Genomic DNA, 71,879 nt, shown 5'->3' on the forward strand with positions numbered 1-71,879 from the left:
GACCTATTATGTTATAATTTAGGTTCTAACTTATATATATTGAATATTTAAGACATGTACTTAATTTCATATGATAGGTCCTTTAATATCACATAATATATTTGTCTTAAGGGGAGTTAAGTATATTAATGTGAAATGTTTTTGCATACATGGTCATATTAATTTTAATAATAAGGCCTATTATGTGATAAATTAGGACTATTACATTGATTATAGGTCTTAAATGTGACATAAATTTATAACCTATTACATGTTGATTAATTTAGGTTCTATTTATATGACTTCATGTATGCAAAAACATTTCAGATTAGGAGGTCTATTATGTAATAATAGGTCTTAAATATACACATGTGATAAATTATAGTCCACCTGTTATGACATAATAAATTAATATGAGGTCACCTTTATCGTATGCATGCATCAAAATATTTGTACTTTTAATTTTCAAAATTGGAATTTTTAATTTATCAAAATTTCATTTTGTGTTATTAGTGAGAGATTGAGGTTTTCAAAATAACTCATCAATATTTATTTCCACTTTATATGTTTATGTTTATTTGTTATATTAGCGCAAAACAAAATTTAACCTTAACACTATATGTAAGGAATAACATAAGTTAAACGATAATAATAAACTAATTATAATTCTTCATGTGTAAATCTAGAATTAAACATCAGAAAAAAATTAAATTAAAATAATTATCATCTTCTTGAAATATTAATTACTGAACAAACTCTAACTCTAAACTCTAAACCTACTTGCACACTAAATAAATTTGAGCCCTAATCCTAACCTGAGAACAAATTGAACTTTAAACCTAAACCAAATTTAATTAGAGTTATAACACTAAGGTCTTGAAAGTAATTAAATTTAATAAACCAAATTGAACCCTAATTTTAACACAAATCTTTAAGACAATTTCACCCCTATTCTTAAACCTAATTGAATAATCTATTAATTTGAACCTTACAGCAACTCTTAAATTATGTGCAGAACGGGCTCGAGAAGAAGGGAGTTCTGAAGAAGGAGTCGAGGCAAACAAAACTGTTGAAGAACACAATATAGTTGATGAACATAGGGAGTATATTGTCCAAGTTGAACCAATGGAGACCTTTGAAGGAGAGGGGTCAGGCTCTTCACCTCCTACCACTGATATGGATAAGCATATTGTGGATCGAGCTAAATAGGTGAAGAGAAATATTTCTTATAAAAATTTAGATCATTTACTTGAAATGGATGTGGATGAGTTGAAACATCTCAATGAAGAAGCTAGACATACTAAAAGGAGGTCAATGAATAAAAGTGCAAAAGAAATAATGTCTCATTTCAAAAATCTTGATACTACGCTAGAAAAAGCTCAATTGTTATCAATTGTACTTACTCATAAAGACTTAATAGATCCACTAAAATTATTGGGTGTAGATACAACAAATCAAAAGAGGAAAACTTCTCAGCTACAAAAATCTATTGTTGGTTATGTTAAGAAAGATTTGGTGAACATTGGTAAAAAATCTCGAACAATAGATAAGACCATTTCAAGAAGAGTGATGTTGACATCTTTAGTAAATGAAAGATTGCCTCAAAAAAGACAAATCTCTTCACTGTCATCTGAGTTTGGTTTTAGCAGAAGGACAATATCTAAATATGTTAAAAAGGAGAAAGATTTTGGATGATACTACCTCAAAAGGGAATTGGGCAATTATGTGTAGAGCTCCTCGTTCTGATAGAATTGAAGATGTTGTTAGGAACTTTGTGACAAGTTTTTGGAATGATAATACTCATCCTTCATCAAACAGTAGAGATGTTATCAGGCAAAGGATTGGTCCTGAATGTTATGATCTTCATGTAAAACATTGGATAGACACGACAAAACATGAATTGTATGTGTTGTTTACTAAAACAAACCCTCATATAAAGATTTGACAAACCATGTTTGAATGGTTAAGGCCATATTATGTGAAGTTAAACAAAGTTTTCAAAACTTGTTGTTGTTATCACATCGAATTTGACTTGTACTATCAGGTGTTTCGAAAGATTAGAGAAGATAGTGATGGTTATGAAAAGTATCCTCCTAAATGAACAAGTCAATTCATAGCATCCATCTTATGTGATAAATCATATGATAATGCAACCGGTCAAATAAATTGCATAAGAGGAATTTGTGGAACATGCGGGGACTTGGCTAAATTGCCTTTGAGAGATGAAGATACTGACATGAGGAAGATGGTAAATTGAAAGAGTTACAAGTACAAAAAAATTGAAACAATATTTGGAAAGGAATCTACAAGGCTAGATTATGTAGAAGAGGAAATACCTATTGGAACATTTATGGAAAATTTTTCGTAAGTTGATAAAACCATACATATGCCATGGTTTTTTTGCCAAGTGGCAAGCAGAACAATTAAAAATATTAAGAGAAACTTTCCCACTTCGAACTATTCTATTTGTAGTTGACTTCGCAAAGAATTACTCTTTTGCACATCAAAAAGAGATTCAATCAGAGTATTACTTTTCAAAGCAAATCACTATTTTGGTGCATGTGTGTTATCAACATGCACAGATGAATTTGGATGGTGTTGATAGTACATTTGAAAATCATGTCATTAAGAAAGAGTATCACTTCTATATCATTGATGATAAGGAGCATGACACACTTTTTGTACAACATTGCTTTAAGAAGTTTTTTGAATATTTGAAAGATAGAAGCATAACAATAGTTAAACATTTTGTTTGGTCTGATGGATGTGCAGCACAATTCAAATCTTCGAGGTCATTTTATGCACTATGTAGATATCATAGAAATGACAAAATACCACATGTTTGGAGTTTTTTTTAGAGTGGTCATGGAAAGGGTGAACATGATGGTGCAGGAGCTTGTATCAAACATGCTCTAAGAAAGCATCAAATAAAGTACATAGGAGATTGTATAGAAGATGCACATGATGTTGTTGAATGGTGTAAGAAACACTTTGAGCAACCTAATTATCTTGGGGAATCATCATCAAGAACATACAGACCCATTCCATATAGAGTGTTTTGGGAGATAACCGGTACGTGTTCTCTTTTAGTGTTTTATTTTATTTTATTTTTTTAATTTTAAATATATTCCTAGTTCAAATGTTTCAATTTAACAACTTGATCTACATGTACATGTTCTTGTACACATGTACATTTTGCAGATGTGCATAGAAGATCAATGCATGGATGTAAGAGCGTGGAGAGGACAACATCTTTGCATTGTGTCATGAGTACAGATAATCGCCCATGGACATTATACACTAGGGATTATTCATGTTTTTGTTCTGAATGCATTTTCGAAAACTATGTTGATTGCGAGAACCAAGAGCTTGGATATGTTAGTGAATGGAAATTGGTGCCACTAGATATTTCTGACACATACGAGGATTCAAATGAGGACGCAAACTTTGAAGACTTTCCTTTGATTTCTGGTGATTATGATCATATTTCAAGATTGATTAAAAAATGTACATATGACGTACACATGTAAATATTTTCTTAAAAATGACATGTAACTTAGAATTTATTTAACTTGTGTCAAATTGCAAGAGATATTTTTGCAGTCATAGCAAAAGATGGAAATATAGAAGGTGTTAGTTATTATTTATTGTGTTGCACAGAAGAGAGAAAGAAGTTATCGAAATCTGAAATGAGTGATGGAATGTCATTTCCCACAGGTTTGAATTTATTTGAATATGTATGTACAAATCGCTTATGTGCAAATTTTTAATTTCTCACGTTTCTTATATACATGTACATGTAGGCCTCACTTGTAGTGCAAGGGACATATTTCAAACAAGTTAAAATTGTTCAACATGGGATTCATTTCACTAAATACCAATTGACAACAAGGTATATCCGTATAGTCACTTGGTCATTGTTGTTGGCCTAATTCTTCAAACAGTTCCACGTCGAGGGTGGTCTCAAAAGTGGAGACTAGATAATGAAGATCATGACAAAATATTAAGTGTTATTGAAGAGCATTCTGAACCACTTGATGTGGTATGAACTATATATATTTAGTAATCCAAAGTACACATGTGGTTCAACCCACATGAATTGAATTAATACTTGATAAATTCTAGATCTCTTAACTTGTTTTGAAACTTGGATAAATATTTTTTAAGTTTAAATACATGAAATTTTTAATTATATCAAATTAGGATGTATGAAGTTAATTCAAGTATGTGCATGTTTAAATGCATGTTTAATTTGTATGTATATAGTACTGTATCTAATTCTAAATGCATGTAATTTGTAAGGACCACTAGTTAAAATAATTTAATTAAAAATGCATATTTAAATTAGAATGTAATATGTACATGTGTAAAATTGATATATGGAATTAGGACATGTACATGTTGTGAACTATTTAACTACAGTATACATACCTAGAAGCACATACCATGTGAACTATTTAGTACATGACCTATTAAGTTTAGTTTGTTCGTTTGATATTAATTAGTTCAAGTGTGATTTTTATATTGTTCATTGGAGTGGATATACTCTTTTGTTTGAACATGTTCTTTTAAATTTTAATGCATATCTACTGTATGTACATACATGTTACATGTAGTTTAAAATTTAAAGTTTTAGCTCTAACATGTGCATTCTTGATCATATATATTTAAAGTGTACACATAAGTATTTCTAGCATGTGCACGTGATATATATATATATAATCCAGTCCAGTCCATCGAACATAAAATACATATATAAACTAACATGTATGTACATGTGCATGAAATATATAATCTCTAGTCTAAACTTCATACATGCATGAAATATTCAATCTGATCAAACATGTAAATGAGGTATAAAGAATATAATCTAGTGTAAACTTCATACATGATGCATGAAATATATATAATCTTATCAAACACAAACCAGGTATAAAGTATAATCTAGTCTAAACTACATACATGCATGAAATATATATATAATCTGATCAAACACAACCAGGTATAAAGTATTTATCTAGTCTAAACTTCATACATGCATGAAATATACAATCTGATCAAACATGTAAATGAGGTATAAAGAATATAATCTAGTCTAAACTTCATACATGATGCATGAAATATATATAATCCATATAAAACACAAACCAGGTATAAAGTATAATCTAGTCTAAACTGCATACATGCATGAAATATATATATAATCTGATCAAACACAAACAAGGTATAAAGTATAATCTATTCTAAACTCCATGTACATGCATGAAATATATATAATTTGATCAAACACAAACCAGGTATAAAGTATAATCTAGTCTAAACTTCATGCACGTGCATGTATATATATATATGAAAGTCTATAAAAAGATAACTATAAATGAGCTATAAAGTCTGGAGCAAATCAACAGGGATCATGTCGGCTACGAACTGAGCGACCATCTGAGGGAGACTCCAGGTGAGAGTCTAGATGTCTAATAGACCCCTGCAAAAGTACAATTTATTTAAATATTAAATATAATATATATATATATATATATATATATATATATATATATATATATATATATATATATATATATATATATATATATATATATATATATATCTAGACGTGCATGCACATCAAATCCAAGTAGAGAAATAATTTAAATATAAATTTTGTAACGTGCATGTATACATACATGTACATATATGTACCAAAAACCATAACTAACCTATCCACTAACAGCATCTAAAGAATCTCTCCTACGCACACACTCAGAGCTCAATGAAGGAGTGACATGAGCTAACTATTATACATACACGTGTATATATATATAATTTAAATGATCTACAAATTAAAACTTAGAACTAGATTATTTATTATTTAAACATGATCTATATATATATATTTATCCTACAAATTTACAACATGTATACATATCTTCTAAAAATTTAAACGCACATGTACATACCTATGTATCAGGAGTAGGTTGTATAGTCTGATCCCGTCTTGTGATCATATCAACAACATCACTCGTGCCTGCATATCTCTCTCTAGTTGTATGTATCACTGAGGAGTGCAAGGGGCTAACTAGATGAGTGGGCATCATGGATGAAGTGTCTAATTGTAGTAGCATGTCCATAAACCCAGTATGGTTCAAATCTCATAGCTGCTCCTCAAATGAGTCCAAACCCTCATCTGTGATATGGACCTGATCAGTTCATATCTCCTCCTCAAATGAATCCAAGCGGCCCTCATCTGTGATATGGACCTGATCAACTCGTAGCTCCTCCTCTGCAGCAATAGAGTGATCTATAGGTGGGTCAGTGCCTAGAGCATGCATAGAGTGATGAGAATGTTGTGATTGCCTCGGGGTATGCATCGATGTCATTGTAGCATGACCATCTATGAGAATCTCCTCTCTAACATCAGCCAATAGTATCCCAAGTCAAGATGAAATAAAACTTTAAGCATGTAGTAGGTCCTGGGCTAAATACTGTGACATCTGTACATGTCTACTACCTTTGACTATAGCTGCTACCTCATCTTGAGGGGATGCCAGTAGTAATATACCGATCATCTGAATTTGAAGCCCCCCCATGACTAAAAGATGCATGATCTGTGGATGATCGCGAACGTGGTCGACTCATCATATATCTGCCCAGCCTGTCAGATGATATGGTGGCTGTTGTTGATGCAATTTGTCCATTCCTATCAATTATTTCTCTCTGAGAAGCAATCATAATGTGATCTGCTATGGGGGCCATGGTTGGGACTACTGCAGGAAATCTCTGGCCAACAAGGTCCCTGTGTCTAGGCAGAGCTCTATCACGCCTACGATATGCATCTCTATCAGCAATCCTACCCCTCCCTTGTCCATAATATCCTAGAATATCAAGGTAGTTTGGTTTCATCTGACAATGAACCTCAACAAATACCTGCTATGCAAAGTATAATGGTATCTGGTCATTATTAGGATAACAACCATGGGCAACTAAGAAGCGTGAGTAAATCAATGATGCAACCTGTGGGTCGATACATCTCATGACCTGATATCCCCTCACCTTACTCTTCTCCTGATACTGTGGAAAGTATCTCTCCTTGATGGTCTCCTTCGAGACCACCCCCACCACATCAGCAAAAGAATGAGGACCCCTCACCTCACTCCTCAACTGTTTATGTATCCTCTATAACCTGAGGTGAGAATGAAGTGTGAGAAACTAAGCAATCTCTCAATGTCCGCAAACTATCAAAAATGGATGTGCATGTACTCTTGTACACGCCATTAGTACGAGGGTCATCTAATATGACCCTCAACCTATGCAACTCACATCACTATACTAGAAAATAGTAGCAATGTCGGGAAAGGGGGGATCCTGCTGTGGAGGATCAACATCATCAATGTGTGGCTCCTGATCAGGAGCCTGCACAGGTGGATCCTTACCAGGAGCCTGTGAAGGTATATCTTGGGATGCCATCTATCTAGGTACATGTCTTAAAGTTAAAATAAATACGTAAGCACACACACACACATGAAGTGCATTCAATTTAAAACATTAAAAATTAAAATCAGTTAAATTGCAGAGAGAGAGATCATTTTCATGAGAGAGAGAGAGAGAGATTATACATATAAATCTTCATGAGAGAGAGAGAGATCATTTTCATTTTCAAAAATTTAAATCTTCAAGAATACATAAAAAATTCAAATATTTTAGAGAGAGAGAGAGAGATAACATATATTTTAGAGAGATAGAGAGATCTAACATGTGTATATTTAAATCTTTGAGATGCATAAAAAATTCAAGAACATGATATATAACATGGAATGCAACAAGTCTCTAAATTTTTTGACAATTTTTTGTTATTGAACTCCATATCTAAAAAAAATAGAGGTCATTGTATTTTTGTAATTTGGGACCATATGATTATAAAATTATTAAATTTGTAATATGTGATCTTAAGGGGAATGTCATATGTACACTAGGATGTTATAAGGGGTCATATGTGACCTCCTAAGGGGTCACACATGTGTTAATGCATGTGTGACCCCTTAGGACACTATGTGATGGACTAAGGGGTATGTCATTCACACTAGGATTTTATAAGGGGTCATATGCGGTTCTAAGGGGTCATGCATGTGTTATAACACATGTGTGACCCCTTAGGACCAGATATGACCCCTTAGGACACTATGTGATCCTAAGGGGAATGTCATATGTACACTAGAATGTTATAAGGGGTCATATGTGAACTACTAAGGGGTCATGCATGTGTTAATGCATGCATGACCCCTTAGGACCACATACAACCCCTTGGGACACTATGTGATGGACTAAGGGGTATGTCGTTCACACCAGGATTTTATAAGGGGTCATATGTGGTTCTAAGGGGTTACACATGTGTTATAACACACATGTGACCCCTTAGGACCACATATGAACCCTTAGGACACTATGTGATCCTAAGGGGAATGTCATATGTACACTAGGATGTTATAAGGGGTCATATGTGACCTACTAAGGGGTCACACATGTGTTAATGCATGTGTGACCCCTTAGGACACTATGTGATGGACTAAGGGGTATGTCATTCACACTAGGACTTTATAAGGGGTCATATGTGGTTCTAAGGGGTCACGCATGTGTTTTAACGTATGTGTGACCCCTCAGGACCACATATGACCCCTTAGGACACTATGTGATCCTAAGGGGAATGTCATATGTACACTAGGATGTTATATGGGGTCATATGTGACCTACTAAGGGGTCATGCATGTGTTAATGCATGCGTGACCCCTTAGGACCACATACAACCCCTTAAGACACTATGTGATGGACTAAGGGGTATGTCATTCACACTAGGGTTTTATAAGGGGTCATATGCAGTTCTAAGGGGTCACACATGTGTTATAACACATGTGTGACCCCTTAGGACCACATATGACCCCTTAGGACACTATGTGATCCTAAGGGGAATGTCATATGTACACTAGGATGTTATAAGGGGTCATATGTGGCCTACTAAGGGGTCACACATGTGTTAATGCATGTGTGACCCCTTAGGACCACATAGGACCCCTTAAGACACTATGTGATGGACTAAGGGGTATTTCGTTCACACTAGGATTTTATAAGGGGTCATATGTGGTTCTAAGGGGTCACACATGTGTTATAACACATGTGTGACCCCTTAGAACTGCATATGACCCCTTAGGACACTATGTGATCGTAAAGGGAATGTCATATTATGTACACTAGGATGTTATAAGGGGTCATATGTGACCTACTAAGGGGTCATGCATGTGTGACCCCTTAGGACCACATATGACCCCTTAAGACACTATGTGATGGACTAAGGGGTATGTCATTCACACTAGGATTTAATAAGGGGTCATATGCAGTTCTAAGGGGTCACGCATGTGTTATAACACAAGTGTGACCCCTTAGGACCACATATGACCCCTTAGGACACTATGTGATCCTAAGGGGAATGCCATATGTACACTAGAATGTTATATGTGATCCTTTATTGTCCTAAGGGAACGCATAGTGTCATCAGGGGCATATGTGGTCTTAAGGGGTTATGTTGTGCATGTAATAGGATGTGAAAATGGGTCACATTGTAGAGGATTTATTTTGTCTAATTTGTTTAAATTTGTTATCTAAATTTTCTAATGTTTTTTTAAATTCAAATTTATTAATTTTTCTAACATTTAATTTATTATATTTAGGTTTGTGACATTTTTCTAATTTTCTTTTTTTGCTAATGTTTTTCTAAGTTCTAATTTACTACCTTAGTTTTCTATGTTTTTCATAACAATTTTTAAAAATGTTGAAAAAAAAATACATATATACAGTTATGTAATTTTAAAAACAAATTGACACATTTCAATCAAAACATTAAATTATCAAACATTTTTCTAAAATAATGAAAAACAATAAATTATCAAACATTTTTCTAAAATGCTGAAAAACAATAACTATACAATTATTTAATTAAAAAAATAAATTAACAAATAAATTATTTATTAATTTAATAAAAAAAGACATTATTAAACCAAACAAAGGGTTATTTTGTGCACCTGATATAATGAAGGTCGAAAACTAAAATATGAGAGACGCTAGCTGCTGCAGACAAAGCACGGTGACATGATGCTGACGACTGGTTCGATCTAACCCCCACTAGACAGAAAAAGACAACTTTGACAATGACTCTTTAACTGTCACGTTCGCTATTTATAAAAGTTTTCAAAACACCTAACTAAAATTGGGTTCGAGTGAAGGGTGGGGGTTCAAGCAAAACCCCCAAAATATTAATATTTTAGGGGGTTCACTCAAACCAAAAATCCACCCGTGGTTCGAGCAAACCCACAACTGCAAGAGGGTTCGCTCGAACCCGAAGGGGTAGTTCGAGCAAACAGTCCTATTTTGTTTGAACCCCGCAAAAAATAAACTCCCCGCTTTCACCAAATTCCTTCGTTGGCGAAAGTGGGAACCATTAATGTGGGACTACCCATGCGTTATTTTTGGGTAAAATCATGAACTTGCATCTCTTCTAGTGTAAAATAACTAAATATTCCCACATTAATAGCCTTAAAAAAACAATCTAAAAATGTTGGAAGAAACAAGATGAAATTGGAAATAAAATAGTAATTGTACAATATATAAAGAAAAGATAAGCCACCTAAAATGGCAACAACCAAGTAGACAATAGGCTTTGAGCGTTATGCAAGATTGGAAAAATTCATGCAAGATTGCTCAACTAAGTAATCATAATCCTATCTCTTAATAACTAGCAAACTTATCTAAAGGAATATTCTAGCGAGAATATTCTACACTAACATGGAAACATCTAAGGTACATTGGTATAAATAATAATGTATCTTTACTCACATCCGGGAATGTTTTCATACTTTCCATGTTTGATTTCTTATCTACAAACTTTCCATTATTGTATATCACTTAATATCATCTCTTTGGGTTATCAGATCAACCGCTCACAAGTTTTGGGGGCACTTCTATATATTTCGAATTTATGTGCCACACCTTTTATCATCCTCTTTTGGGTACACTAGAGGGACACCCGATCATGTCTTTGTCATTCATTATTACTGGATATCCAAATTAACGAACATTATTGTGACACGAGCCAAAAAAAAATCAGATTGCTTTATTCAACATTACTAATAGCCTTCGTGAAAAAGGAAATATAAATACGAATCAAGAAAATAATGATTTGTGAAAGTGAATAAGTGTTTGAAATGCTATTTAATCATTATTTCATAGTGCCTAAAATGCCATGTATAGGCACCCTTATGAAGGAAGCATAGTAATTAAATGAACTCAATTTAAAACCTAAGTTGGGGATAGGTGGAGCCCAGCCAAACTTCCATAAGGAAGGAATCAAATTTATTAAAACTTAGCTTATTCCTTTAAGGGTTAGGTAAACATTTTTTTTCCTCACGTAAGTCTAGCTTGAAAATAAAGAAAAATAAATAAGAATAAATAATTATTATTTGTTGGTAGGAATTTAGTATTTCAAGTATCATACAGTTAAATATTAAATTATAAAGAGGTTTAATTAATATTAGTATAGTTCTTTAATATTGAATATTTATAAACATATATTTAACATATTAAATTGTGGAAAGTGATATAGAATGATATGAATATGTTTGTTTTTATTTATTTATTTACACAATTAATATATAGTGGATCACTAAGATGATTTAAACATAATGTGTAAATAGTTAGCTCTTGTTAAGAATATTAGCAAGATTGTCTTAGGTGTATTCTAAGAAAATCTCAAATAAAATTTTCAAAGAGATTAGGAGTATTATGTATATTTTTGTTATTTTATCTTCTATGAGTCTTTTATTAGAAATGTTTATACTTAGAACTCATATTATATTATTTGAATGGAGAGGAAATAGTGTTGATCTTTTATGTAAATAAGTTAGATTTCAGAAAAATTAACCATCCTAGAATGTACCACCTGTATTTTAGATGATTATTCTATATATACTTTTAGAATATTTAAAAATAATAATCAAGAAATGTATAAAAAATAGACTATCTTATGTAGAACCTCCCAACTTGGGAAATACTTACCTCCTGATATGGCCCTGCCATTTTTAAGGTTTGCCCATGAATCTTATCTACCGCTCCTGCCCAAATCTATAACTAAAGCTAGTAAGAGTACTATCAAATACTGTTAGAAGAAAAGTAGAATTAGTAGCTTACCAAAATAGTATTTGAGAACCTTGGAACATGTAGGTAGGTCCACTAGGCGAGCTATTGCCACTTGTTTTCCATTATTTAAGGTTTCTAGAACTGCAAGTTCTGCCATATTTTGCTCTACCAAATCTGCATACTTACTCATTATTCTGCCTCATTCCTACACCCAAAAGAGAAATAAGAAAATTCCTTCACATTCATACCATTTTCAAGAAAACTAAATAGATCAGCGCAAACATTTCACTTAACAGACGAAATGATAAATTTGATATATTTATGAATTTAATTGTGTAGGAATTTTTTATCATCAATATTTCAAAGCAAGATCTATTATTTGCTCTTTATTATTTCATTCTAATGATAGATCACGAAGGACAATCCGATCATACTTTATGATCCATCATCTCCTCTCTAACTATTTCATCATGGTGATGGGTCATAAAGTACTATCGGAAACACTAATCATACTTCATGATCTATCATCTCCTCTATGACTATTTCATTTTGATGATGGATCATGAAGTACTATCTGAACATACTTCATGATCCATCATCTCCTTTCTAACTATTTCATCCTGATGATGGGTCATAAAATACCATCCATCATCTTTGCTCTAAGTATTTCATCCTTGAATCATGAAGTACTATCTGAAACAATCATCATACATCATGATTTATCATCTCCTTTCTTACTAATTCATATCGATGATGATGTGTGTTCAAATATGGTCTGAAACATTGATGATGAAATTTTTTTACACAATTAAATCCAGAAATATATCACATGAGTAAAATGTCTTTCTTGCAATTTTCAAATGTCTTTCCTGCAATTTTGTACTTATATAAGACCCAATTCCAATACATTTCATTCATACAATTTTTAAAGTAGTATTGAACTCAGATACCTGAAATTGCATCCACAAATTCAGTTAATTTGTGACTTGTTCTCTACCATAATATAAATAATATTACCTCTCCAGGTCTCTTTTTTTTAGCATGTTAGAAGTCATTACTTCAATTTTTTCCAAATTTACTGCTCACTTCTAAATTAACCAACTTGAATTGTCACAATATTTTACATATTTGAATGTTACAATTATGATCATAGAGTCAAGTTTACTCACTACAAAAATTATGACCAACTAAAAAATACTAAAAATAAAACACTATAGCCATTAGAATTAGTAAGAATGGAAAGGGAAAAAAATCCACATGCTAGCTGAAGAGTATTAACAAATGTGTATTCTTAAATGCATTATTTTTGGGTAAAATCATGAACTTGCAGCTCTTCTAGTGTTAAAATAACTGAATATTCACACATTAATAGCCCTAAAAAAACAATCTAAGAATATTGGAAAAAACAAGATGAACTTGGAAATAAAATAGTAATTGTACAATATATAAAGCAAAGATAAGCCATCTAAAATGGCAACAACTAACTAGAAAATAGGCTTTCAACATTATGCAAGATTGGAAAAATTCATGCAAGATTGCACAACTAAGTAATCATAATCCTATCTCTTAACAACTAGCAAACTTATCTAAAAGAATATTCTAGGGAGAATATTCTACATTGACATGGAAACATCTAAGGTACAATGGTATAAATAATAATGCATCTTTACTCACATCCGCGAATGTTTTCATACTTTCCATGTTGGATTTCTTATCTACAAACGATCCATTATTGTATATCACATAATATCATCTCTTTGAGCTATCAAATCAATCCCCCAATCATGTCTCTGTCATTCCTTCAATCTGATATACACATGAATTTTTTTCTTCATTATTACTGGATATGCGAAGTAATGCACATTATAACGTGAGCCCAAAAAAAATCAGATTGCTTCATTCAACATTACTAATAGCCTCCATGAAAAAGGAAATATAAATACGAATCAGGAAAATAATGATTTGTGAAAGTGAATAAGTGTTTGAAATACTATTTAATCATTATTCCATGGTGCATAAAATGTCATGTATAGGCACTCTTATGAAGGAAGAATAGTAATTAAATAAACACAATTTTAAAACCTAAGTTGGGGATAGGTGGAGCCCACCCAAACTTCCATAAGGAAGGAATCAAATTTATTAAAACTTAGCTTATTCCTTTAAGGGTTAGGTAAACATTTTTTTTCCTCGTGTAAGTCTAGCTTGAAAATAAAGAAAATTAAATAAGAATGAATAATTATTATTTATTGGCACGAATTTAGTATTTCTACTAGAATAGAGTTAAATTTTAAATTATAAAGAGGTTTAATTAATATTAGTATAGTTCTTTAATATTGAATATTTATAAACATATATTTAACATATTAAATTGTGGAAAGTGATGTAGAATGATATGAATATGTTTGTTTTTATTTATTTATTTACACAATTAATATATATAGTGGATGATTAAGATGATTTAAACATAGTGTGTAAATAGTTAGCTCTTGTGAATAATATTAGCACGATTGTCTTATGTGTATTCTAAGAAAATCTCAAATAAAATTTTAAAAGAGACTCATTAGGAGTATTATGTATATTGTTGCTATTTTATCTTGTATGAGCCTTTTATTAGAAATGTTTATACTTAGAACTTATATTATATTATTTGAATGGAGAGGAAATAGCGTATTCTATATATACTTTTGGAATATTTAAAAATAATAATCAAGAGATGTATAAAAAGTAGACTATCTTATGTAGAACCTCCCAACTTGGGAAATACTTGTGTATGTATTTATGTTCTCTCATGCTTTTCTATGCTCATCTATGTTTGTCTAGGGTAAACCTCGACACCTAGCAAAAATTTTGGCCAAAGTATTTTAAATCATTAAAAATAATGATTTCCTCTTACCTCTTGTCATATCATGAATATAGGAACTGCATCTAGTCATAGGTGATATGTAGTTAGATGTATTCATGTTGCAAAGCTCAACTTTGTATTGCATTTTCATTGTAAAACGAGCTTATGGTCTCTTGTAGCTTAAGTCATTTTCTTATGTTATACAAATCTTTTGGCATATGTAATTTAAATATTGTCTCAAGTTGTAGCATTATGTAACATCATGTAACTACTTTTTTGTATATTGAGCATAATGGATTAATTGATGAAGTGTTTTTTCTTAATTATGTGTAATTGTGTGAAAAAATTGTTGTAATTATGTGGTTTAATATTTTAATAATATGGAGGCCTTCACAAGATTGCATTGGCTAATGCGATGCTTTTTCTCATTGACATAAAAATATCTTATTTATTTATTGGACACTCCCTTAAGAGGCGTTTATTATGACACCCATGATAGTAAATCAACAAAGGTTCTATAGTTTTATTTTTAGCTCAAATTTCATTCAATGTGGTATTCAATTAGACCAAAATGTTTGTTTTAAATTTACGATTTCTTCCATTAGCGGCCCTATTTCTATGTTGTCCTTCACATGCTTAGATTTCTTAAACTCCTCCTTTGTCTTGAAATAATTTCTACACAACTCTAATGTGTCAAGGAGAAAAAGCTTTATTACATCGTGCCCTTTCCCATATGATTGTCAAGATTCTTCTTCTAGACTTATTAGAAATATTATTTTACATTAAATTCAAGACTCAAAGCAACTCAATATGATCTAGATTGGGGTTGTGATCCTAGGGGGACTTGTTAGTTTATAGTAGATATTTGTTATTAGAAGAGGAAGCTTGCATGCAGAGCCGACCATCAAATTAAGACTAATAATAAATACAATTAATCATTACATGTAAACTCCTTAACATAGGGCAGGCAATTTTCAAGATGTTCTGCACCCCTATTTGCAACACTCTGTCGTATTGAATGATAAAATGCATTCTAATTTAAACAGTCTGAACAAGTGTTACCAAAATTTGTTTGGGAATAAAAATTATAATCACGTTGTGGGTTTCTGAATTTGAATTTAGCAGGCCTGTGTCTACCCTTTAACAACTGCCACACCTCACAAATTTAGTAGGCTAATAAGCGTTTCTGAGAATCACGGGGGAAGAGAAACAACATCTATATATTTTTACTATTAGTTTGTTAGTTTGTTAGCTTGGACAGTTGTTTGTCCATTTGCTAAATAATTAGTAAATAATTGTTTGCTAACAAATGTAGTTAGAGTTCAAACAATTCTTATTAATTATTTGACTCTTTTTAGAAACTTTTAGCAACCAATTTGGTTAGGGTTGTTTAGTTGTTTTTAATCTCAGCCATTGATTGAGAATTAATCTCGACTGTTGATTTTCCAATGAGAGTAGTATATAAGGGGGTCAGGGGGCATTTGGAAAACAATGAATGAATGAATGAATTGTGTGAAGAACTTGCAGTGTTAGCAAGTAGTCTTGCAATGTTAGCAAGGGCGTAGTGATAGCATTGGGATAGTAGTGGGGTGGAATCTCAGCAGGAGAAATTGGGAGGTCATCGAAGCTCTGCCAGTAATAGGCAAGCAGTATTTGTATCTCTTAATTTGCTGTAGTTAATATATATTCCTCATCTGCAGTACTGGTTTTCCCTTCGGGGTTTTTCTAGGGACAATTGTCTGAAAATATTGTGTTCATTATGTTGTGTTTTTTATGAGTTTGTGAAATTGCAGTTGTGTTATTTTCCAATATTTGTTGCTCAAATAATCTACCAAGATAGGAGGATAATAATCAGTAACTGTAATAGATTTTTTACATAGTATCAAAGCTAAGTTAAGGGTAGAAGATATTTACCCTAGGTGGAGGAAACTGAGGGTTTATAAAACCTAGTTTAACCTCTTTAGAATTTTTATTTGCTTTAACCTTTGAGATGGCCTTAGTTGGTTTAAGAGATCAGGACAAATTGGATGGAGCCTCTAATTTTGGTGTCTGAAAAGCCAGAATTTCTTTATTGCTCGAAGAGAATGGTATCAAGGAATATGTTACCACTATTGTGACTGTACCTACAGATGCAACACAGCTTGCAGCATACAAGAAGGATGATTCCAAGGTGAGGAGGCTAATCCTTGATGGTGTCAAGGACCATATAGTTCCACATATTGCAGAGTTAGATACTGCAAAGAAGATGTGGGATGCCATTCTGAATCTGTACCAGAATGCTACCACTAATCGAAAGCTGATTCTCAAAGAAAAGCTGAGGAATACCTGAATGAATAAGGGAGAAGATGTGACGAGTTACCTCACCAGACTCAAACTTGTCAAGGATGAGTTAGCAGTTGTTGGAGATAAACCAAGTGATGATGAGCTGGTACAGATAGCCCTAAATGGTTTTTCTAAGTAGTGGGATGTCTTTGTTCAAGTTGTTAATGGACGAGACACCTTACCAAGTTGGGATCGACTTTGGAGTGACTTCACTCAGGAGGAGCTTAGACTAAGCCTTGTCAATGGAGCCAACAATAAGAGTCAGAAAAGTGAGGCAGAACAAGAGAACGTTGCCCTAGTGGGTAAAGGAAAAGCAAAGAAGGGGTCCAACAAAGGATCAAATCCACAAGGTGAGAAGAAGAAGAAAGACTTGTTGAAGATCAAGTGCTATGGCTATCACGAGTTTGGCCACTATGTCAACAATTGCCCAGAAAGGAAGAAGAATGACAAGAAAGGAAAGAAGCAAGTTGTAGCTTTAGCAAGTGCAGATGAGCTCTTGAATAGAATGGAAGATGAGTTTGCACTCATAGTGTGTATGGTTAGCTCAACCTCACAGAGTGTTTGGTACATAGATAGTGGGGCATCATTTCATACAGGAGTTAGAGAATACTTCTCCAGTTATAAGGAGGAGAGCACCAGAATCTAGATCTCTATGGGAAACATGTCCAAACTCAACTCAGTTGGGAAAGGGACTGTTCAGTTTCAGAGGGAGAATGGTAAGATGATTCCTCTTCATGATGTATTGCATGTTCCAGGCTTAGGGATGAATTTTATTTCTATATCTGTCCTTCAAGACAAAGGGTACAATGTACTCTTTAGAGGGGCACATGTATTGGTTAAGCATAAGGATTGGAAATCATCCATAGCTATTGGAGTTAGGAGTGGTCGACTTTATAGGTTGCAGTTTGATACTCCTAAGGCACTCATGAGCAACAGTAATCCTAGAGATCTTGGAGAGCTATGGCATAGGAGGATGGGCCATATACATCATGGAGCACTTAAATTGCTTCATGAGACTATGACAGGTGTTCCAGAGGTGAGCACAGAGCATGATGATGTATGTAAGGGATGTGTGTTGGGGAAGTTTGTGAAAGCCACTTTTCCAAGGAGTGACACTAGATCCAAAGGTGTTCTTGATCTAGTACATTCAGATGTATGTGGACCAATGTTGACGAAATCTCTCAAAGGGTATGAGTACTTTAGTACTTTTATTGATGATTTCTCTAGGAAGACCTGGATATACTTCTTGAAGACCAAGGATGAGGTTTTCAATCACTTCCAAGAGTTCAAGGCTCTTATGGAGAACTCAATAGGAAGGAAGATAAAGCTTCTTCGGTCAGACAATGGAGGCGAGTGCAAAGGGAATGAATTCCAAGAGTTTTGTACTAGGGAAGGAATCAAGAGAGAGTGGACTATTCCTTACAACCCGCAACAAAATGGGGTTACTGAGAGGAAGAATCGGTCCATATAGGAGGCAGCAAGGGCTATGTTACATGATCAGGACTTGCCCCGTTACTTATGGATAGAAGCATGTAGTACGGTAGTATACATACAGAACAGAGTTCCACATAAGGTGCTAGGGAAGATGACACCAGAGGAAGCATTCACTGGGAAGAAGCCAGATGTTAGTCACTTTAGGATCTTTGGGAGTTTGGCATATTGTCACATTCCAAAGGATACACGTGCCGAGTTAGATTAGACTGCAGAAAGAGGGTACTTTGTGGGGTACAGTGAAACCTCAAAGGCATATCAGATATTCATTCTAGGGACCAGGTGGATTATTGTTTGACGTGATGTCAAGTTCATGGAGGACAAGGCATTTATAAGGTCTAGAGATTTTCCAGCAGATGATCAGAGTGAGCAGCCAACACAAGCTCCAAGGATCACTCAATCGAATCAAGGTCAACAAAGCTCTAGTACAGTTACTAGTACAAGCATAGGCTCAAGAGGTGAGAGTTCTCAGAGTATGGAGCAATAGGTGCAAGAAGAGATGCATCAAGAAGATATGGAGGTTGATATTTCATCTTCTATAGTTGGCAGCAACAACCGTAAGGTTCAACAAACACAAAGAAATACGCAAGAGTTAGTGGGTACTCCTAGGAGAAGTAGTAGACAACGGAAACAACCATCCAAGTTTGATGACTATGTTGCATTAGTTAGTCAGTTGGTAAATAGTGAACCTTCTAGCTATCAAGAGGCTGCACAACATCAAGTGTAGCAAGATGCTATGGTTGAGGAGTATACTTCAATTATGTAGAATGATGTTTGGGAGGTAGTGCCTAGACCAATAGATAGAGCTGTGGTTGGATCACGTTGGATTTGTAAGATCAAGCATGATGTAGATGGTAGCATCGAGAAATACAAGGCAAGGTTTGTGGCAAAAGGGTTCTCTTAGAAGGAGGGAATAGACTATGAGGAGACATTTGCTCTAGTTGCCAGGTATACTTCTATATGAGTTGTAACATCAATTTCAGCACAAATGGGATGGCAGATCCATCAAATGGATGTCAAGATAGCGTTCCTCAATGGAGAGTTGAAAGAGGAGGTATACATAGAACAACCAGAAGGCTTTGTAGCACATAGCAAAGAGACCCACGTGTGTAGATTAAAGAGAGCTTTGTACGGACTCAAGAAGGCTCCCAGAGAGCGGTATGAATGCATTGATAGTTACTTGTAGGAAATGGGCTTTGTGAAGAGTGAGGTGGATGCTAATCTCTACTACTTGGTGGTTGGGGGTGAGATTCTCATTCTTGTTCTATATGTGGATGACTTGTTTCTAACAGGTTCACTAGGGCTCATGGAAGAGTGCAAGAGGGACCTTGCAGCAAAGTTTGAGATGAAGGATTTGGGACTTATGCACTACTTTCTAGGCATGGAGGTATGGCAAACAGATGGAGGGATTTTCCTTGGACAAGGGAAATATTGCATTGAAATCTTGAAAAGGTTCAGGATGGAAGATTGCAAAGCCATGTCTACACCTATGATCATGAACTGGAGGAAGGTAGATACATCCAAGGAGAAGGATGTAGATCCCACATTATTCAGGCAGTTGAATGGTTCTCTCATGTATTTGGTCAACACCAGGCCAGATATAGCTTTTGCAGTTAACTCTCTTAGTCAATTCATGTTTGAACCAAAGGGAGTGCATTGGATAGTGGCAAAGCATGTGCTGCATTATTTGCGAGGTACAATCGAGTATGGGATTAGATATGCTCGACGTGAAGGAATCAGGTTGATGGGCTATACTGACGCAAATTGGGCAGGCAGTACAACAGACAAGAGGAGCACTTCGGGGTGTTGTTTTAGTCTGGGATCAGGAGTTGTCTCTTGGTTCAATAGGAAGCAGAAGTCTGTGGCTCTGAGTTCTACAGAGTCAGAATACATAGCAGCTAGCATGGCAACATGTGAAGCTATCTGGCTTTGGAAGTTGCTAGTAGCCTTGTTTGGTCAGAAGGTGATGACTATAGTGATACACTGCGACAATCAGAGTTGCATTAAGTTGACTGAGAATCCAGTGTTTCATGATAGATCGAAACATATAGACATTAGGTATCACTTCATCAAAGATTGTGTACAGCGTGGAGTTGTTCAGCTATAGTTTATACCTACGGATTAGTAGGTAGCAGACATTCTGACAAAGGCATTGGGGAAGGCAAAATTCATCTTCTTTAGAGAGAAGTTGGTTGTTTGTCCATTTGCTAAATAATTAGTAAATAATTGTTTGCTAACAAATGTAGTTAGAGTTCAAATAGTTCTTATTAATTATTTGACTCTTTTTAGAAACTTCTAGCAACCAATTTGGTTAGGGTTGTTTAGTTGTTTTTAATCTCAGTCGTTGATTGAGAATTAATCTTGGCCGTTGGTTTTCCAATGAGAGTAGTATATAAGGGGGTTAGGGGGCATTTGGAAAACAATGAATGAATGAATGAATTGTGTGAAGAACTTGCAGTGTTAGCAAGGGCAGTGATAGCATTGGGATAGTAGTGGGGTGGAATCTCAGCAGGAGAAATTGGGAGGTAACAGGCAAGTAGTATTTGTATCTCTTGATTTGTTGTAGTTAATATATATTCCTCATCTGCAATACTGGTTTTCCCTATATTGTGTTCATTGTGTTGCGTTTTTTATGAGTTTGTGAAATTGCAGTTGTGTTATTTTCCAATATTTGTTACTCAAATAATCTACCAAGTTAGGAGGATAATAATCAGTAACTGTAATAGATTTTTCACATTTACATGTCACTAACTTCTTCCCTAAATGTCTTATAAACATTTTCTATATACAGAAGAAGTCAAGTCTGTAATCCAATGGTGGTTTTCCAAAATACAAAGATAGAAAATGCTCTGATTTCAATTACATTATTACATTTTTTTTACAATGAAGAAGCTGGAGTTCTTTGACTTGCCAGTGAGGGTTTTCTTTGTTGATTCAATACGAGAAGAGAGACATAATAAAAATAACTAAACTAAAACATAAATGAATAAAAAATAAATAAACAAAAACACAAGACACAAATATTTATAGTGGTTCACCATAAATATGGCTACATCCACACTCTCAAGCAGGAACTCTCTTTATTCATCAATATCCAATACAATTGGACACATCTATTTATACAATCCAATATCCAATTAACCAGTTCATAGACTATCACAAGTCTATTTATACAATCCACAACTTGAGTCTCCCAAGGTGCTGTCGAGAAGACGCACCCTACTCCTGAATCTACGTCGCCTGATAAAATCATGCTTCCAAGCTGGAGTTTAAAAAAGGCGACAACCATGGCATGGTTGTAGAGATAAAAGTGCAGCTACAAAGGTTGGGGTACAATGCAATTGCAGGGGCAGAAGAGAAGAGATGGTTTGTTTGATGAGCGACTGGAAGCGTGGTGAGGCTCTACCAGAGTAGCTTCAACTTGCCAGTCATGGGCTTTCTTGATGCCCCAACAATCCAGAACCTGAGTCAAATGATTAAGAGAGAAATATACTAAGCAGAATGGGAACAATCCAGAGCCTGAGTCTCCCAAGATGCGGTCAAGAAGACGCACACGCACCCCTGAATCTGCTTCACCTGATAAAATCAAAATCATGAAATCTGAATTAGAACAAGTGGAGCAGCAGGAGAAGCAACATCACCTACACCATCTCCTCCATAATTTGCTCACCCATTTTGTCCAACCACGACATCCGATCGGCGATTGCTGTGACATTCGACAGTTGGGCGATGGTGGGACATTCGACAGTTGGGCGATGGTGGTTCCTCTAACTTTCAGGGAGGTGGAGAGCTTGGAGGAGGCCATGATCAAGATTCAGTTTGACGGTGACGGTGACAGTGATGAGTGGGTATTCGAGTTCGTTGAAGAGGAGTAGGGTGATGAAGACACCAAGATGAAGACTGACTTCCTCCGCCGCTTCCTCACTGAAGATGATTATGTTGCTGCCCTGTATGGGAATCCTCCACCTGGGCCTGGGCCTCCCCCTCCCCTGTTGCTCAAATCTTGTTCCCATTTTGCTTAGTATATTTCTCCCTTAATCATTTGGGCAAACGTTTGTGATTCCCTCCTATATGGACAAGGTTAGCAAATGATAAATAACACAAAAAGACACAAAAACCATTAGTGTTAGTCAATCAAAAACTAATCTAAAAAGGCATACCAAGAGAGACACTAAAAACATGCTAATATATCTAACTAAAGAGACAAAGATAATGAGACATCTCCAAATGCCTCTTAGCATGGTCTTAGCTCCTTCTCCCTTGTTCCTCTCCTCTCCAAGTTCCAAAATAGTGTAGCTCTCAGCAGCTTTTTGCACTATGGATGCTTATGGAGGATTGAGATTGTAGTATTGTGCTTCAAATATGAAATGAAAAGCTAATACTATGCTACTGATACTAAAAATGATTCATTTTAACCAAAATGACAATATATATTAGATTGCTATGCTAAAATGCTCTCTTAAAATGCCTATAGCTTAAATGCATACAAGTTTTCAGGATGTGGATTATGAAGAAATGGGCTCTATTTATAGGAAAAATGGAGCAATGGATGGTTGAGATTGAATAATCTCAACAAGGGTCAGGATTGAATGATTTCAAATCCATGTGAGGGGTTTCAACCCAATCCCAGGATGACAAGTGTCAATGTGAGATAGGTTGAAAGGAGAGGGAATAAGCATTTAATGTTTGACATGACCTTGGGAGTTAAAGTCAAGGTTGGTTGAATGAATAAACTCTTGTGCAAATGTGAAATGGATGAATATGGTCAAAACAATAAATGTTTGGGGAGACAAGTTTGAAATAACCATAAATGGTTATGTAAGAGCCATAAATGGTCATGTAAGAGCCATTAGTGGTCTTGGAAGACTTTGGGGGTTATTTTGTTGAACACACAAAGCATTAAATGATTTTCAAAGACTTTGGAGTCTTTGAGAAGTGACTCCATTTTGCTTAGGAATGTGACAATAATTAGGGGATGGATTAGGCTAATTAGGAAGGGGTTAGAAGAATCTAGAAGGGGATTAGATTTTGCAAGTGGATTTGGTGGGTGAGGAAAAATAGGATTTTATTAAAATAAAAATTCATTTATTTCAATAAATATGTGCAAGTTGCATTTGTAGGAAAATGCAAGTGGGGAGGGGATAATGATTTAAATAAATGTTTTATTTAATTTATTTAAAAGAGGAATAGGGGGATTTAATTAAATAAATAGATTTTATTTATTTAATTGATTGAAATTGGATTTAATGAATTAATTAAAATAAATTGAATAATTTATTTAATTAATAGAAGAATGTTTGGAGATGAATTAATTAAATATTAATTTAATTAACTGATGGCTAGTGGATTTTTAATCAAATAAATAGCGAATATTTATTTAATTAAACTGGATAGATTTGTGTGACTACAGTTTGAATTGGGCCTTTTTGATACTGTGCTGCAAGATTCATTTTCTTGCTTCTTTCTTTCATCACAATGTAAGATTCAGTTTGAGTTGGGCCTTTTTGCTACACCCATTTTCTTGCTTCTTTCTTTCACCTCTATGGGAATCCTCCCCTATTCAGCTCTCAGCCCAGATCTTGTTCCGACTGCTTTGCATTTCATCTGGTTCTGATATTGCTTCATTTTCTTGTTTGCTACATCCATTTTCTTGCTTCTTTCTTTCATCATAATGTAATATTCAGTTTGAATTGGACCTTTTTGCTATATCCATTTTCTTGCTTCTTTCTTTCACCTCTATGGGAATCCTCCTCCCTTGTTCAGCTCTCAGCCCAAATCTTGTTCCCACTGCTCTGCATTTCATCTGGTTCTGATATTGCTTCATTTTCTTGTTTGGGCCTCCTCGTCCTCCCCTTTTGAACTCTCACCCCCAATCTATGCATGAATCATGCATCATGCATCCGGTAGCTCTTAACACCCAAACTGCAGTTATCTATCTTTCAACCATTTACTAGCGCTGTTCAAACTGCCGTTTAGCTCCAGTTGGATGCGGCTAAGGCCTAGCGAATTAGTAAACAATAGTTTAATTAGTTATATAAAGAATCCCCAAAATCCTAAATTTATGGTTTATAGTTTCTTGTCAAGCAATGAGGGATAAGTTGTAGACGTAACCAAGATAACTGTCTAAATGACAACTCTTAGCGGTGCCAAGTTTTGAATATTGTACATTTTAACAATTGAATGAAGCATATGGGCAAAACTTAATGAAATATGAGCAAAATATATAAAAACTATATATATTTTACAATTGAATGAATGTGGATATAACATGCTCTATACATATAATTATAGATATTAAAATTTAATTTTACAAAACAAAGACTTTATTTGTTAATACAAAACAAAGATTTTATTTGTTAATGTAAAGTTTTTGTTTAAGTTTTAAAATTTAATTTTTTACTATTGTTTATCAAACCCATGTAATTACACTAATTAATTCAAATAAAATTAAATTAGAAATTATCTAGGTTTATTAACTAGCAAAACATTTAAAATGAAATTAAATGTTTGTAATCATTAAAACTCAAAATTTGAAACAAAAAAATCAACTTCATTTCAATATAAACCCTTAACCTTATATATAGAATAAAAATCTTAATTTAGCCTTAATATAAACTTTAAATTATAAATGTGGAATGTTCTATAAAATTATAAACCCTAAAATAGACTAGACATGAACCCTAAAATCTAAACTAAATACATAAACATAGTAGAAATGATTGTTTACTCTCAAACGGGATAGTTTCAATTTAGATAGAGTAAACAAAATATATAAACATAGCAGAAATGATAGCTATCAATATTCAACACAACATATGGAAAGAATGATATTCCTTTATTACCGAGTGTAAGTGTGTATATATTATTCCTCCATCGCTTCCCATACAATATGCCAACATATATAGTGCCTAGCAATTGGTTAAGACTGCCAACCATTAACAATTGACACAACCTTTCAGGAACAATTAGTTACACTACCAAGTACTAACAACCATATAACCAAAAAATTATTTATTTACGAATGGTAGATTTGTCATCTACATTAGCCCCCCCCCAAAAAAATAAAAATAAAAATTTGTCTTCCAGATAACAAAAACAAAATGGGAGCTAACTCTAGTATATGCAAACTATTGAGAGGGATGAGAGGACATACCTAGAAGTAGAGAAGGCTAAGGGTTGTCAGACTATGAATGTTGTTGTAGGTGTTGAAGGCACTTGTTTGATACTAACTCTCGCTCTTAAGCGTATTTGACCATGTATACAACCTCCATGAGTTGTTTTCGCATCTTCTCTAACTCCTTATCCTTCTTCTTTAGATCCTCAAGTTTCCCCTTCAACTAATCATCTCTACTAGCTAGTTCGGCCTCCAATTGAGTAACCTTATCTGCCAAAGTTGTCCTCGTCTGCTCCTCCGTCAACTTCTAGATATGTTCTGCCATAGTTTTCTCCAACATAGTGACCCATGAATTCTCCCGAGCTAATTGCTCTTAGGCCTTTTGTATGTGGTTGGCTAGATCTTGTCTTACTGCCTCTGATTCTCAAGGGCATGTTCCTAATGAATAGTTACCTTCTCTACTTGCACCATCGCCAACTTCTTGTGCTACAAGAAGAAGTTACCCAAGGTGACCTCCATTCCCAAAGTGATCTCAAAAGACCAGGTTGGCCATCTACTATTGGCTGAGTCAGAATGCAAGAATCTATCATCTATTGTGTCTCCACCTTCATCCACCCCTTAGCAATGAAGCACCTAAAAAAATTTGTGTTACACTCACCCTTCATGAATGCTAAGAGATGGTTTGGTGCTTGAATCTCTAGGGGATCGTCACCAATGTTAACACTTCTTGCAATGTCTCCAACTCTACTTGAAAAAATTGCCACCCCCTCCAACTATCTGACACATTGTTTCATAGTTCCAATGGGTTCCCTAGGATTTAGCTTGCTCAGTGATAGTATGATCTCCTTGCCTTCACTAGATGACGATCCCTCCCCTCCTTACAACATCGAGTTGGGTTTTATTTCTGTCACCCTCTGTGATTCCCTCTCCATCCATGGTCTCCTCTACTATTTTGCTCAAGAGCACTCATCTCTTTAAGTATCACCCATGGTAAAAAAAATTGGCCAAAGTATTTTAAATCATTAATAATAATGATTTCCTCTTACCTCTTGCCATATCATGAATATAGGAATTGCATCTAGTCATAGGTGATATGTAGTTAGATGTATTCATGCTACACCAGATTCCATCCCTTATATTATTTTTTGGTAAAATCATGAACTTGCAACTCTCCTAGTGTAAAACAACTATGTGATGTGGGAAATTGGTGGATAATGGATCAAGAGGAAAACTACCCTTTCCCTCAAAGAGAGATGAGAGTTTCACTATTGATTACCCTTCAAACACTTTTCACCAAATTACATTTGGAAGAGGAGAGGAGAATTCACTAGATTCAACCTTCAAAGATGAAGATTGAATTCTGAATGAAATGAGAATGATAAGTTGATCCCCTCTTCCTTATTTGAAATGTAAAGGAATTGATTGAATTATGTAGTGTAAAAGTGACAAAGAATTGATTATAACTTGAGATCGGAATATGGGATGAATTTGTGCACCTGGATCTGGTAGTAATGTGTTGAGACAAATTCACCCTGTGAATTTGAGGAAAAATTGTTTGGACCATGATGGGAACATACACGATCCTCCGAAAAATCTGCAAAACAAAAAGGGTTTTTCTGCCTCTGTAAATGGATCTCGAATCTGAAAGTATAGTTGTGCACCTGCAACCTCAAGGGAGGTTGTGGTAGCAATGTTGATAGAAATTCTTGTGTAGAATTGAATGTTGGAATAAATCTCCTCTTCAATTGTTGAATCCTTGACTTGAATGCAACACCTAACCTTGAAAGGAGACTTGAGAATGCTCAATGCTGGAAAAGAATGCTTGATTACTTGTGCAACTTGAATCTATCCAACTCCGACCTATCCAACTTTCACTTGTGGAAATGAGAGGATGAATGCCCCTTAAATACATGTTAGTGGATTTGATTTTCGTCATAGGCTGACATCGGGGGAGTTTCCCACCCAATTCACAACCAACAATGCAACCCTATGAAGGGTCATGTCCCAAAATAGGGTAGGGATGGGGGTGCCATGCCCCTATCCTAGGAGGAAAAGGGCACTAGACCCCTATCCAAGGGGGGACAGTGGCGCCATGCCCCTGTCCTACCCCTTTCTCTAGGGCAGAGTGTAGACGGGGTGATGTAGAGGCCAAGGAAGAAGTTGTTTATGAGGGTTGAGCAATCTCTGGTCTCCAATCAGGCTAGAGGATTCAATCTCACGTGCGTGAGGACCCTAATGCAGTCAAAATTTGCTAGGGTCACAATTTTATGACACTAGATTTAGCCCCCACTTTAGCAAGAGTATAAGTGTACGCCAATACTACTGGTAAAGTACAAGGAAACAAGATTGAAAGAATTTTACCACATCAAGGAGGCAAGATGCGCCAAGCCCCTAGTGCACTTAGGGTCTTATGCCTTTGATTGACAAAGTAAAAGGGAAGATCAAGAAGGGGAGAACCATGACTACAAGTAGCAAAGTTCCCTTCACTATGAGTCATGAAAGCAAGTATAACCAAAGATTACAAAGCAAAACAATGCTCACTAAGTAGGATACACTCAAGAGAGAGAGAGAAGAGAGGGGGCACATTATCATAAGGATTTAGCCCCCAATTGAGGAATAAACCCAAGGATAATAAACACAAAATATGAGGTAGTGTCACTTTCCTTGGGGTTAGTATGTTGTATGATAACTCATGTATATCATGTATGTATATGCATATAATAATCTTCATTCCCCAAAGAAGGACACTACCTTAGAAGAAAGGGAAGAGAGGATGTCTTTTGATTCAACATGAAAGAGACCAAGAAAAGATCTCAATGCTTTCCATCCTTCCCAAGTAGACATTAAGGGAACAATAGAAGAACAGGGATACATATAGAAGAATGGTCACAAAAGAGAAAGAAAGGAAAGGGAGAAAGATCTGAAGTGCTAATATTGCTAATCTAGCATGGCATCCACCTCTCGACCTTGTTGATCATTATTTTGGGAAGGCAAGCAATATGCCAGAGGAGTGATATCGAGCACATCAGATGGAGTTATCACAAGATCCAAACAAGGACTATGCTCATGTTGTAAGTCACTTTGTTCGATTCTAGGAGCTAGGATTAGGGTTTGTGAAACTCATCTGATAAATAATTGTCCACACCAACATACTCATACTCACTATCAGAAGCATTAGGAGTTGTCCATTATGAATAACATTTTCACCCATTTCTTCATCAAAGTTTATAGAAAGAGCAGCAAGAACATGAATAGGAGTAAAACCATCACATGTTTTATGAAACTTTTGGTTTGGAGATGTAGGTTGAACATCTTGCTCGGGAGAAAAGGGAATCATGTCAACTGTCAGAGTCTGAGGAGATTGAGTATTTTGAGGGATAGCTTCACGAGCTCGAACATGGTGTCTTTCTCAGCGATCTCTCGCACAATGATTATGTCGATTGTTAGTGGAAGGCTGAGAAGGAGGAGGAACACTTGGAAAAGTAGGAATTTTTCTATCCTTGATAGTTGAAGGTTTAGGTTGAGGTCTTTTTGGTTGAGAAAGAGGAGAAGAAGGCCACCTCTTTCGATAAGAGGAAGGAGGTGGAACTATGCCATAGAAAGGAGGAATATTAGGTGTAGGAAGGAGACCAGGTCCATCATGGGGAGGAGGTATAGGTCTAACCTTAGGAAGAATATTGTTGTTCTCCTTAAGAGAAGGTAAAGTCACATCCATAGGAATAGGTTGATGATTGTCCTTAGGAGGGAGATTAGTTCTATCTGTGAGGGGAAGAACTTCATCTTGAAGAATAATAGGAATGTCAAGTTTCTAGGATCTAGGTTGACTTAAGGATAAAATCATATCTTTCTTCCATTTTTGATAAGATTGAAAAAGAGCATCGCTCCTTGATGGAAGAGATTGAAATTGTTTAGGCCAAAAGAGATCAATAGGAACACCAGAGCTTCTTTTAGATGGACGAAATAAGCTATGGTTCACAATTATGATTTCTCCATTGTGAGGAAATTCTAGACACTTGTGGATTGGAGAAGCAATATCCTTCATGGAAGATAGCCAGGGATAGGCCAACTTCACACGAAATTGCTCAGAAGAGGGTATGATAACAAAGTCAACATCCATGGATTTAGTATGAACTTTAACATGAAGGGTGATAGAACCAATGGTAGGCAAGAAAAGAAAGAAAATAACTTCACAACCACATTAGAAGCATCATATATTAGTTGATGCAATCATAAAGTGAAAATATACTTTTTAGTTATGACATTAACCATGCAAGAGGGATCAATAAGGGCACCATGGCAAGGGATATCCTTAACCTTCGCAACTATTTATAAAGGGCCATTGGGTGCTCTAATGGTCTCACTAGGGTCAAATGTAATACAAGGATCCTTAGGCATATCATGTGTTTCTACCATATTAACCAAGTTTGGAGCCATAGAGGTGAATTCTTCATAAGAGAGAGAATTAGGCACAATCTGAATAATGTTAGAGGTATGAAAAGGTAAGGGATCAGTGAAAATATTAATATTTTGATTAGCAGGAGCTATTGATTTATTCCCTTTATCATTCACACTTGCCACATATATAGTATTATTATAAATCAAGTCTTGAATCTTATTTTTCAATGCAAAACATTTCTCAGTATCATGACCAGGCTAACGATGAAATTGACAAAATGAATTGTTATCAAAATAAGGGGATGCAAGTTTAGAAGGATCAATTTATTTTATAGGAGGAAGTTTGATAACATTTATGTGCAATAAATGAGACATAATATCTATGTAAAGATTCATTAAAAGAAGTAAACTGTCCTTCTCTTAAGAAAAATTTAGAAATAGAAGGCACACCTATTGTAGCATTCACATTCTGGCTGTTGGTTGTATCATTGAACTTGATGAAGCTTATTGTTGGTTTGAACTTCACAAACGGTTGTTGAACACTCTCCCCCTTATCACTCGGAGCCATAGGAGTGGATTTCTCCATTTGACTCATAGCCAGTTGATATTTGTGGAGTGTTGTGCACAACTGTGGAAAGGAAGTAAACTCAGAAAAAAGAAGCTTCTCCCTGATATCTTTTTGTAAATTAGAAATAAATTTTTTTTGAATATCATTATTAGGCACACGAAAAAAAATTTAAGCACACAAATGCTTATATCTACCTATGAAATCAATCACTTCTTCTTTAACACCTTATTTACAATGCATTAAATCAGTCAAAGTGATTTTAGGACAAATCTTGTTTTGAAATTGTTGGATGAAAGAATTTGCTAGTTGTTGGAAAGAAGTGATGGAATAAGAAGGAAAAGAGCAATACCATTGTAAAGCCTTATCTCTTAGTATTCTTGTAAACAGTTTTGCAAGCAATCTTTGACCATAAGAAAAATCGATACACGAGGTTTGGAATGTTTTGACATGCGTAAGAGGATCACCTTTTCCATTATAGAGTTCTAATTAAGGGATCTCCACATGTTTAGGTGGCACGATTTTAACAATATCAAGAGAAAGTAGGCTTACAACATCAAAGGTGGGCACACTAAACTTGGATTGACTCATGGAAGCAATTTGTTGTTGTAAGGACGACACGGCTTGAGAAAGATTGTTGATTGTCATTTCAATGGAAGAATTGATGTTAGAGATAGGTGATTGAGAAGGTGGTATGATGTTATTGAAAGAAGGCATGGACTGAGAATAAGGTGGTGGGAAATTATGATAAGTAGCCATTGGTGATGATTGGATAGGAAAAGGGAAACTTAAAGGAGGAATAAAGTTGTTGAAGGAATTGCCCCCTTGTTTCACACTCATTGGTTGAGGATTAATAGGAACACTCATGGAAGACATAGGTAAAGATGGAGGATTAAATGAAGAAGAGGGATTTCCCCCATGACCAATGGTTGTAGATGACATTTTGAATTGAAGTAGCCATGATGTTAGATGTAAAAGTAGGAATACTAGTCATAGGAGTAGTCAAAGGAATTGAAGGATTGACTTGTGTTGAAGGTTGTGAGTAACGTAGGGTTTCAGCACAACTCTTGATAGGCATGACATTAGAATCAACAATATGTGCAATTCCATGCAATATATCAATTCCATTCTTATCACTTTAAAGCATGCGCTTAAGACCTTCAATTAATGGAAGAGCTTCACTATTAGGGTATTCTTGGGACATTCATTGTTGAAAGATATCAAATTGATTGTCTAATGTGGAAAGTTGATCTAGATAAACCCTAGTTAAAGCTTCTTCTTCATCATGGGATTCATCAATGGGGTGAATAGGCACATGATTAGGATGGGAAGAAATAACATGATCCTCATTAAAGAATTCATCCAAATTAGGCTCCATCTCCTCAGTAATTAAACCTTGGGAAGCCTTAATTCTACTGCTTCATCTAACGGGGATAGGATAGGTAGGACTAATAATGGTAAAACTCATGCACTAGAGGGAAAATTTGAATTTTGAATTTTGGAACAAAGCTTACAAAATTGATTAATGCAAAATTTAAGAAAATACTGATTAAACAATTTGAACTTTGTTGGAAGAAGAGGATGACGCAATTCCCAAAAATGAAAAGAAATTGGAATTTTAAAATTAGGGCCAAGGGAATACCACTTAGTTTTAAAATCAGAATTTTTAAACTCAGGGTAGATTATAATTAACCTCTTAATTTAAAAAATTTTCTTGAAATTTGAAATGTTGAATTTTGGAGGTATTTTCGATTCGAGAGGGATTAAAACCTGACAAAATTAGCCAATCTTCTAGATTTAGGCTATTAAATATAGTCATAACAGTCTCTCGAAATTTTGAGAAAAAAGTTGAGGACCGTGACGGGAACGCACATGGTCCGACCAACTTTTTTCAAAATTTTCAGGGATGGATATTATGATGATTTTAAAGCTAACTCCAAAAAATTGGTGAATTTTGCGATCTCTAGATGGGCAAAATGAATGCGCAAATGTGAAAATAGGACCCTACTAGGGTTTTGAAGAAAAAGAGGAATTGAATTGCAATTCTGGAAAGGGTCAATCCTAATGGATAGGGATTCCTTGGAAAATATTTAGAAATCTGAATGTAAATGAAATTGATTTGAAATTCACGCAAAATCCAATTAATTTTAAAAATTAGGGTTTGATGACCTAACCAATTAATTTTAAAATTTGAATTTTGGGAAAAATGGGGGAAATTGAAATTTTGAATTGTAGGATTGAAGATAAATCTAAGAAAAATCATAAATTTGAAAATTACATTGAAATCCAATTTTTACACAAGTTCAAGATGATATTTAAAAATTAGGGTTTTAACAAGTAACCTCTTAATTTTATAAATTGCAAATTGCAAATTGAACAAGACAATGAGGAAATTGAATTTGATAATCAAAACAATTTTTAGATCTATTTAACCACAAGCAATTTTTACAAATCACAAGCTCAATTTTAATTTTAAAAACTAGGGTTTTGAATGATTTAACCACTAAGTTTGCAGAAAGTTGAAACTTGTAAATAAAAAATATGCAATGTTGTTCAAAGGAAAGAATGCAAGATGTCAGGTTCACCAAAATGTAATGGTGGGAAAATGGTGAATGATAAATCAAGAAAGAAACTACCCTTTCCCTTAAAGAGAGATGAGAGTTTCGCTATTGATTACCCTTCAAGCACTTTTCACCATGTTACATTAGAAAGAAGAAAGGATAATTCACTAGATTCAATCTCTCCACCTGAAGATGGTAGATTGAATTCTGAATGAATTGGGAATGCTAAGTTGATCTCCTCTTCCTTGTTTGAAATGGAAAGGAATTGATTGAATTATGTAGTGAAAAAGTGACAAAGAACTGATTATAACTTGAGATTGAAACATGGGATGAAGTTGTGCACCTAGATCTAGCAATAAAATGTTGAGATGAAGTCACCCTATGAATTTGAGGAAAAGTTGCCTAGACCATGGCGGGAACGTACATGGTCCTCCGAAAAATCCGCGAAACGAAAAAGGTTTTTCTGCCTCTGCAAATGAAGCTCGAATCCGAAAGTACAGCTACGCACCTGCAACCTACAAACAAAAAAGAGAGGAAAATGGGTTGATATTGGGGGTTTGTCTTTAGGTCAATCCCCAGTTTTGGAATTATCCAAGTAATGAAACAAGGTACTTGCAAGTAGATATAAATGAAAGACTGAATTGTAAATCACCTCAAGGGAGGTTGTGATAGCAATGTTGATAGAAGTTCTTGTGTGGAATTGAATGTTGAAATTAGTCTCCTCTTCAATGGTTGAATCCTTGACTTGAATGCAACACCTAGCCTTGAAGGGACACTTGAGAATGCTTAATGATGGAAAAGAATGCTTGAATGCTTGATCGCTTGTGCACACTTGAATCTCTCCAACTTCAACTTATCAAATTTCCACATTTTATATAAATGAGAGGATGAATGCCCCTTAAATACATGTTAGTGTATTTTAAATTTATCATGGGCTGACATTGGGGGAGTTTCCTGCCTGATGCATAACCAACAATGCAACCCTAGGAAGGGTCTTGCCCCAAAATAGGGTAGGGACAAGGGCACCACGCCCTTGTACTGGGAGGACAAGGGTGTCATGCCCTTGTCCAAGGGGGGACAATGGTGCCACACCCCTATCCAAGGGGGGACAGTGGCACCACACCGCTGTCCTACCCCTTTCGCTAGGACAGAGTGTGGATGGGGTGATGTGAAGGCCAAGGAAGAAACTGTTTCCACAAGCTCAACAACTTCGGTCTCCGATCATACTAGAGGATTTGAATTCGCATGCGTGAGGACCCTAATGTAGTCAAAAATTGCTAGGGTTGCAATTTTATGACACTACACCAAGAAATGTCTTTACTTATGGGTTTGTCTTCAGAAGGGACATATTCATAATTAAAGAAATCTTCATAAGGTCTACCATCAAACCTTCTTTACATATGATATGTACTAGTAATATGCCAAAGGGGACTACAAAAATCTAATTCTTCAGGTTCATAGATATTTGAATGCTTCTGCATTTCTCTAGCATTGTCTAGAGTGTTGAATATGATTTTTAACAAGCCCATATACTATCCAATCATGCAATTATACCTAAAAATTTTCAATAATGAAATCCTTAAAAGTGTTCACCATAATCCAGCTAAAAACAACACGGGCTTTCTTGATCCCAAATGACATTATGGCGTACATAAAAGATACCCATTCAGTAGAAAATGTCATTTTAGGCTGGTCCTTTACCCATATCTTGACCGGATGGTATTCAAAGAACCCATTAGTGAAGGAATAGATCTTCCTCCTGACAATAGATTCCAATATTTATTCTGTAAAGGGGTAGGGAATGGGTTATATATACGTACTTTGTTAAGTTCCCAAAAATCTACACGCTCAAATTTCTCCCCTCTTTTTTTGGTATTTCCATAAGGTTTTTCCATTTTGAATCTCCTATAGGTTTAATTATTTTGGTAGCCAACATTTTATCTGATTATCTTTTCACCCTTTTAGTCATATTGGTATTTAGGCAATATCATCTTTTCCAATGTATTTTAGTACCCTCCTTTAATTGTATTTTCATAGTCTTTACTTCTTCCTTAATACCTTTCATTTTTGTGAAAGTCTAGGGAAATAACTCCACATATTTTTTGGTGCTCAATGACTGATGCTACAACCAATTCTTCTTAGTAGTCTTTGATATTTCCATTTTTTGGGCTATCTAACATAGCTATGTTTTCTTCTTGGAGATTAAATGGTTGATTGTAATAGTGTTTTCCAGAATCCTTCTTTAACTCTTACTCTGTGTAACAAAGTAAATTTTCTACCTCAAGAATGATGAATCCTAGAGAACAAATCCAGTCTCCAATACCTCACTCGAATTGGTGGTAAGGTGAGCCAGGGGATAAAAACAACCAAACTAAACAGACATAATGCAGAGAACGCTCCTAGATGACTATGTTGAACCTCTATCCAAAGGATGAACACGTAGGCCTGGGACGCAAGTGCAGTGCATTGTCGTTTTGTATGGACGAGGTACAAAAACCATACAGAAAACTCCAAATGAGATTGTAATGTGATAAATGCACATAAAGCGATAAAACTAAAACTCCAAATGAATTTACATCTTTACCAAATGCCAAGGTAACACAATCCATTCATACAAATGACCACGTAGGTCTCAAATACAAAAATCTCTAGCATGAGATGATACAAGAATCATGAAACACGAAAATATTTGTGAAGCCAATCCTCGCATGAAGGCATGAACATAAAAATCTGATGGGAAGTGGCACTACCACCTGACCATGTGATCCCAAAATGGAATCACCCCACTGTGCTAGGAGATATCAGAAGACCCTCAAGCAAACACAAGCAAAACAAGTGTGACTAGGAGATATCAGAAGACACTCAAGCAAACACAAGCAAAACAAGTGTGACTCCACAATACTCCAAGTGAACTCAACATCACAATACACTAGTGACCCTAAAGAGAGAGTGTCCTTGCATAGTTTGTGATGGTTACCCTAGGTAGGCCTCCCTAGGTCCTGACCCCCACCTGGGTTATCTTGTTAACATTTCTCGAACCCCCGGTTCCATCCAAGACTCATGTAGGCCTTACCAACCCTTTGTGAAGACAAGGTGATCGGTTTTCCATTCTAGGCTTTCCCACTACCCACCCCTTAATCAATTATTAGGTTATCATTTATTAACTCACTTTCGAGGGGTTATCCAGCCAACCACTTTGGGTGTACCCCCCACTCAAAAGCCACTCTCCCATAGGACATTGTACAAACTTGGTCTCTCTACGAGAACCCTATGGCGATACTGACAACCATATAACCACGACAAGACATAGGTGACGAAAACACAATCTTACTAACCGTTGGTTAACCATATGGAACATAAAACAACATGGTTTAAAACAACAAGGTTATAAGGACAACACTTGATCAAGAGGGTACAACAATAACTACCACATGATGACTAAACATTTACAAGAATTGCAACAAAATCAAGCTCTTGCTAAGAAGTACCAAATTCACTAAGATCATAATTTAAACAATCTTTTGAAAATAATAAAATCATTATAAACTTGGAATTCAACATTTAAAATTTAATAAATCACAACCACACTGTTTAAAAGAAATTCAAAGTCGTCATTAATCTAATAAGGCTAGAATTTAAACTAACCACAAATAACCAATTGCCCCCTTTTATTTTTGAACAAGCAAAAATAATAATAACTTAATGAATAAAACATCCCATATTAAATTATATATTTTTCACAAAAGCATCATTTAATTTAATTTCCCAAATAATACGATTTCTAAAAATATTAAAAATCACATTAAATATATATAATAATATAAATATATGTATATAATTATATATTCATCGAATATATACTTATATATTACTTATATATACATATCATATTATGTATATATATCATATCTGAAAATTAATTTAAATTATGAATTATTCGAAATAACCAACAACAATCATAAGGGAAAATATATTTAAAATAACACACACACACACACACACACACACACACACACACACATATTATAAAATATATAACCCACAAATCGAAAACATGGGCAAAAAGTTTTTATTTTTCATACACTGCAAAAAGCACAACGAAAAACATTAACTGGCAAAAACGTTATAAAACCCCACAGACTACAGTCTTTGTTTTTGGTAGTGTTGCTACCATTTGGTAGCAGAGACTACCAATGGTAGCATTGCTACCATGTGGTAGTAGAGACTACCAATGGTAGCTCTACTACCATATTGTAGTAGCGCCTACCATGTGGTAGCGCGTTGCTACCTTATGGTAGTGCAACTACCATCCCAAGTGGTGGGGGGACGTGGGTCCCCTGCCACGTGGGTCATTAAATATATATTTTTAAATTTAATAAAATTCCAATTTCCTGCACAACAAGAAATAACTTTGGTAAAACAGAGTAAACAATTTTTTTTCCTTTGCATTAAAATTTTTGATTAAAAAAATTTGTTTATTAATAATTACATAAAAGACCGAAATCAAATGATCTTGGGCAAAATTCAAGATAAATATAAACAAAATAGAGGGGATTTAATTCAAATTCCCATTATTCTTACAAAAATGGAGAAATCATGAACACACATAGGGAGGTCAATTTGTAAAAATTTGCCCAACATAACCCTTGTTTTTCAACAATTTGAAAACCTCCATACAAACAGAAATATGTATTTTACTTCCAAACTAGAAATGAAGAGATTTTAAACAAATTTCTCAACTCGAAAAAACCCACAGAAAAACTAAATTTCTGGTTCTAAAATTGAATTTCTTCAACATTAACAAATCTAATTTGGGAAGAGATTAACTCAAATATAAATCACTCCATTCCCACAACTAAAACTAAATTTAAAGCTTCCAATAAAATTTTCAAGTATTCCAAACACACACAGGAAGTTTTCAAACCATTTATAAATTTTAAACAAAAAGGAAGATAAAATGTATCCAACCTATAAATGCACTCCTGCAAGAAAAATTGAGATGAGCCTCAACCTGCACACCAGAATCTTCAATCCAAAAATCCAATCTCCAATTTTGTTTTCAAAACTTGGCTTCCAAAATTTCCTCTTCTCTTCCATATGAAAAAATTTAACCTAAAAACTTTTAGGTTAAAGTTTCATTCAACCAATAGAAAATTTCCTCAAAAAGGTAAAATCTAATCTCCTCCAAAAGGTCAATGGAGATATTTTATTTTTCTCTTTTCCTTTTCTTTAAACTGAAAATAACTCAACATATAAATTAAAAATTCCAATAGCATAGTTTTTAACTTTATTTCCTTTCTCAAATAAATACAATTACTTTTTTAAAATATAACATGCACTTTAACCATTTAAATTCAATACTCAATTTATTTAATTAAATCAATATTCACAAAGGCATATTAATTTAATTTAAATACACCAACATGAAATAAAAAAGGCATATTAATTTAATTTAAATACACCAATAAGAAATAAAACTATTCAATCAAACTAACTTTTCTAACTAATAGGAAGCACGCAAAATGAGAAATAACCACCCGCCGACTCTCAAAATGAAAATGACAAAGAACCAAGACTCGCATACCCGTCAAATGGAAAATGACAACTGACTGACGATACTCACATGAGTGTAACTCCAGGTCAAGTTTAGGGTCTAACAACTATCTCCACCACTCCCATCAGACAAATAAGGTACGCTTAGACCTGTGAAACCAGGTGGAGTCGATACCTGGTACTTGTACCTACAATGTCCTGCATCAAAGAACCACATGTGCATATAGACATATATAAAAGACATGACACACACACCGATGAAGGAGAATCATGGTGTTCCCTGTCTCACCGAAGTGAGTGAAGGAAAATCATCCCCTCGCACCCCATACACTTACATAAGGAAATAAAAATCACATATAACATCCATAAGGAAATATTGCATGAAAAAACATATACTGCAAATCAAATGAAAACATATCACCATACTGCATAATGTCTAAGTAAAATATCACAATAATGTATCCATTGAAAAAGTCAACAGAAGTCAAACATGAGTCTAAAAGTCTGATCGAGAAAGGAGTACTACAATGCGGTTCAAGTCATAGACTCCTTATGATGTCGTAAGCACACATTCCAAACCGCAACTCTTGACTCAACACGAATCACTACCACAACCATCTCCTTCTCTGTTCCTTCTTACCAATTCGCTATCACTTGACAATTTTTCTTTCCCACTCAATCCAATTCAATCCATTACTGGTTAGACTTAACAAGTAGACTTAGATGACATACTAAGCATAAATAAACATGGACAAATATGGTTTCCATCAATGACAACACAAATAACTGATCATCAAGCATCATATCATAATTATATCATCACCAACTGTAGTACCCATGCCCTAATCAGATTCTAATCTTGGTTTGACTTTGGTTAGTTTACCATGTTGTAATATAGTAAGATATAATGATTATTGTGCATACCTATTAATGTGGTTCTCGCATCGATTCTTATGTAAGTAAGTTTTTTCCCGATTCATGTTATTAATCTCGGGCTAACACTTTCATTATATATATATATATATATATATATATATATATATATATATATATATATATATATATATATATATATATATATATATATATATGTGTGTGGTTCATGGTTGCAGGAGATTGCAGGTACAGTACCGCATAGGTACGAGGTTCGTCTCCACCTGGATTCATAGGTTTGAGTATACCTCTTTGGTCCTTAGAGATTGGATTAGGTGGTCGTAAGACCCTCATTTTACCCTCGTTGTGCTCAAGTGAGCATCATCAGTGGTCCGTCAGTTTTCCTTTTTGGTTGGGTATGTAGGGCGTCTGTTTGTTTGGCTTTCTTGGGTTGCGTGTGGTAAAATTGAGTATTTAATCCTAGGTATTTAATTTTATTAAATGTGTTCTTTTTCACATTAGTAAATTAAGGGACTAAATTAAATAGGACCTCTTTGTGCTATTAATCATTAATTAGAATTGCTCTATCTATGTTTGTAGCAAGTTCGATTAAATGGTGAATTTATTCAGTTTATGCATTTTAGAAGGAAAGATTAAATTTTATTCGAAATAGAAATAATTTACCCTCTTTGGCATTTTGGAAATAGAAAGGTTAATTTCAATTAATTGATAAAAACATTTTTTATAAGAAAGGCAAGTTGTTGCATATTTGAAATAGTTTGAAAATAATGATTTTCTTTTTATTTAAAAATATATATTTTAAATTAAAAAAAAAAAGAATTTTGGTCAAACATTTTTCCATTTAACCTAGGTTTGGAAAATATTTTGAGGGGATTATTTTTGGACAGTTATGTTTGGAAAAATATTTTGGATGGAGAAATTTTGGGCATTTTGGGGGAAGAAGGATTTCTTGAGCTTGCAGGTTGGGCTCTTCATCAAATCTTTCCTAGGATTCCTAAATGAGGTAGGAATCTTGTTTATCTCTTTGATTTATTTATTTATAGAGATTTTTTGGTTTTTGGAAGAAACCTAGTTGTGCTTATGGATAATCTCTTATATTTTGTGAAAAAAATTGAAGAGTTGTAATGAAATCTCGAACTCAAACCCTCCTTGCTTTCTTACCAAACCTCTAGATTAAAAGTTTGGTTGTTCTCAATAAACTTTGATTAATCCTCATTGAATGTTCTCAGATTCAGTTTCATATTGGAAATTAGTTTAGGGATTGGCAGATTGGTTGAATAATTGTGTGGGAAATGATTTTTTTGCCCAAATATGATATTTGGTTGAGGAATTTTGCCTATTTTAGTCTGGTTATTTAACAAATTTTAATATTTGATAATCATGGACATTCTGGAAAAATGTTTTTGTCTCTGTATGAGACTATGAACTAAAAAAAAAGATTGGGGTTTTCCTTTTTAAAAGTTTATATATAAAAAAATAAAATATATAAAACAAAATTTTTGGGCGGATTTAGGTTTTGGAGGGCGGAGGAGCCGAGGCTCAACTCGTGCCCCCCTCCCATGGCTTGTAGCCTTGGAGGTCTGTGACCACAGTGTGGTCATAGAGGCCTGCGACTACACTGTGGCCATAGAGACCCGCGTCCATAGTGTGGACGTCGTGGGTCTGTGTCCACACTGGTGGCCGTAGCCTCCGCGGTGAGGGCAAATGCCACTCCTGTGAATGGGATGTGGGCCCCCATGTTTGGCTTTTTATATATATATATATTTTTTAATATAAAAAAGTTATCGAAGTTAATAAATTTTATTTTATTTAAAAGTTTTTAATATATTTTATTAAAAAGTTTTAAATAGAATTTTTAATTATTAATTATTAATTAGTATATATTTTATTAATTATGGATTTATATATATATATATATAAATTAATATTTAATTTATAATTCTTTTATTAATTATTAATTAGTATATATTATTAATTATGGATTAATATATATATTAATTAATATTTTTATTTTTATTTATTTTTAATAATATGTATGCAAGGATGTATCATTTTATTTGGTAAATGATCATCGATTTTAATTTCTTTTTAAAGGTATATTTCCATTTTTGGAATGTATATATTTGTGTTGCAAGAGAAGAGATTAGAAATTGTCTTCGAACCAGTATGGAAGATGTTTTATTTTGAAAAATGAATATCATATTTTTAGCTGATTAATGAATATCTGATTTTATGTTATTGTCTGTACTGCATATATTATAATTATATTTATGTGATTTTGGTTTGGAAACTCATGATGAAGTATTTAAATTATTGTATGATGCAAAACGAACTATAGTGATTTCATAAATCACGAGCAACATGTACCTAGACAAGGTAGACAATTCGCAATCAAATTAGAACAATTAGAAAATTGGATTGATTGTTGTGTTTAAACAATATGGAAGAAGATTGTCTTTTCTGATTTATGCTTATGCATGTTTAATTTATTGTATTCACATTTGCTTAAGAAATGGAAAATCCTTGATTGTGATTGTTGGATATTGTCGTATGTTGATTTGGGTACCTGCTTATGTCCTTGATCTTGAGTATTGACTGTTTTCATGTGATGGTTTTGTATCCGGTCATTTCCTTTATATGGGTGTTGAATGTTGGTATGTGGTTGACCATAGCTGGTCATGTCTCTAGTCAGAGTATCGTCAGTTAGTGCACCCCGTATGAAGATTTATTTGACCATGTGGGTATTCCTATTGTATTGAACTCCGTAATCTTGTCCTGGTGGATTCCTTGGTTTAGGAGTTTCATTTGATTATGGTCTAGTGTCATATGGGAAAGTGGATTTTGAGTGGGGGCCACGCCCAAAGTGGTTGCTGGGTAACCCATCAAAAGTGTGTCCAAATAAGTGATAACCTAATAGCATATTAGAGAGTTTAGTTATTGAAAACACTAAGTAAGATAATTGTGCCTCACGCATGGGATGAGTGCTAGTACAGACTCGACATGCAGTGAGAAGGCCTGAAATGGCAAACCATCAACCTATTCTTCATGAAAGGATGTGTTGGGTACACATGAGACTTGGATGGGTCAGATGTTCGAGATAGGTTGCCAGGGTAACCCAGTTGATGGGGTCGGAACCTATGGAGGGCTGCCATGGTAACTATACCAAGTTATGCGATGACACTTGTCACTTATGTTTGCTAATGTGTTGTTTGTGTTGTCTTTGATAGGAGCACCGTTGTGGAGTTGTCTTGTTGTTTATGCCCTTGTGAGAACCTGATATTCATGTTAGACCATGGCTTGCTTATGATGGGTTGTGAAGACCTAGTTTCGTGGGTGCTCCAGTTGATATTTGTATTTGCTTCTTATCATGTTCAGTTGGATCCTTTCCTATTCAGGGATCATTCATGTATCTATTTGACCGATGTGGTCGTATGTATTATTGATTTATGTACACCTTGATGGTTGGATGTAAATGATGTGAACCTTACGTATTCTTCACCCTATTATTTTATTAGAGGGGTCTTGCAGTTGAGCAAACCCAGAGATGTAGCCCACTAGGGGTAAACTCGGATATCATTTTGGTGATATATGGTGGTTATGTTCTTTTGTTTCCTTTTTAATTTATCATGTATGGATGGCATTATGGTTTAAATGTATAATATGGATTAGATGATGTTGATCTTAAATTTATGTATGCAGTCATCATATTAAATGCAGTAATTTGGATCATGAAGAATGTAGATTTGATTTATGGAATTTATTCATTTGTTGATAATGCAATTTAAGTATATAAGGAAATTAGATGCATGTCATATATTTTGAATGTAAGATTGGTCTAAATGTATGGTTAAATTGTAATGGATGAACTTAATCATGTTATTTATAATTGTAACCTACCGAATGAATTTATCCTTGTTTTAAAGTATTATCATGTCATTAAGTTAATCATCTTAATTGGATTAATTAGCATGAGTTGAGTTAAGTGTTGAATTAAGTAATCACGTTGGGAAACTCTATTATTTAATTCTTCCACTGTGTAATCTAAGCTTATGATAACTCATTGTATCATTATGTTGTGTTTAATTTTAAAAAAAATATTTGCACTCTATTCTTGAGTTTTAGCTTTATCCCTTCAGGGTTTCCTGGTGGGGCATTACACCGACAGTCCATCAATATATCATCACAAACAGTCCTTTACCGATACACCATCATCTCAATCCATTATGCCAACATGCCAACAATCTCCTCCTTTGGCATTGATGGCAACACCAAAATCGCATCATGAAACCTGTTATGTCATTGTCCAGTCATCAATTCTTCTCCTTTTCTCTTTATTGTGCTTCTCCTCATATCATATTTCTTATCACTGTGACTATTAGATTTCTTCTCCCCCTTTGACAACAATTCCAAAGGTGCAAAGGCATCTTCTGTCATCATCTCAGTTGCTCCCTCTGAGGAGTATCCCTCTTCTCATCAATCCACAATGAAAGATATTCAATGAGTCCTCTAGATTGATGCTTCACCAGCATCCTAGTTGATCTTGGGTAGGGGTATAAACCCTAACTTACATCTGAGATATTTAAAGGTAGCCTTAGGAAATGGCTTAGTGAATATATCAACCAACTACTCTTTACTAGATATGTGCTCCAATCTCACTTTCTTTTCCTGTACTCTTTCTCTCAGAAAATGATACTTCAATTCAATATGTTTAGTCCTTGCATGCAGTACCGGGTTCTTAGAAATGTTTATAGCACTAGTGTTATCACAATGTATAATCACCAGTTTTGTCATATCTTGCTTGAAACCTTCCAAGACACGTCTCATCCATATGGGTTGTGTACAATTCATTGATTCAACCACATATTTTTGTAGACTGAGATATACAAGTTTGTTTCTTACTAGTCCAAGACACCAGTCCACCACCTAGAAAGAATGCACCACTGGTTGTGCTCTTCCAGTCATCTACATTCCTTTCCCAATCAACATCAATGAATACTTGCAAAGAAAAATTTCCTCTGTATGGATACCATAATCCATAATCAACTGTCCCTCTAAGATATTTGAATATCCTCTTCACTAATGTCATATGTGCCTCCTTAGGGCTCTTTTGAAATCTTGCTACTAAATAAACTGCATGAGCAATATTCGATCTACTGTGAACCACATAATGCAATTTTCCAATCATGGGCCTATATTCCTTCTCATACATAGAGGGTGAATCATCCTCTTTCGACAATCTACAATCGGTAACCATAGGTGTTCCAACCGGTTTACAGTCTTCCATTCCAAAGGTCTTTAACACTTCCTTCACATACTTGGACTGACAGATAAAATTTCCACCTTTCAGCTTTTGGACCTGCAATCTAATGAAAAATTTAATCTCACCTATAAGAGACATCTCAAATTATTTCTTCATCTAACCTACAAAAGTCATACTCATATCATCATTTCCACCAAATATAATGTCATCAACAAATACTTTTGCAATCAACATCTTTTCTCCTTCAGTCTTCAAATAAATATTGTTGTCCTCACTAGTTCCCTAGAATCCTATCTTTATCAGATGTGTATGAAGTCTTTCAAACCACGCCCTTGGTGCTTTCTTCAATCCATATAATGCCTTATGTAGTTTGTATACCATATCCTATTTTTTTGTCAATACAAACCCATATGGTCATTCAATATACACCTCTTCTTCAAGAATACCATTTAGAAATGTTGACTTAACATCCATTTGATAGACTTGAAAGCCTCTAAATGCTACAAATGAAAGTAGCATCCTAACTCCTTCAAGCCTAGCAATCGGTCCAAAGGTCTCTCCATTATCTTCACCTTCTTCTCGTGCATACCCTTTGCATACTAGTCTTGCCTTGTTTCTTTCAACTTCTCCATCTTCATTCAACTTGTTTCTAAATACCCACTTTGTACCAATCACATTTTTATCATTAGGTCTAGGAACAAGTGACCATGTATTCTTTTTCTCAATCTGATCAAGTTCTTCATTCATTGTATTTAACCAGTCATCATCCTTAAGGGCTTCTCTAACTGTCTTTGGTTCAACTATAGAAATCAGACAAGATCTTTCTTTGATTTTCCTTCTAGTTTGCACTCCAGCATTCTTGTCACCTATGATCTTCATAATGATTTGACCTTACATATCTAGGTATTACTTATTCTGACTCAACAACTTCTTCATCTATCAGTTGAGCATCTTCATCTGCACTGTTATGATCAACATCTTTCTATACATCTAGTTCAATAAACACAAGTTTTTGTTCATCATCTATTGGATCGAATTTGTTGGTATCATCAGTTTTATCAGGAAATTCATCAACTTTTACATTCACACTCCACAATTTTCTTTGTCCTTTCGTTGTAACACTTGAAAGATTTTCTCTTAGTGGAGTAGCCAATAAATGTTCCTTCATCACTCTTAGCATCAAATTTACTAGTATAATCATCTCTTTTTATAGAACACCTGCTACCAAAAAATTTGAAGTAACTAACACTAGGAGTTCTACCATACCATAACTCATAAGGTGTTTTATCATTACCTTTCTTCACCAGTACCCAGTTCAATGTGTAAACAACAATACTGATTGCTTCTCTCCAAAACATCTTAGGTACATCTCCATGTATTAGCATAGTCATTTCTGCTTCAACAATGGTTTGGTTTCTTCTTTCTGCAATTCCATTTTGTTGTGGTTTCCTTGGAGCAGATAACTGCCTCTTTATTCCATTATCATCACAATATCTCACAAACTCATCAAATGTAAACTCTCCACCCCGGTTAGATCTCAAGAACTTAAGATTATTATCGGCTTCCTTTTCTACTAAGGCCTTGAATGTCTTGAACTTGTTGAGAGCATCCAACTTTTCCTTAAGAAATTAACCCACATCATTCTAGAAAAATCATGACTAAATATCATGAAATACTTGTCACCATAAAAACTTCTAGTCCTCATAGGACCACATAAGTTAGTGTCACCAAATCTAGAATATTCTCAGAAGAAAAAGATTTTCTCTTAAAAGAAGATGTATTCATCTTACCCAACTGACATTCTTTACACAACACATTGTCTGGTTTAACAAGCTATGACATACCTCTCACCATACTAGATTTGCTAACCTTAACCACATTATCAAAGTTCACATGACAAAACCTTCTATTCCATAACCATATATCTTCAACCTTAGCAACCAAACAACTATTCACATTAGCATTCAGATGGAATAAGTTACATTTAGTTTGCTTGCCAGTAGCAATCAGTTCTCCTTTGCATCCTAAGATCCCGCAAACTCCATTCTTAAACTCAAGATGATAACCTTTGTCATTGAACTGACCAACACTCAACAAGTTATGTTTTAATCCTTCAACCCAAAATACATCATCAGAATTACTTGTACCATTCAAAGAGATAGAACTTTTACCTTTAACCATACAAGGTGAATTGTTTCCAAATCTTACTACACCGCCATCAAATTCTTTAAGAGAAATAAACTTATTCTTATCATCGGTCATGTGATGTGAACAACCACTATCAATAATCCATTCATCGCTATTGTCAATGCAAGATACTAAAGCCTTCTTATCAAACAGATCTTCCTTAACAACAGAAAATACAATCTCCTCATTGTCTTCATCCTCAGATTCCTCATCAGTAGCACCTTCATCAACTGCAACATAACATTGTTTCTTTCCTTTTCCCTTATATTTTCTAAACTTTTCCTTTTGATCATTATTAGGTTAGTGTGCATCAATGTGTCCTATCTTGTTACAAGAGAAACATTTGAGAAGCAACTTACCTTTTTACTTACCGGTGCCTTTAGGAAGTCTTTTAGCCAATAGAGCTTCAAACTCCATCAAATTACCTTCATCATCCATATCAACTTTACTACCACCAAGATGACTTGACCTGCATTCATGACTTTGACAAACATCTTTTCCTTTTCTCATCGATACACTAGATACATATGCTTTAAAAGAAGATTATGTCTTAGGTACACAGTTATCAAAACTATTTAACTCAAAAGCAGTGATCTTACCAATCAAATAATCAATAGTAACCTTATCCTTAGTAACTAGCCTCAACTCTTGAATAGCAGACACTCTGATTGCATAGAAATTTAATAGAGTTCTAAGCATCTTACTCACAACAGTGTCTTCTTCTATAGTACCACCAACATTTTTTATTCCACCGACAACTTCTTTAATCCTCTGTCCATACTGAGTAATATTTTCACTGTCCAACATTATCATATCATCAAACTTTCCTCTAAGACTCTCTTCTTTATCCTTTTAAACATGCTTATCACTACCATAGATTAATTCTAACCTCTCCCAAACTTCAAAAGTGGTCTCTAAAATATGGAAATCAATATATTCAGTATCAACCAATGTACTTACTATGACTTCTAGTGCTTGAATGTTCTCTTTCTAATCCTTCAACTGATCTATAGTCAGAGAATTGGTAGGAGGTACATACTGAGTAATAACATCCTGCCAAAATTGAGTACCCATACCTTTGATATATATCTTCATTCTATCACTCCATATCCGGTAGTTGTCCTTAGTGAATTTGGGACACTCCTTCTTCATCATCTTCCTCGGATCTTTTCCTCAAGTGGTTAAGCTTCTGCACAAAGAAGATCTACTGCTCTGATGCCAATTGTTAATGTGAGGATCTGGTTAACACTAAGGAGGGGGGGTGAATCAGTGAAAACGACAAACTACAAACTTTCACCAATCTGAACAATACTTCACAAAATAGTTCATAACTAGTATTGGTAGTTGATCTAACAAACTCCAAAATAGATTTACCAAAAAATTACCATTAACAACTTAAGTGATCATCATTAAGTAAAGACATCAAATGCATAACTCATCCACAATATGAACACGAGGATTTTTCATGTGGAAACCCAAATGGGAAAAACCATAGTGGGAATTGGTAGCCACAAAATATTGCACTCTTTTGGAATGTGCCCTATTAGGAGCCAACCCAGTTAGGAGCTTTACGACAATGAACGATTAAGAGAAAACCTTGTTAGGAGTCACCTGGTCAAGGTATTTTACACCTTAGCTCTGTTAGAAGCTTTACCATGTTAGGAGTAACCTTGCTAGAGGATTTAAACTCAAGTTGTTGAGCTACCTAGTCAAGGGATTTATACAATCAAGCCTATTAGGACCTACCCAGTTAAGGGATTTTAATGCTATTGCAATTGTTAGGAAACAATAGATAAAATGATATACACTCATCACTTCATAGCTTGCTATTACAGATCGTTGTCAGCTCCAATCTGCCACTCTCATGCAAACATCTCAATCTGGTTTGGCACACACACACTTTTCTGATCACCGACACACTTAACCTTCTCAAACTCGACCTAAATACATTTACAATTAGTTCTATTACAAAAACCTAACCTATAATTAATCTACATCATAGATCACATCAGATCCTTACAAATCATTTTAGATCATTACAACAAATTAAAAGACAATTACAGTCGTTCAATGATCATAACTCATCACCACACATCGATTTGATAAGCTGTCAAACCCTTGTCACATTTTGCTAAGCACTTCATTGCTTCCCAAGAAATTCGATCCGTGTATGCGCCAAAAGAGCATCTTATCTTTTCACATGGATTTTTACACGTCATCATCAACTTATGAACATGAAAAGAATCACTTCCAAACCATAAATCATCAGTAGTCAACGATCTTGATACTGGTTCTCAAACCTTAGCTGTTTATACAATAGTCAATAAAAACACGACTTCCAGTTCTCCAAACATGATGTGGTTAAATTCTTAGGCTTCTTATGATGTCGTAAGCACACATTCCAAACCGAAAATCCTAATTCAACATGAATCACTACCACAACCATCTCCTTCTCTGTTCCTGCTTACCGGTTCACTGTCACTTGATAATTTTTCTTTCCAACTCAATCCAATTCAATCCATTACCAATTAGACTTAACCAGTAGACTTAGATGACATACTAAGCATAAAAAAACATGGACAAATATGGTTGTTATCAATGACAACACAAATAACTGATCATAAAGCATCATATCATAATTATATCATCACCAACAGTCCATCAGTATATCATCACCAACAGTCCTTTACCAGTACACCATCATTCTCCATCAGTTATGCCAACATGCCAGCACATGTTACTTGTGATGTATCTTTACTCACTGTTTCTGATCATTACCATCATTAATGTCTTTACTTTGCTACTCTATAAAACTATCTTGGAGACTGTTGTAGCCTTGATTTGGTATCATTGGGTTTCATCTCTTGATCTTCTTCTTTGTTTTCTCATAAGACAATGATGTGACTTTACTGTACCTTTAAAAGCTACTAATGGACAGTCATAATGCCTTTTGATAGTGATTACCCCTATGTGGTCTTTGAAACCTCCCCATAATTTGTACTATCAAACCAGTAGTGGGCCTTACTGAAGCTCCTTACTTCAATCCTTCAAGACAAGTTTCAAACCCTTGCTTGGCATGAACCGTTGTCAATATCATTCAATCTTTGTGTCCTCATTGATACCATAAGGTTTCAAGTCTTTAAATTTTCTAGATCATTAATGCCTTTGGTATATGGATTGTCATAGCTAGCTGTTGTCTTTAATGTCCTAAAGATTTTATAGCTATCCCCTAGATTGTAATACTCTAATTAATAATCACTATTGTGCACTCCTCGTACTGTGGTTTGTCCTCTTTGATATTATTAAGTTTGACCTTGCATGATATATCTGTAGACACCTAAAATTGTCCAGTCTAATTAAATAAATATCTTTATTTATTTAATTATTTAAGCCGAATTCTTCTATTAATTAAATAAATTTTTATTTATTTAATTCATTCATTTATCCTCTTCTAGCCTTATTTCTCATTTAAATAAATACCTTTATTTATTTAAATTACCTTTTTCCTAAATTAAATAAATATCTTATTTATTTAATTGATCCCACTTCTTCTATTAATTAAATAAATCTTTATTTATTTAATTAATTCATTAGCCTTTTCTACCTATGACACATGTCATTCATCTCTTAATTCATACACTACCTACCCTCTCATTATTTTATTATTTTCTCCACCTACCCTCTAATCATAGCCGACCATTTATCTTTTACACCTCTTAATCTTATCCCTCCATTTCTTATAGTGTCTTCTATATAAGGAGATGCTTCCTTCATTATCAACCCTAATCAATCTAATCAATTACTAATCAATCTATGCATCCTGATCGATTGACTACACTCTTTCATATGCGATCAAGCCTACTTGCAACCACACTTCCGTTCTTTGTTGAGCTCTTGTGTACATAAAATCTAAGAGCAAATATATCAAACAAGATCAATGGAGATACGAAGAATGGAGATTCAAACCCTATTGGACATGTGATGGTATAATCTTTGTGATTTCATTTGATTTGCATTGTCTTAGGTAATCTTCATATGTTATGGTGGATCTTTGTTGTTGTTAGGCTAGGGTTTTGTGGTTGAATTCATTTGGTCTTTTAATATTGTTGTTATCCATTTTCATCATATACAATATCATCTAAGAAAAAAATTGCTCTTCTTACTGTGTTGGTTATGTCTCCTTTCACTATCAATGAAGGTTATTGACATGTGCTTCAAGACTGAGTCTTATGGTGCAATAATACTTTGTTCATGGGGTATGTCTCCAAGAGTTTCCTTCTTCAATACTACAACGACTCTTACATTTATTGTAATGATTTTTTGAGTCCTTTTGACTATTTATTGGTTGTTTGGTATGAAAATAAAGGTTCTTGGTGATGACCTAACTGTAGGCTCTAGCTTTGTATTGTATCATGGATCTGTTATAGTGACTGCTTCTTTAACTGTGCATGATGATTGTAGGTTTCTAAGAATGAACCTAGTGTTTGTGATTGATTCTATTATCACAGTGATTATCAAACCTGCCTCTTTACATTGTTCTTGATCTGATTTGAAGACCTATGTTTCTGTTGTCTTCTAGGAAGGTGCTTGTATACATCTATCATCTCTGTCTCAAGGCTATCATTCAACACTGCTACCTTGGGATCTTTATCAAATCTCTTTTTTTACTATTTTGAAGACTTCAATACTATCATTGAAATCTTAATATTGCTTACAAACAACATCCAACCTTCCATTCATTACTATGGTTGTCTTTCCTGCAACTGTAGTAGTCTTTTCCCTTGGTCTTGATTGATATAAATTAGAAACCCTTGGTCTGATGTTATATTGGTATTACTTGTCCATTACCCTAGGTCTCACTCTTTAATATGAACTGTTATTTCTCATCTATCATTTCATACTTATAAACTGAGATTATATCCTTTTCTCATATTTTGATGTCATCAATCAAGTGAATGTATGGGAGTCATTGTTGGCACTAGATATCTTGGAATTTGTTGTTCAGTACTTTCAAAATGATCCTGAAGTTTTGGCATTGTTGCTTCTATCACTATTGCATAGAAGATTCTATCTTGGTTTGTATAAAGACAACTTGATATGCCTCTGTGTCTGATTTTTAGGCCCCTCTAGTGAATAAGACTATTATAAAGACTGCTTTTGGACTATATCTTGGTGTTGTTGATGCCCTATGCACATTCTTGATAGACAATTAATGTGCCTTTTACTATGACATTTCCTTTATTTGTTGTCCATTGTCTCAGGTCTACACTGTAGATCTAAACATGACATTTCCTCTATAACTTGTAATCATTGTTATTGAAAACCCTTCTCTTAAAGCTACTACCAGGGTTCTCTATCTTTCATTGCAGCTTGTCCCTTGGTGCTATCTTCTCAATGTTGTTGATGCTTTTGATCCTCTCACCATATATTGTTGCATTTATTGTCATATAGTTTCTCACTGTCACAAAGATTTGTGACTGATCTTTGCCCTTTCTTATAGTATATGACTATGTCTATGTGATTTGAGTTGTGCATGACCTTTTGGATGATTTGGATGCTATCTTTGAATTTGTAGCATGACATTCGTGAACCTTGTAACAAGAATGAAGTCTTTGTCATTGATATTTCTATCATGACAATAGTCTTTATGATTTTCACTTTAGGACTACTCATAACTATTGCAATACCTTTGAATGAGTGCTTGGTGGGACAATCACCATCTTTCCCTCAATGCACAGGTTGGAACTTCTTTTCTATATCCCTTGGGCTTATGACTAATTGTTCATTAAGTATAATAACTCCTACTTTCTAGCTCTTGTTGTAGCTCCCTATCATACAAATTTTGTATCTTTCTTAGACCTTTAAGTGCATACAATGGCTACATTTGATGATCAATCCTTTAAGGGCTGATCGTAACTATTTTTATGTCGCTCTGCTTCTTCATTTAGCATTTTACAAATGCTAGGGTTTGTCATTATTTTTGCTACTCTAAACCTCAATGTTCTTTGTAGTCTATGAATCATTGCATGATCCTTAACCTTAATGACTATCTTGATAGTCCATTTGCTTTCTAATATGTTCCTTGACTGTTATAAAGTACTAACATGTATATCTTTGTTTGTCTATCCTACTTATATAGTTGCAAACTTGCACCCCTTGTCAGCCAATCATTACAATTTTTTCTACAAATCCTATATGTAACAACACCCCGACATATTTTCTGCATTGCGGGTAAGAGTATATCTGCACAGAAAGATTTGGAAAGAGATAATTTTCCAAGCACATTTCAGGATAATCTTCATGCACTACAGTTTTTAACCAATTCTCTTCTTTCCAGTGGTTTGTAAATGCAATTTAGCTTGGAACTAGATATAAATAACCTATTATGATTGTTTGGTCAACTTTCTGTATGTCTTAACTTATAGAAAGATTTGGAACTAGATACAAATAACCTATTATGATTGTTTGGTAAACTTTATGTATGTCTTTACTTATAGAAAGATCTGTAATTAAGGGTGATACTAATGTCTATAGAGATACTAGGAAGTAGGTGGTAACTGCAATTTTTCTATTGCAGCTGCCAGGATTGGTCTGAATTGTGTAACACTTGGTCAAATTGGCAATGAAAAGTATGGTTGGTTCCTGGAGGAAGTTCTGGAGAAGGCGTTACCATTGTGAGAATTAATGAAAATAGTGAAAATCTAAGCAGTAATGAAAACTAGTCAATTTTGTGTTGGGTTCTTGTAGACCCAAGACGACACCATAGTTTTTGTAGCTAATTGATTTGGTATATGATGCCTTTGTAGTTTTCATTATTCTTATATTTTTTTTTATTTGTTTCATCAAAATGTAGGAGCATTTAAGCTTAATCAAAAACTAAATAGCTTTTTGAGGAGCATATTCCTGTTGTTTTGATTTTAACATCTATATGTTTTTCATGTGTTTTCTATTTGTTGTGGATAAGGAATTATATCAGGCGTTTCAACAATCAACAATTCATTGTCAAAATGTTTTTACTATATCATCAAATATTCCTTTTTCCTGCAATTAGATATACATCTGGATATTATATATACAACATAAAATGACTTGTCTTTGATTCCACTAGGAAGAGTCATTCACTTGATTGATTTATATAAGTTGGAGTTTGACTTGTCTAATGTACACTTTAATTATTGCGAAGTAATGTTTTGTTTTGCATTACAAGGATCTGATCTAGGCATCAGAACACATTTTGGCTTCCAAAAGTTCCAAAACAACTTAGAAACATTTTGAAAAATATTTCCACATCATTTTGGAGGTATTTTTAACATGGTTTGGTTATTTCCAACAATTTTTGGGCTTGCATTTTCATGAAATTAATTGAAGTTGGAGCTTTTTGGGTGAAAGTATAGTGTTGTGTCACACTTTAGGCTAAGTGTGTTCGCATTAAAAATTCTACTCGGCCGAGTTTGTGTGGCGCCACATGGTGCCTACGTGGAGGACGGGTGGCGGGGTATACTCGGTCGAGTCCCAACGACTGCACTTAGCCTTCCATAGTGCTATTTTGCATTAAAATATGAGGGAAGGGTGCTCGCAGACGATCCCACTGCTTGGGGGACTCGGCTGAGGCTACCTATGTGGCATCCCACATGGAAGCCCACTAAGCAAACCCCACCCCCCCAATTTGCAGAACTTTCAAGTTCTGCTAAGAATTAGACCATCAATTTAAATAAATTAATTAAAAAAAACTAAAAATACCCTTTTCGAGAGCTTGGAGTGAGGAACATTGAAATATATTTTTTATAGAATTTAAATTATAATTAGTATATTAAAATTACAAAATACTACATGTAGGTATATTAACATTTGAGAAGGCTCTAATTCTAAAAAAAAAGTAAATCATATCATAAAAATTTTAAAATTATATATAAGACTAGATGAGAGAGTCTTCTTCAAGAATATATAATTTAATTTAGGATTGCTATAGTTTTGATAGGGGAAATTTGGTGGGAGACAAACACTGTCGATTTTGGGAAACTTCGACTTTGAATTGTTATAACAGTGAAAATATACACCGAAATCGGGTTTTTTTTTTGCATTGGCTATGGATGTCATCTAAAATATATTTCAAAATCAGAGGAAAACAAGACTATTTATATATAGTTTTGTGGTGCAAGGTGAAACCCCTGATTTGCAGTATTTTTCAATAATTGAAAAATTGACTTTAATAATTAAAAAAAAATCAATTCTTGTTCCAATTTTTTTTTTTTTTAATAGGCATAAACTTCATCCAATTTTACTAATTTCATCAATTTACATCATCTTCAAATACCAAATAGAAATATCACTTTTGTGCCATTGAAGTTGAACGGTTTTGTTGTTGTTAGCTTTTTCCTTTATAAAAGTGAGACACAAGTTTGTACTTTTATCCCTTTTCCAATTTCTTATACCCTTTTAAAGAAAGAAACCTAATAAGGGTATCAAAACATGGATACAAAATAAACAGCTGGCCCCATATAGAAACCAAATAGTTGATTAGAAGGATTAGAGAATGGATATCATTGAATTGTATTAGCTTACTGCATTCTTTCTCTGTGACTGTCCATCATTGTCATGATTGTTTGGTCAAATTTTTGTATGCCCCTTTTCCAAATGTTGGTCTTTGGCACCTAAGAAGAGTTACTATTATTGGCCCTTGTGCTTATCCTTAGGGAACCTTTTTATTTCTATATTTTGAATCTTTTAGTAGTCATCTTCTTTATTTGGTTGTGGCTTGGCATCATTGCCTTGTCATCTTTCATGTCATGAAACCTCTAATGGTGACTGATCTTCTACTGCTTCTTGTATGTTTTTTATAGTGATTCATAAGGGATCTTTGCATTGTTGTATGTCTTCTAAAAGCTCTAAGATCTATCTCTATACTCTCATGGGTGCAAAGACAACCGTACCCTTTTCACATAAGGAATTCTAATCTCCATGTCTATCATTATCTAAGACTATCACATGCTTCATGAATGTATCAGGTCTGCACTTTATGCTGCTATGATTTGGCTGCTATCGTTGGTGTATCTCATGTGCAAAGGACCATATGACTGACCTAATTAACTTCTAGGTTTTCTCTTTTGTTGACTAAGATCTCTATTAGAAAGCAATCTTTGATTGTGTTTCATACCCTTTTTATACTATCATATCACATTGTTTGAAATATCCATTTACTGTTCTTACGGGTCACTTTCTTTTCATTGGAATATTCCTTGTAATTTTTTATAGGTATGACTTCTTTCAAATGGACTCTATACTGTAGACTTCATGAATATTTCCAGTCATGACTGATTGTGCTTGTGTTTGCATTTTGGATTGTGTGTACTCATGGAATGCTTCCTCATTGTTGATGGTGCTAGCTTTGACTTTGTGATTTGTATAGCATTATCAATACCCTTGACTATCTTTTCTAAGCTTAGTATGCATTCATCTTCATGGACTGTTCTAAGACTGTAGTTTGTATAGCTTCTTGTGGATGCCATTCCTAGGCTATCAACATTTCTCCTCATACACCTTGATCATTGTTATTTTGTGTATTGACTCTGTTTCCATAACTGATCTTGGCATGATCTCTTCATTGTATACTATGTTCACTGTATTATTTGTATCTTTGGCTGCTTTGGATCTGTCCTTTGCATATTAGGGTTCTAGACTTCAATTTGACAGTGAAAAAGATCACTGTACATTACACCTTGAACGACTGCCTTGATTGATCTCTGTAATCAATGATTTCTCCACTATTGTAATGTGTAACGCTTGAATTTGTGCTTCATTTATTGTGCATTCTTTTTCAACAAGGGGACTGTCTCTTTGAACCTCTTAAGATACTATTACATCCCTTCTTAACAAACCACCACTAAATTATTGTTCAAGATCAAGTGTACAGTTGTATGGTTAATGCATTGACCAACAAACTCTCATCTCTTTCATTATTAGGTCTTGTATGGGCATGAATTCTCTGAGGGTTGTCCTTGAACTGTAGACGTGAATGACTAAATCTTTGATGTGCTACATTATACTCTTGAGAAATCTGAGCCTTTTCACCCTTTGAGTAAGAAATAACCCTAAACTCTTACAAACATATATGATATGCCTCTTAACATGCCATTCCTATGCAATGCATGCAAATTTGAAACAAAAGACTCATTCACACGTACTCATTGCATTTCATTTGAGAGAAATAAGGTGCTTGAAGAATATAACAGACTTGGCACTCTGATTTCAAGTGCAAGCACGACCTTCTAAATTGATTTCAATGATCAACCACGTAAGAAATCTTGAATATAACTCTTTCACGCTCTTAAAACTGAAAGATGCATTGAATACAAAGAGTGGTGAAACGTTCTTCCTTGACACCTCTTGCTTTTACTAATAAATCTGAATCTCTTCAACCGTCCAATCTTGCAGTTCAAGGCCACCTTCATAGGATCAAACTACTCAAAATGATGAAATTGTTGCTTTGCTAACCCTAACCCCACGTTAGCACTTGCATGTCACGAGGATTACAATGTGAAAACTCTTCATTTCATTATTATTTTCACTTTTTCCCTTTATACCAAATGTACCTACCCTTAACTCTACATGGAGGAAGACTCAATGACTTGGCATGCTATGCGGTAGTGACAATTTTGAGTTTAAATTCCCTCCAATAATCTTTCTTTGAATACAAAATAAGGAGTGTACTCTTACGAGTTGTTAAAGCTTTTCATAAAATAAGAAAGAAAAAAATTATCTTCTCTCCCTTTGACAATTTTAACAAAGGCCTTTTGAGTATGACTTAAGGGAAAGATTTAAGCCATTTTTTACTAGAAAGTGAAAAATAGGAAACACTTGCAATTTAGGATATTTCACCCTTTTGAAAGCTAACACATTAATATCCTCCCTTAAATTTCGTTCGGGAAACAAAATGGAAAGGTTTTGTTACATAATATTCCTCCTTGATGGTGACTTTCTCTCAATAAAAGCATGCCTCCTAAACTATGATGGCATGATCAAATGTTGAAGCCATCATAACACAAGTTCCTTTGTAGCAGTCCTTCTTTTCACTGTATTTCTTTGTTCTCACAAGCCTTCAAACAACATTGTGTGAAGATCAATTTCTAATGTGGACAAGGCCTTCATCTGAAATTGGTCATTAATCTGTGGCTCACTGCTCACTGTCCCCTTTGTGGCTAGAAATTCATTGTAACAGGGACTACTACCAATTGGTCCTTGGGGCTACCATTCTTCTTTTCTCCGTTTAACTGTTCTAGTAATTAGAACTTGTATGCCCTCACTATTCCCTCAAGCCTTAACTTTTATCCCTATCCTTCTTTGGGCTGCTCTTTGGTTAATGTTTTATCATTGTTATGCTACAAATAAACTTATTCATAATGTCAATAGTGTTGTTGTAATAGGAGATTATTTCTACGTGACTGTGATAACTCTTTACAAGTGTGGCCTTATCCGTTAGGCTGCTCTCTGTGATCTTTTAAACTCAAAACCTGCCATGGATGTTCCTTGGTGATTATGATCTTTTTGACTGTCATTTTAAGGTTTCTACAGGCTCTTTTGGCGGCAACTTTAATTCCACTATTGGCCTTTATGACTATGACTTCATGTTCGTTGTTTTCTAAATCAGTTGAATGACTTCTTTTTGCTCATTAATGATGCTCTAGTGTGTGATTTGCACCAATCACTGTTTTGGGAATTGTGATTGTGCTCACTCTGACTTTCGACAGTTCTTTTACATTGTGATGCTTTATGGCTTATATACCACTATGGTAACACTTCTCAGATTATATTTTGCTGACAATATTGATTGCAATGCTCCAATCACTATAACATTTCATTGATTGTACTCTTATGTGCATTGGTATCACATGTTGTGCTATTCACTGTTCTTACCTCTGCTTCCATCTCCTTGGTACTGTGCTAATATATCATGTAGGGCTGCTTTAAGACCTTCATAGATTGTTATGACAATCTTTGTCTTCTATGGTGATTGTAACTGTCAAGAGGTTGTTGTAGTTTCTTCTCATTTGTGGATGACTGTTAATGACATTTTTTTTACCATTGAAGAAGTCTATCATGTATTCTTTGTAGATATTTTTTTTTGATGTGTTCTAACATATACTCTTGATATATCAGGAGCACATGGATTTGAAAAGAGAATTTGTCAGGAAGTCATTGGTATTGTTGAAAAATGGGAAATCAGGGAGTCACCCTTTGCTTCCTTTGGATAAGAAGGCTCCCAAGATTCTTGTTGTAGGGACTCATGGTGACAATCTTGGTTATCAGTGTGGTTTTGGGACAATTCAATGGTAAGGGTTAAGTGGTAACACAACTATAGGTGAGGTTCTCAGTTAAAGAATGCTTTATCATTTTATAGATTAGAAATTTATCAACAATTGTGCTAAAATTTCATAATCCCAATGGTGTGCAGGAACCACAATTCTCCAAGAATTCAAATATGTTGGCAGTCTCTCTACCGAGATTGTTTATGAGAAAAGTCTAAATGCAAACTATGTGAAAGGAAAATATTTTTGATATGCAATTGTGGTTGTGGGTGAACAACCATATGCAAAAACGTTTGGAGATAATTTGAATTTGACAATTCCCTTAGACGGAGGCAATACTATCAACAATGTCTCTGCTTCCTTGAAATGCCTTGTAATCTTGATATCTGGAAGACCACTTGTAGTGGAGCCATTCGTTCCAGTGATGGATGCCTTTGTTGCAGCATGGCTTCCCATCATTGAGGGTCAAGGTGTGACTGATGCAATTTTTGGTGATTATGCTTTTCAAGGAAAGTTGTCAAGGACATGTTTAAGAATGTTAATCAGTTGCCCATGAATGTGGGAGACAAGAACTATGATCCCTTGTATTCATTGGGTTTTGGATTTACCACCACCATATCTGAAAATCTGAGGTTGTCATTTAGGCTTGATCCCCTTTATCTAAATTGCTAATAAAGACCCAATAAAAGAAAGAGAAAGAGAAAACCTTCGCAAGAGGGAACCTTCCCAAGGTGGCCATTAAATTTTTTGCAGAAAATGATATAGCTGAATATGTTTATCACTTTTCTTATTGTTTTATGCAGTATTTTGAATATTTTGAAAGAGTTGGAAACTCTTAGACAACTTTGACATTTTTTATTATATTTACATATATACCCTCAAACAGATTTGACATCTTATAACTTGATTTATATATACATATTTTCATTATTATTATTTTATTGTAGATTACCTTGTTTGTCATGATGTTCAATCTTTTAATTCTAACATGTAGCTTGTTCGTATATGTAATATTTTTATTTGCTTTTATGATCTAGTTCGAGTTTAATGTTATATTATTTTTGCATTATAAAACGATTAAATATACTACCAATGGATGTAAATATATGACTAAAATAATGATTATGATGACTAAATAAATGACCATTTAACAACAATTAATGATTAAATTAATGACTTGATATATGACTAAATTAATGACTAAATAGTTTACTAAATAAATCTAATATGATTAAATAAATGACCAGATAACAACAATCAATGACTAAATTAATGATTAAACATATGACTTAATTAGTGACTAAATAAATGACTAAATTAGTGACTATCATGACCAAATAAATGAATAGATAACAACAATCAATGACTAAATTAATGATTAAATAAATGACTAAATTAGTGACTAAATAAATGACTAAATTAGTGACTAATATGACTAAATAAATGACAAGATAACAACAATCAATGACTAAATTAATGACTAAATTAGTGACTAAATCAATGACTAAATCAATGACCAAATCGATGACCAAATTGATCAATCAAAACAACCAATAAATGACTAAAATAGTTTGGTCATAAATTTGGTCGCATGATTAATGACTGGCAATAAACTACTAATGGTCACGTGATCAAATTTAGTCATTTATATGCAATTTTTGGTAGTTTTTTAGTCATATATTGTTGTTTTTGTACTAGTGTTAGTAAAGGAAATTTATTTGGTTCTAGAAGCTATACTACCATTAGAATTGACAAACCACATTAGTCCAAGTATGGCCTTGAATCTGTTAAATGATTCTTTCAATTCTACTACTTTAAAGTTCAAACATTATATAATCCCCTTCACATTTACCTTAATGTTCTTCCATGTTCCCAATGTCTCCATTCCATAAACATCAACTAGGCTTATGTGCATGTACACTTTTATTAGCTTAGGTCTCCCTAACCACTCCCATGTGGTGGGTAGAATGATATTCAAGTATGCACCTAGGTCCTATTGAATATCCAAGAAACTAAGAGGGGGAGTGAATTAGTTGATTACTTAAAGCAATTGTGTTTATCATTTTAACATCTGGATCCAAACCAACATAATTAATTAACATAGATATAGCATAAAAACAAAAACATACAATATATCACACAATGAACACCAGATATGATGTGAAAAATACAAGAAGGGAAAAAACACGAAGAATGTTAGTTCTCAATATAAACACTGGTCAAAGTGATTTTTACAAAGGGTGGCTAACTGCTAGAATGCTCACTTCAAGTGGGCTCACTGCTCAGAAAAAGGCTCACTGCCAAAGTAAGAGAGAAAAAAAGAATCCACCACTAAAACACAATCTGCACAAACTAGACTATTTTGGGTGCCTCAAAACAAACACACTCACTAACATCACTAACAGTCAGATCTTTCCTTTCCAATCTCGTATATCTTCAAATAATGTCACACTTTTTCTATATCTAACACAATCAAATCATCCTCATATGTGTATTGTCTTTTGGGAAGCTTAATCTTCCAAGTTGGCCAAGACAAGGATCTAAAATAGGTCAACACTAAACATTTTGGTGGTGGGGAGGAATGGGTAGTAGACCACACCACAACACACATCAATGGTCAAATAAACAAGCTATAATCATTACAAATTCTAGACCCAAAACCATTATACACGTGCTACACCACAAGCTACTCCTCATCCTTGAATTCTAGACTTATTTTGGACCCAAACACCATCTCCCAAAGCAACAAAGATAAAAACGGGACAAAGATACATATTAATGCCAATTATCAACACCATATCTAATAACTTGAAATATCTGGATCACCAACACATCTTCCAAAGAACCAAAGATTCTGGGAACACATATTCTGAATCACCAACATGAAGAACAATAGAGACATCAATGTCAACCAATATGTTGACATCAATGACAACCACTTAACAACACCATCTCATTGACAACAATCATATTTGCAAAAATCTCCCCCTTTATCATTGATGGCAACATCCATCAACAACAAACACAAAACAATCTCTGCAACTGAATAATCTGAAACTCTCAAGATCTCTCCCCCTTTGACAACAATGAAAAAGGTAGGCTTAACTCCCCCTATAAAACTCACTCCTACTCTCCTGAAGAGGAAGAACCCAAGCATCATTCCAAATTAAAATATGCAATCTTCTCACTGGACCAATGCACATCCAAATGCATATTAGTTTAAACTGGAAAGGGGTAACACCCCTAACCCTTGTCAGAGATACTCAAAAGTATCTTTACACAATGCCTTCGTGAAGAGGGTTAGTGCAGGATCAAGGGGGGCCAAAAAGTGGCGATGTGAAAAAAATAACCTTCCTCACTCGCCTAAAAACGCGAAAATCCATGTTGATTTTTTGCTTGGCCTGGGTGTCAGTACACCTTGGCCTAGTAATTACCTATGCAAATCGGATATCGGATAAAATCAGATATCCGATTTTTATTTGTAATTTTAATTTAAAATATATATTATATGTTACGTATTATATTATATATAATATTATATTATATTATAATATATATAATATAATACAATACGTATTATATAATATATTATTATATTATATATGTTATTTAAAAATAATTTAAGTGTTGAAATCGGATATCCGATTTTCTGAGACTTATATTTAGCCAGCGACAGTCCCGTGAATCATTTTTAACTCACGGGTCACGTGAATTTGTCAAAATCCGATATCCGCTCCATCCGATATCCGGTTTTTTGACAAAAAATTGCTAAAAAATTGATTTAAAGGTAAGAATTTTGTCGTTTTGAATCATTTTCATTCATTTTTTGTATTTTTTGTGAATGTTTATTTGATTTTTCATTGAAAATATGGTTTTTTTTCATGAAAACTAGGTTTTTTTAAAATCAAATACCTAATTGTTTAAATTTGTTAACTAAATTTAATTGTTTACATTCAATTAGGTTAAAAATGGGAGATAACAATGAAAACACTGACCAACCACAACTGCAACAACCAAACCCTCATTTGCCAAACCCCCCCTCAATTCAAGATTTGATTGCACAAAATTTGAATGAATTGAGGGGGATTGCAGAAGTATATCGTAGGATCCCTCGTCTAAACCCATTGTTTGATCCTCTCACGTCGATCGTAAAAAGTATGGAAACCATGACTGAGGAGCATGATGCTACCCTTTTGTGGCGAGATTCTATGAAGGAAAAATATGCAAATGGCTTGTCGTATAAGGATATCAAGGATCTTGAGATATCCAAAGCCGAAATCGCCTCATTGTTTGTCAATCCCCGTACTGGTCAGCCTGTAGATCCCAAAAAAAACAAAACTTTCTATCAAATGGTGCACAAATGATGGGATTGTGAAAAACTTTTGGGATCGTTGGTGGATGGTTTTCGACAAACCACCCAACAACAATCTTGATATCCCCTTCTATTTCATAAAAAAATTGTATGCTGAGTTTGTTTTACAGAAACATGTGAACTACTTTGACATCCAACCTTTCCAGGGTGTAGGTTTAGGTATGCCCCAAAATAGACCTGGGGCAGTCAGAGTAGTCCAGGGCCCATATGTCCCCCCTCCTCCTGTTGATCCCCCACCTGCAGTTCAGCATCCTGATATCATTTGTGAGGCGGCTTCACAGACCATATCGGCTATTCACTCTTTGAGTAGCCTTTTGGTTTCTCAAGTTGCGTCAGTAGCTCAGCCTACTTTTGATGGTAGCGGTGCATCGGGTGGTGCTGACATGTCATCCTCGGCTCCACACATATGCGTGCCACATAGTTGTGTCATGTGTGGGCACGTATGCTTGGGTCCAGTTGGACAGCCCGTTGATCCTGTTGTGGACAATGCAGATTACGAGGTGCATGAGATGCATGATGCACTAGAGGTTATTACACGGACTGGAGGATACCCTGGGGAGTCCTCACATGCTAGAGGCGAGGAGGCACCGTCATCATACATTGATGATGTATTGGTAAGATTTGTGTTTTCACAGTTCATGTTATATTTTAATTAAATATTTATAAATTAGATAATATTAAGTACTAATTTTTATTTACATGGTCTATTTAACAATTGATGATCGAGGATGAGTTGAGACAGATTCAGGAGGGCACCTTGTCGGCCATTTCATTTGGTCTCGATAGCTTGACGGTACATATATTATTGCACCTAGTCGTTTGTATTTTATTGTACATACATGCTCATCATTTATATTTGTATTAATTAGATTATGTAGTAACTTGCATGTATATCTTATTTTACTCTTGTAGGGCACAAGTAGCACGAGTGCGGTGCAGTGTGATCTAGGATCTGGTAGTGCAATTGGAGACAAGGGAAAGGTAATTGAATGCAAATATGATTGAATGAATAGTTTAAATAACTTATAGTGATTATACATGTCTAGACATAGATTGATAGTTTCATATACTTGTTGTGTATATATATGGAGAATCCTTGGCTTCACATCCTTGATGACTACACCTAGTATACCTGAAGAAGAAGAAGAGATGCCTCGAGTAGATGTGTGTTTATTTTATTTTTTGATTAGTAGATATAATTTGTTATTATTAGTGACAATTATATGCTAACTTGTATCAATGTCATGTTTCTAAACATATGTAGGTTGTTTATGAAAATATTCAAAACATACCTCCTCTACCGAAGACATACATCAAGAGTCCTGCAAAGCTGAAGAGAAAACGTGGAGATGAGGTAAACATGAATAGTTCAATTAAATAGTTCATTTTTATGTTAACTTTTTGAATGTGAATTATATAATATAACTAATATTAATCGTGGTTTGTTTTTCTTGTGCAAGATCCTTCAAAGCCGAGCAGTGCGGCGAAGAGGATCGATTTTGATGATCCATCAGCAACTTAGGATGTTATAGATAGTTTTGGGATGCTTACATGTCTAGTTGGCATGTATATTTTGTATATGGACATACATTCATGTATTTAGACATACATTTTGTTTCAGTTGGTGTTTATGCCATATTTGTTTATGGACATACATTTGTAATCATTCGACATTTTTATATATACAGAAGTTGATATTCGATCATATAAATTGTAGCTCATCTGTGTGTGGTGTTATCATGGAAATATTTAATCTTTATTCCAATAATTAACAATGGTTAATAATGGCTATTTAATGAACAATACAATTCATTTCATTTCATCGTAAGTGTTGTTTTTATAATGAACAATATAATTCATTTAATGAACAATACAATACAATTTATTTAATGAACAATACAATTCATTTAATCAACAATACAATAAAATTCATTTAATGAACAATACAATTCATAAACAATACAATTCATTTAATGAATAATACCCTATGCATGCTCCTATTTCGCTCCCCCACTCGATCGAACGCTCGAGGTCATACCCTACCGGCATCGTCCCTTGAGCGCCCTAAGTGCTCAAAATTGTCAAACTTTGACGGGGCCTAACTCAGAATCTGTGGCACCTACAAACGATCCGTTTGAACCTACGGGGCCACGAGAGGGGTCCCTACAAAAGCCTATCTCATTTTTTCAAGTTTCCCTACGGTTTTCTTAGGGCAGCAATTTTTCGGTTGGCAAAAAATCGTCAGTCTCACTCAATGGAATGTTGTCGCGTGGCCAATTTCTCATTCAGCTCATCGCGATGATGAACTGTCAGCTCCGACATGTCCAGTTAGGCATAATTACCCTACGCATGCTCCTGTTTTGCCCCCCCACTCGATCGAACGCTCGGGGTCATACCCTACCGGTGTCGTCCCTTGAGCGCCCTAAGTGCTCAAAATTGTCAAACTTTGACGGGCCCTAACTCAGAATCTGTGGCACCTGCGAATGATCCGTTTGAACCTACGGGGCCATGAGAGGGGTCCCTACAAAAGCCTATCTCGGTTTTTCAAGTTTCCCTACGGTTTTATTAGGGCAGCAATTTTTCGGTTGGCGAAAAAATCGTCAGTCTCCCTCAATGGAATGTTGTCGCCTGGTCGATTTCTCGTTCAGCTCGTCGCGATGATGAACCGTCAGCTCTGACATGTCCAGTTAGGTATAATTACCCTACGCATGCTCTTGTTTTGCCCCCCCACTCGATCGAACGCTCGGGGTCATACCCTACCGGCGTCGTCCCTTGAGCGCCCTAAGTGCTCAAAATTGTCAAACTTTGACGAGCCTTAACTCAGAATCTGTGGCACCTGTGAATGATTCGTTTGAACCTATGGGGCCACAAGAGGGGTCCCTACAAAAGCCTATCTCAGTATTTCAAGTTGCCCTACGGTTTTATTAGGGCAGCAATTTTTCGGTTGGTGAAAAAATCATCAATCTCACTCAATGGAATGTTGTCGCCTGGTCGATTTCTCATTCAGCTCATCGCGACGACGAACCGTCGGCTCCTACATGTCTAGTTAGGCATAATTACCCTACGCATGCTCCTATTTTTCCCCCCCACTCAATCGAACGCTCAGGGTTATACCCTACCGATGTCGTCCCTTGAGCGCCCTAAGTGCTCAAAATTGTCAAACTTTGATGGGCCCTAACTCAAAATTTGTGGCACCTGCGAATGATCCGTTTGAACCTACGAGGCCACGAGAGGGGTCCCTACAAAATCCTATCTCGGTATTTCAATTTTCCCTATGGTTTTATTAGGGCAGCAATTTTTCGGTTGGCAAAAAAATCGTCAGTCTCACTCAATGGAATGTTGTCGCCTGGTCGATTTCTCATTCAGCTCGTCGCGATGATGAACCGTCGGCTCTGACATGTCCAGTTAGGCATATTTACCATACGCATGCTCTTGTTTTTCCCCCCCACTCGATCGAACGCTCGGGGTCATACCCTATCGGCGTCGTCCTTTGAGCGCCCTAAGTGCTCAAAATTGTCAAACTTTGACGAGCCCTAACTCGGAATCTGTGGCACCTGCGAACGATCTGTTTGAATCTACAGGGCCACCAGAGGGTCCCTACAAAAGCCTATCTCGGTATTTCAAGTTGCCCTACGATTTTATTAGGGCAGCAATTTTTCGGTTGGCGAAAAAATCATCAGTCTCACTCAATGGAATGTTGTCGCCTGGTCGATTACTCGTTCAACTCATCGCGATGATGAACCGTCGGCTTCGACATGTCCATTTAGGCATAATTACCCTACGCATGCTCCTATTTTGCCCCCCCACTCGATCGAACGCTCGGGGTCATACCCTACCGGCGTCATCCCTTGAGCGCCCTAAGTGCTCAAAATGGTCAAACTTTGACAGGCCCTAACTCAGAATCTGTGGAACCTGTGAATGATCCATTTGAACCTACGGGGCCACGAGAGGGGTCCCTACAAAAGCCTATCTTTGTATTTCAAGTTGCTCTACAGTTTTATTAGGGCAGCAATTTTTCGGTTGGCGAAAAAATCATCAGTCTCACTTAATGGAATGTTGTCGCTTGGTCGATTTCTCATTCAGCTCGTCGCGTTGACGAACCGTCGGCTCCGACATGTCCAGTTAGGCATAATTACCCTACGCATGCTCCTGCTTTGCACCCCCCCCCCCCCCACTCGATCCGATGCTTGAGGTCATACCCTACGCATGTGACATCCATGAAGGGATATGAAGGGATATTTTGTAAACAATCAGAAACCTTTAATGATAATCAAGTTGAAGCCTTGAGATTTATGCAATATGGTTCAAGTCCAAAACTGTACCCTAAGAGCATTTTGATTTTACTTATGTCTTGTGTATTATAATAAAGACCAATTTGCCAATGTGACATCTTCATATGAGAGAAAAGCTTCATTTTATCTCAATACAGTTGTACCTGTTTCATTATTAGAAAAAATAAATATACAAAGATCTGTTATTAGTATCCTCTAGATTATGGATTTGAATTGATGTTCTCAATTAGTTATTATCTGTTCAGCTTTTCTTCATAAGGCACAACCATCTGGTGGTTATCATATGAGGACAACCATCCATGACTTTCAAAGTAATTGATATTTATTCCTACACCTCACACTCACAAGATTAATAATAAAATGACATTTATGATTCATCAAATGCTGACAAAGTCTAATCAAAGTTCAACTTCAAGATGTATACAACATATGATATTCAACTTCAAGATGCATACAACTTACCATATTCAAGCTCATGCCAACCACCACTTGGATATTGTTATATGTCGATTAAAGTACAATATATGTAATAAAACCATATAGTCTTACAAAAAAGCCATCATAGACCATCTATGTCGATTAAAGTACAATTCATTTGTAACAGAGGCACACTCACAATCTGAAGTTGCAAAGCCCTGTGGGAAGCATCAAATTAGAAATTTATTAATTTGACTCATACTACTGTCAAAAGCATCAAAGATGCTACTGCTAGAGAACACCATGCTCCATTGTGGAGAGAATATTAGGTGCATCTGAAAATGAAACAATGTTATTCAATTGCCAAAATCTAACTGACTTTATTTTATAAACCATTAATGAATAAAAATAAACAAGTTTACCTGAGTGAAAGTTCGATGACCACTTTGACTAGTAGGTGTTGATGTTGAAGGCCCAACATTAACCTATTTACCTGACTATCAATGTCAAATGTTTGATTCAATAGATCATCTGTCATGACAATTTGATCCACTGCAGATGTGTCCTGGCCACATGCATTTGAATCATCTTCATGATAATAAATACAACAAGACCCACAATTTAATCTCATTAATGCACAAAGGAATATGTACCATCACCAAGAGAGGGTCTTGTCAACAACGAATGATCTAGCATGAACCTGTATTTTTAAGAATTGTTAGTCTACACATAATGAACATAACGGATTTATGATAATCACTTCAACTGAAATGCATGATAATAAATGAAAAGGTGGGATCATATACCATAAAAATACGTCCCTTCGAATTATATCAATAGAACCCACTATGTTGATGCAAAAATTGTAATGTGATACTATTGTATATCATCAAAAAATACCTTCATAAGCATAAAGGTTATGCGATAATTATATCATAAAAAATTATCAAATAGTGTTCTCTAATAACAAAAATTGTAAAGCTCATCAAATGCATGATAATAAGTCATGTTGCAAAAATACGTCCCTTCCAATTATATCGAGTGTACTCGCTATGTGCATGCAAAAACCGTGTTGCCAAAAAAAAAGGTTCATCAATAGACCTGCATTTTGAACACATCCTTAATATACACGTAACAAACTTGAACATTAAGGTTTAATGATCATTGTTTGAAATGAAATGCATGATAAAAAAATAAGGCACCATTAAAGACCTACTACTCAAGTGTGCCTGAAGGGTCATCTCTTTGTTTAAGAGTATCCAGTATTGCTTCATGATTAGTAGTAGTCACTGTCCATAGCTCTTTGGTCTTCGGTTTTGCTTGATGCTTCAACAACTTGACATTTGTAGCTATAATAAGGTGTGAATACATTAGAATGGTTTTGTGTCTCTCATAGTCTTCAAATGTAGGTATGCCATTCTTTCTAATCATGTATGTTTGCAACCAAGTTCCCACAACAACAACTGAACCTGTAGGATATGTGAACCCATCATCATCTATCACTGGTTGTGTTAGCTTTTGTTTTCCCTGTACACATCGTGCCAACCAATATTCTGATCTCTCTTCATTCCCTTGCAGTGCAACAACTGCAAAAACATGTCCTGGTTGTACAAGATCTAATAGACGATCATACTCAAGTGAACTTTCCATGTCATCGTTTGATAAGGATATTGTTTGAGATAAAGGAGTTAGATAGTGGGGAACCCACGTATCAACCCACTCACTTGACTCACACTGATCCCAATCACACCGAAGACAACTTTGACAAAAACAAGCCAACGCTCGTGTCCAAATGGTCCATGTACTTGCATCTGAGCTGAGAAATGAATGCATCTTTGAAGAATCTTTAATTGTTTGACAATCCAATCTATCTCCCACTGTTCCCTCCTCAACCAACCAAAAGAATCTGCTCATTGTTGAATCAAGAGTACCTCCATGTGACAATGCTAAACTACACCAATCAACAATAGAACGTGCATCAGAGAAATTTGCACCTGAAATCCTCAATTGCTCCTTAACTAGAGCTCTCTTCAAACATGCACCTGCTCCATCATGCTCTCCCTTCCCATGCCCCACCTCAAAAAAACACCAAATATGAGGTATACGCCTCTCCACATGCATTCTACTCAACCAATAAAACATACGCGCATTCTTGAATTGACCCGTACAGTTATCTGACCATATTATATGTCGGTCAATTGCAATATCTTTCTCATGCAAGAACTCAAAAAAATTCTCGAAAGAATGTTGCACATACTCGGAGGAGTGTGATCTATCATCGCTCATTTAAAAATGATACTCCCTGATTATCTTCCTGTCCTCTTCTATACTATTAGGAGCATGTCTATATGTAATGTGAACAAAAATAGCAATCTGGACTGAATTGTAGTACTGAGACTGTACCTCATTATATGGTTGCAATGTATAGTTCTCTACAAAATCAACCACCAATACAATAGTGCCAATCGGGAAAGAGTTCTTACACATCTTGAACTGTTGATCCAACCACTGAGACCTATGGGTGTGCCTTGCATACTTGTAGAAAAGATTTTCCTTAAAATCCAAAATAAAATCAGTAATACTCACTTCTCTTGAGACTAATTCGCATCTAGAACCTTCACCTCCACTCTTCACAGTATATTTCACTATCTCGTATCTTTTTTTCTCAACATAATTATTTCCAAACTCGTGTTCACTGCCCTCATGAAAACATGAAACAAACTTTGACAACCCACCGCATTCTGAGCACTTCTCATTCAAACAATAATTTCTATAGAAATAGTAGCCATCATCTCTAGGGCATAAAAATAGATCTTGCAAGTCTCTTGATGATCTCGGAAATAACATTGCACCACACTCCTGCAACATCTCATTAGTATGCATCGTAGAACGAATATGACATAAAAGTTCATGGTACATTGAAAACTCCACATGGTACTTGCAACAACAGGTATTGCGAATCTTAAGAGGAACACAATAAAATGGTTTCAAAGATTCAAAGGCCCTTTGTGATATTTGTAAAGTTGGATGTAATTCACAAAAAAATTTGTACAACATTGTTTGGCTTGATTCCAAGAAATGTTTGGGATGCGATGTGCGGTCTCGGTTGCCGATTCTTAATTTCAAAATGTCCTTTACATTGGGTGACACTCTAGAGTT

General features: G+C 34.9%; 1 pseudogene; it reads left to right on the top strand.

Annotated features, from left to right (window-relative positions):
- The first annotated feature begins 22,879 nt into the window (after window positions 1–22,879).
- Window positions 22,880–60,311, top strand: LOC131046419 (uncharacterized; annotated as a pseudogene).
- The last annotated feature ends 11,568 nt before the right edge of the window (window positions 60,312–71,879 follow it).

This window comes from Cryptomeria japonica, chromosome 1, assembly GCF_030272615.1.
Source record: "Cryptomeria japonica chromosome 1, Sugi_1.0, whole genome shotgun sequence".
NCBI classification, from domain to species: Eukaryota; Viridiplantae; Streptophyta; class Pinopsida; order Cupressales; family Cupressaceae; genus Cryptomeria; species Cryptomeria japonica.